At 35.0% G+C, this 72,089-nt stretch overlaps 1 protein-coding gene across 1 annotated transcript; it reads left to right on the top strand.

The window, feature by feature from the left end:
* Positions 1 to 12,158: 12,158 nt before the first annotated feature.
* Positions 12,159 to 65,552, top strand: LOC145674366 (signal recognition particle 9 kDa protein-like). The gene is made up of 3 exons (XM_081744327.1): positions 12,159 to 12,297; positions 34,797 to 34,865; positions 65,047 to 65,552. The coding sequence occupies exons 1-3, from the start codon at positions 12,229 to 12,231 to the stop codon at positions 65,317 to 65,319; spliced, it is 411 nt and encodes a 136-aa protein (XP_081600453.1). The 5' UTR covers positions 12,159 to 12,228; the 3' UTR covers positions 65,320 to 65,552.
* The last annotated feature ends 6,537 nt before the right edge of the window (positions 65,553 to 72,089 follow it).

Below are 72,089 nucleotides of genomic sequence, written 5' to 3'. Positions count from 1 at the left end.
GTTAGAGAAAATATTAAAGAATATGGTAGAAATTGTAAATATTACGGAGCTATTTCCAACAGAAAGATATAATTTTCCGACTGAAACTAGACGCCAACAGTTTGAGGTTTGGGAATTTGCTCACACAGGAGTGTATACTAAGATCGGACGGCGTATTCTCTTGCTATTTTCGTGCTGTGAACAGCAGGATTTTGTAGACATAAATTAGAATTATATGTAGAATTCTTTGAGAGAGAGAAATTGTTGGTTAGGGAGAGAGAGAAAATTTAGGATTTGTAGGAAATTAACTTGGCCATATCTGCTTTGGCTACGCTGACCTCTCGACGTCTCCAAATCTCTATGATAATTTCGTTGAATAGCTAATAAGTGTGACTGCCAGGAATTAGACTGCCAGGTTCTAACCTCTACAGAGAACTACCAAGTGATTTCCCCATCTGAAAGTAGGCGACGGTATTTACAGGATCCATCTAGGCTCGTTGGACAGCTGGTGTTGTCGAAAAATGGCTACGGCGTGAGCGTGAAGTGGGTGAGGAAGGTGGAGTTATAGATGGTCTCTCAGTTTATCCATGATTATGACATTTTGTTACATATAGTTACATAAAAGAGAGAGAAAAAGATGAATCAGCATAAAACACATTAGTTGTCTGTAGCCCCCAAACGAATAAAGGACCCCGCACAATTCTTACCGAAATTGGATTTCGGTGGAACTGCTTGAAATCGTCATATGTTGTAGTTGAAATCATCATATGCTGTAGATATTGCGATCCTGAAGAAAAGCCTCAATGTTCACAACAGCCAATCACTGACCGTTTGACCACTACGAGGCCAATTAAAAAGAAACAGCCGAAGATAAAGGCATTCCGGATCTCGGTGGAAAACGCAGAAACCATGATATGTTGTAGATTTTGTCATCCTGAGAAAAAGCCTCAATGTTCACAACTACCAATCACTGACCGTTTGGCCACTACGAGACCACTTTTTGAAAGCAGTCGAAGATAGTGATATTCTGGTTTTCGGTGGAAAAGGCTGAAATCGTGGTATGTTGTACTAGGTACATCTTGTAGTCCTGATAAAAAGTTTCAATGGGTCCAACCACCAACCACTTACCATTTGGCCACTACAAGGCCACTTTTTGAAAACAGTCGAAGATAATGATATTCTGAATTTCAGTGGAATTGCTTGAAACCGTGAAATGTTGTAGATATTGTGATCCTGAGAAAAAGTCTCAATGGACACAACTACCAATCACTGACCGTTTGGCCACTGCAGAACCAACGTTTTGAGAACACCCAAGTGTAACAGTATTCTGGATTTCAGTGAAAATGAATGAAACTCTGATAAGTTATAAGTATTATGATCTGAGAAAAAGTCTGAATGGACTTAACTACTAATCACTGACCGTTTGGCCACTACGAAGCCACATTTTTGAGAATACCCGAATTCGAAAATAGTCGGATTTGAATTTCAGTCAGGCCATCCTGACTGCGGTTTTTCAGAATTTTCTTCAGTCACGTCAGGCAAATGACAACGTGGTACCTATACTTTAATGGTCCTTGCTGCTACCGCCCTCATCCCTTTGACCTTTTCGAGAACATAGGCAATCTCTAGTAGTACATGTACTTCGATCGACAGAGTATGAATATCTTTCAACGTCGTTTGATATTTCGATATTTTTGTCCGATGTTGGCCGACATGACAAATTCCAGTTTGCCTTAATGTCCATAACGGACTTATTCTCCTTCCAGCCTTAGAAAAAAGTAGATGTAAACAAACCCACCTGACTACCAGTTTGTCGATGACCAGTGATTGGTTGTTGGTCTCAGTGCATTAGTATCCTACCGCAATATAATCCCTACTAAAATAATAATTTCAAATAAAAATATCTGAATTTATCCTACATTTTGTGATAGTAAACGCAATATATATAATATTTAACAACAGATGTAACTTTATTTCAACCCTACCCATATCTGGACATATAGTATTTACTGCGCATGCTTATGCGTTCACGCGACTTCCCCACTCATTTAAAATTATTGTAGAATGCAGAGTTTCATGGCGACGATGTGTGACAATAATCCATTTTCGTCTCGTGTTATAAAACACAAAAGAGGACAACAGGAATAGAGACAATCTCGTTTATATAAGGATTTAAGAAAATATATATCTCCAACATAGAGTAGTCAGTGTCAGTCCGTTAATTATTTACGAACAAACTGTCTGGAAATTATGCGACGACAGTAAGCTAGCAGACGATCTTGCTGTTCACGTCTCTCGCTGCCGAAGCACGTGTGAGCCGCGGAGTAATTCATTTTGCTTTGTTTACGCCTACTTTGTTCTAAGGCTGGAAAGACTTGATATACACAGTATGTGCATATTTCACTAGTGAAAGGGCCTTATTCATTGAAAGTAATTATGATGATTACACCGACTTTTCGTTGGTATTTCTAGACTGCTTTGGCGGCTGTGATTGATGCACTTGTCAAGTCAAGGGTACAACAATCTTAGGCGATCACCGATCCGAATATACTGAGAACGTTTATATATACTGTCGCGGGAGGTTCCATTTTAAACTATAGAATAATGTCTCATATAGCGCTACACATAATGTTTGTGTCTTGGTACATCTATGTTCTGACGTGGGGCTCTTTCGAAATGTGCAAACACAGGATCAAAAAGTAAGGAGCACTGTCACAGAGTAAAACTGCCACTGGACAAAGCTGTAGAAATGATAAAGCTTTTAATTTATTCTAGGACTAGCTGTTATGCCCGTTCTTCGCACGGGTCAGATAAAATATCTATGTAAACAAACTGAACAACGAAAGAAAAATTAAACATTTCTAAAATTGTATCTATTTTGTATGAATGCATATCCGACAAAGTAGATGTGTTTCCATTGGGATGACTTGAATAGTAAATACGGTTTATACTTAGTACAACCATTAACTAACCTGTTTCTAACCACAATAAAACCATCTACTACTAAAGAGAGAAGAAAAAACGTGAATGTAGACAAAACTATGGATTTCACACAAATATTAGACATTTTAGATTATTTTTACATGTCTCGGCACCCTCTTTAGTATGGGCCCCGTTCCTTAGCTGATGGGGGCTAAATTTAAAAGTAAACACTTTCTTGAGTTTCACAATTGAGCTCAGCGACCCTGAAAACTATGGATTTGACACTAATATCGGTCATTTTGGATTAATTTTACATGTCTATCACCTCCCGGTGACCTCCGGCCCGCATACAATGGTAGCTGAATTTGAAATGCATCGCTAATGGAAGTGTCACCATTGATCTCAGCGACCGCGAAAACTATGGATTTGACACAAATATCGGCCATTTTGGATTATTTTTACATGTCACGATTTCCTCGCCCCCGGCGACCCCCCAGCTTGCAGCCAAAGGGGTGAATTTGGAAGTTAGTGCGATCTTAGTTTCACCATTGATTTCATCGACTGTGAAAACTATGGACTTGATACAAATATCAATCATTTTGAATTATTTTTACATGTCTGTGCATCCTCACCCCCCCCCCCTTCCGGTGACCTCCGGCCCGCATACAATGGTAGCTGAATTTGAAAGTCATCGCTATTGAAGGTGTCACCATTGATTTCAGCGACCGCGAAAACTATGGATTTGACACTAATATCCACCATTTTCTACTTCTTTCACATGTCTCGGTAAACGCCCCCCTGAGACCCCCCTGGTTCGAAATTAAAAAAAAAAAACGCTTCGTTTTGTTCTGGGGCCTGGACGAAGGTACCCGCGATCCAAATTTGGCAACTCTCGGTCTACTCGTCTGGTCCCCAGGCCGCACAGAGACAGACAGATAGACACACAAACAAACTATTTTATTTATATTAGACTAAGTTTTACCTTTAGCAATTTACTTTCACTTGTTACGTTTTAAGCATATCACTGACATACTTTAAAAGTTTCCCTGTTATATATTTAATTTCCAATTTATAGAGAGTAATTCATTTCCTATAAACGTATTTTCCTTTTGCTAAGAACGGGCATTTTAGGTACTTTGTGATAATTCTGAAACCATCATTGTATTTTCAACGAGGTCTGTAGACATTATATCTTCTTCTTTTAAACAAAGTTGTAAATAAATGTAATGGCTCAGACTCCGGTCCATCGTTGCCTGTTAACTTTCTTTGGCGCTATTTAAGCACACTGCTACCAAAGAGCATTAAGTAATTTGAAGATGAAACTGACATGTATTTAACTTTCTGTCAACGTACTTCCCAGAAAAGTTGTTTCTCAGTAACCTATAATTTTAGTTAATTATGCTTCTGAATAAGTAATTCTTACCATAACTCTGAACCACGTTTCTTTGTGGAAATAGTGTCGCTACTCTATATAGACCCTTCTTGTGTTGGCGCATGGCGATTCTCAACCTGGAACAGGTAAACTTCAGGGGCGCCACAGAGATAATTGTGTTTAGATATGGGAGACAGCCTTTAGTAGAAGTAGTAGTAGTAGGCCCTATGCAAATAGTAATAGTGGTAGCAGTAGTAATAGTAAAACAAATAGTAGTAGTAGTAGTAGTTGGTAGTAGTAGTAGTAGTAGTACAAATAGTAGTAGTGGTAGTTGGTAGTAGTAGTAGTAAGTAGTGCTAGTAGTAGTACAAATAGTAGTTGCAGCTCGGATTCGGTTAGGTTAGGTTAAGGTAGGTTCTATTGTCTGGCTCCCATCATCTAGACATAACTCCACTATTTTCCTTTCAGAACATTAAATAGGTTGAGAAGAACCTGAGCATAACGATAACGATACCTGTAAACTTTAATAAAAGTGACCCCGTATTCTTAATGTGCACCTTTCTACTGGTGCACATTCCAGAACATTTTCGAACCTATAGGAAAATAATATAGTCTAACATGCTAGCACATTCTACAACAATTTCGAACATTCTGGAACATTCTAGAACATCTTGGATCATTCTAGAAGGCTCTAGAGAAGAGATGGGAGGAGAAAACATAGTGATCATAAAGAAAATGACCGATATTAGTGTGGGCTGGGATCCATAGTTTATTATTCGTATCACTGTGTGGGAGGTGGTAACACCTTTCATCTTGTACTTTTCCAGCACATACTTTTTATACTTTACATGTAAAAAACTTTTATAAATTTATTATACGCTCAATACACTTAATAATTGTCGTTGAAATGAATTTTGTTTAAGTCCAAGGTCATCTCTGACAGTAGAGGGAGGAGTGGAGGTGAAAAATAAAATTACTAAAATGACTGGGATTTGTGTCTAATTTACCTATAGCTTTCGGGATAGTGAAAACTTCTGACTCGTATGAAATGATTTCTGAAAGCTAGTTAGTATCCACTTGAAGCTGTGTGTTTTAATCAACAATTTGATTAAAGGTGTATTCTGTGTTTTTTTTTAAATATTTATATTCTATATTTTTATCACTATACTTTCAATGAAATAAATATTTTAAGGGAGAAGGGGATTAAATACTTCCCATAACCCTATTCTTCCCGTGCAAAGAATGGACATTTCAGTTAGTAGCTTATATTACAAAATATAAGGACAACAGAATACGTAGTGATAAGCAAATGCAAGACCAAGACCAAGACCTGGGTGGTCTTGGTCTTGGTCTTGGTCTTGCACACCCAGTCTTGGTCTTGGTCTTGCACACCCAGTCTTGGTCTTGGTCTTGCACTCGAACACTTGGTCTTGGTCTTGCTTGCAAGAGTCTTGCAAGTCTTGCTTTTAAGAAATCTTATGCTTTTCATACGTAAATTTTACTCTCTATATAAGGGATAATAAATTCTACAATGCACCAATAGTAACGGAAATAAAATGTAAGTTTCTAAATGTAATATAGTTTATCTTCATGTAAGTATGATGATAGTGTATAACATAAACAATGATCTTTATTTCTTCTTCAATGGGTGCCACGCTTCCAATACTCCACTGGTTCCCAAAGTGGGAAGGCTACCCCTGAGACGCACAGAAAATTAGGACGGCACAGATTACTAAAATATCATGAATTGCAAAGTTAGTTTTACAGTTTAAAGGCATCAGATTTTTTTCTTTTCAACTTAATCTTTGTATTGAACAAACTTCCAATTAAATATTGATATTTTGTTTTACTGATTCCAATATGTACTCTATGGGGCAGAAACATGAAAAAAATTGGAGGCACAAAAGCAATGAAAAAATAGAGACTTTTGAAACGTAGGTATGGAGAAAAAGGAGAGAATTAGCTAAGTTGAACGGAAAACGAATGAGAAGGTGTTAGAAATATTAGCAGTAGGGGAGAAAAGAAGAATTTTAGATGTAATTAAGAGGAGGAAGAGGAAGTGATTGGGACATAGGCTGAGGAGGAACTATATCATGCGGGACGTGCTAGAGGGTATGGTGGAAGGAAAGAGAAGGAGGAGGCGAAGGAGACTGTAGTTGAAGGAAGGTATTAAAACAGGAAATTGTTACGTCAAGATGAAAAGACTAGCTGAGAACCACCGTACATCGAGACTTTTCAGTTGCAGCAACTGACTTGGCAATAATGGCAGAATATATGATGATGATGATGATACGTTTAGCAATATTGGCCAAAAAAGAGAAACAAAAATTAAAATAATAATGATTATAATCAAGCCTCTTGACACTTAAGAATACTTTGAGTTGAAATTGAAAACGACTCAACGGTCTATGTCTTTTGTGTCTTGCGGTCACATGCACTAAGTTTTTGTCAATGCCATGAAAATATTATTTCGATACTAATTTTAAGAGTACAACGGATGCTTGAGCCTCGGAGCCGTGTAGTCGGAACCTATGGTATACTGAAATACCGATATTCAATACTATATTTCTCTTCAGTTTTTGAAGAAGAACACCACTAGTATGTTTTGAAATGAAATTAAATATCTAGTTTAACGTCCCACGATTATGCACCGAAGCTGAGGAAGACGGTGATGATGAGAAATGAATGAAATGGTGGAACGAAGAAAGTAGGAGGAAAATTGGAAAACCCGAGAAAAACCCACGCACACGGTATTTGTCCAAAAAAGAAAAAAAAAAACATGGAGTAAGGTGGCATTTGTGTGTGGTTTGAAAACGAGTAATAACTACAGAAAACGCGGACCGATTCGGGAAACGACATACTGTAGCTATATGCCACAAGGGCAGATTGACTCACACGGATTGCATAAACTACTGGGAACACATTCACTCCAGCAGAATTTTTAATGAAGCCAAGAAGTTCAAGTGAAAGAAGTATTGATTTTTCCCCTTCCTTTTTACATTCTATAAAAAAATTCAAGTAGTATCGGTTCTTGTTCAAGACTCTTGCACAAGAGTCTTGATTTTGGTTTTGGTATTGCAGGTATGGTCTTGGCCTTGGTCTTGCATCTGGATTCCTGGTCTTGGTCTTCGTCTTGCATGCAAGACTCTTGCACTCATCGCTCCCAAAATCGTGCATTCCTTGTATCAGCCTTTATTACTACACTTCAATAGCAGTGTTTCTTGGTAAAGTAACAATTTTCTCCAGAAAATTTTGCAAATTTGTGGGTATGTGTTCTATAGTACCACCGATTAAATTTAACATTTATAATATAAATTTTTCTATCCTCTTATCCAGGACCAGATTAAGGGGGGGGGGAGGGAGCTTAGAGAGGCTATAGCCTCGGGCCTCTAGATGGACAGTGGCATCCACTCTAATCAAAATCTCAATTGGCTATCTAACAAGGATCATGACGATATAATCATAATCATCATAAAATAAAATATGACCAAGAATATGAAACATATTCCCTTAACTTTTCTACTGCACTTTCACAGAAACGTATTAGGTGAAGTCAGCAAGGGATCACATATTTTTTCTATCTCGGGTCTCCAGATCTGTTAATCCAGCCCTGCTCTTATCATTTGAAAACAAAACTACCTACAGCAACACTTTCTTGCAGACCGCGGTGGCTCGGTGGTAAAGGCCGCGTGGGGCCGCAAGTCTCGGTTGCGTGGGGCCAGAGATAGCGTGGGTCCATGAGGATCCACTGGACCCACTACCCACCATGACAAACTCTAATCCACTCTCACCCATCACCCACCATGACCCACTCTGACCCACCACCCACCATGACCCATCGTCATCAAGTCTGGCCCCAATATTCATTCCTCCTCTCCACTGACTAAAAAGTTTACACTTGTAATAAAACAAGGCTGTAAAATTATCACTAATCGGAGTTTGAATTTCTACGATCAATCGTTCAAGCATCGCTCTGTTACAATACTGGTGGACCTCACCTTTACGATATAAAATGGTAAAATGTTTGTTATGGACCATATTACGATGAATTTCAATTTGATTATCATATATAATTATTTTCTAGTTGAATTACAGATATTTTTCAGTGGAAAATAGGATGAAATTTGAGTCTCAAATCAAGGTAAAATAGGCCGACGTAAAAAAAAAAAAAAAAAAAAACGACTGTCTCGAAAGCCTAGTAGTAGTCTTATTGGTATTATTACAATTACAAATATGAATATCCAAAAGTGCCTGAAGTTTTTTTTTTCACTTAGATATACTTAAGTGAGTAAATAGAAACAAATGAAAAGGAAGAAAAAATGGAGGCCTTGAAAGTAAAGGGTAGATAAATTCACTAGTGTTCAGAAGATGCTGTCTACAATGCACTGAGCAGAGTAGATCGGTGGGTCAGAGTAAGCCTCGGTGGGTAGTGGTTCGCAGTTTGTCACATTCTATTGATCCACAACCCACTGACCCACTCTGTCACTGCGTGGAGTTCCTGGTTCGATCCCAGCTCGCACCAAGTGGATTTTCTGGTGGATAAATACCGGTGTCCTCTGTTTTTTGGTTTTCTCCGACTTTCTTCATTCTACCATTTCATTCACTACCATCATCACCGTCTCCATTACCCTCGGTGCATCATCGTGGGACATTAAGCTAAGGAACAACACCAACGCTGTCTTGAATATATATATAGGGTGTTTAAAAACAACACCGACAACGTTTGGGAGGTGATTCCTGACACCAAAATAAGACAAAAAGTATAGACCGTCAGGGTGCACAAATGCTTCCTTTCGGAGTTATGAGCTGCAGAAAAAAATGAAAAAATGAACTTTAAAGGTCCATAGCTCCAAAACTATGGGACCTACTGTAGTCGGGTCAAGAGTTCTCTTAGAAACTAGTATGTGTCCTATCCAAATATCCATGTTTCAGAATCCTAAGTTACTCACGTAACTATTTTTATAGAGGGACTTTGGCTATGAGCATATAATCTGAAGTACTCACCCACTACCTGTATGGAAATTGTTGCGGAAGAATCGCAGGATTTTGAAACTTGGATATTTGGATAGGATACATACTAGTTCCTAAGTGAAGTCTTGACCCGACTACAGTAGGTCCCATAGTTTTGGAACTATGGGCCTTTAAAGTTCACTTTTTCACATTTTCGGCAGCCTATAACTCGGAAAGGAAGCATTTGTGCACCCAGGTTGGTCTCTACTTTTTGTCTTACTTTGGTGTCAGGAATCACCTCCCAAACGTTGTCGGTGTTGTTTTGAAACACCCTATATATATATATATGTATGTGTGTGTGTGTGTTCCCTGATCTAGACGTTTTCTCAGATGCACAAGGAACGTTATAATATCAGTCGGAATTTGTGTGTTTTAGTCGTTAGTAAAACACAAATGACAATAGATTGAATGTCCCAGTTCACGCTGTATTTTGCTACATATCCAAATCATAAATAACCATTTCTTTGAGAAAAATAAAAACTGTGAATTATTATAGACAGCGATACATATCTTACTGTCCCAATCTTGCTTTTCTCGATTTCCTCGAAAACTGCGCATGGGAATTTACCAAGCATGTTATTTTCTCCAGCTGAATGCGATCTGTTAACTTATTTTTGGACAAAATCTTAGTCAACTAAAAAATAAAATGTAGAAGCTACTAGCACTTTAGACTATAGTTTGTTAATCATACCAAATAGTGTCTTAATGAAGAACTTATGAGGGTATATTTCAATGTCACCTCAATAACGCGTGATTCTTGTACAATAGTGTGGGCCGGAAAAAAAAATATTTTTCTTCAAGTCGTAATACCGTGCAAAAGTTGCAAATTGCGAAGACTAAAAAGGGGTAATAAATAAGTAAATAAATAAATAAATAAATAAATAAATAAATAAATAAATAAATAAATAAATAAAATCGGTTTGTATGTTCTGGTCACGCATGTGTTCTAAAGTTTGCCGAAATTTGAAAAGATTCACATTTTTTACTATAATGTTTAACATTTTTAAATTAGCCTCTTCCCAAATGTAATGGCTCAAATTCTTAGGTATTATAACCAAAGAAAATAGTGTTTAAAAATTATTTAAATCCATCAATATGTTCGGGTAGCGCATTGCCTTCAAAGTTAGTGAAATTTTGGAAAATAAATTCACAAATAAATGTAGATCAAGAAGAAAAATATTAACGACTTACATGCTTTATTTTTTGTTTTCTTTATTGAATATAAGTTTAAATGTTTAAAAATAAACTATTTTAGAGCCTTTGTAAGATAAAAGAAATATCGTAGAAATGTGCATGTTCTCACATTTCGGAAAACTTTAAAACACATACGGGACCGGAAGACATAAACCGATTTTATTTCCTTTTTAGTATTTCCAATTCGCAAGTTCTCCGAGGTGTTACGACTTCAAAAAATTTGCAATTTTTCAGCCCACCGTATTGTATATAGCATGAATTTTACAAAGAAGTTAGTTTATTTCAATTTCCCGAAAATTAAGCATATTGTTGAACTCAATAAGATCTTTTGATTGGTATGTGTCCCATCTTTGGACATTTTTTTTTTTCCTGTCAAATGCTGGGCTAATATTTATTGAACAATTTAATAAACGTTCCTTCATATCTCCTGAGTGTTTCCGTGCGGTAATGATTGAGAGTTCTCTAGTTTTCACGGTTACATTTACTTTTTAAAATGTTGCTCGTCTATTGCAACAGTAATTCGCAATATTTCCCTCTTATAGCAAGTTAGGCTTATTCATTAGCTGCAATATATTACGTAAACACATGTTGGATATTACTGCCTAAATTATAGTATTAAAAGTTGTAATGAACACTAAAGGACATTTGAATCAGTTATCTTCATATATAACTTGCACGAAGGTTGAAAACAGGCGTAGATGGATGATTTCATCACAGAATGCACGTGACTTCCGGTGAAATTTTGCAAGCAGCTACAAGATGTCGCATGAAGATGGACTCAGGATCAGCGTTGCCAGACGTACGGTCTTGATCGTTCATATAACGTAATTTTCTCTTCCTGTACAGTATACGGTACGACCCCTTGACTGTATATTTTATGTATGATTTTATTCAAATTTGTTAGCAATATTTTATTTTTTACGTAAACAGTGATTATAATTTTATGATATTTTGTATCTCCCATTGAGTAGTGGTTCAGAATTTGCTGCAACTCGTTTTAGTTGTGCGTTGGGAGCTGCTTTCCCCCTTTCGCCGCTCAGCAAAAAAAAATTGTAACAAAAGTCAAAAATCGAAATAAACTTAATCGTATTATTGACAGAGAATGTGTGAATGCACTTGTTCCAGCCAGTCAATGTGAAATAGAATAGCTACACATGTGTCAGTTTCACACCATATTTTTTTTTTTTCTGTCATGTTTCAAACTAACATTATTTCTAATATTAAATTTTCAAATAATGACAATAACCTTTTATTACTTTTATTTTTTCTTGCATAATTTCAAAGCATAACAGGTCCTGATAAGTAAAAAAAAAAAAAAAAAAAAAAAAAAAAGAGTGTTTAAAAGAAAGTGCTTTATTGTAACCATACGATCCTGCGGAGGACAAAACAGTGCATTCTTATCTTACGTACGGTTTTTAAGTTTTGTGAATCTGGCAACTCTGATATCAACGAAGAAATTGTGCAACGTGAGTCAAAGCAATTTATTAAGCTAATAATTTTTCTGTTTGCTTAAAAATGTTATTTCAGAAAAAGCGCATCATTTTTATTAATATGGTTCTACATAAAAGACTTTAATAACGATTTTGTGTAATAACTCTGATACTTAAATAGTAGAACTGACATAAAATAAACCCTGAACAATTATAGTAGTAGCAGTGTCGCAGTGAGGGCATTACAACAACGTACATAGCGCTCCACCGTTTAGAATTGTGCTTGTCGTGGAGAGAGTAAGTAGTTGGAAAGAAAAAGAGATGTTTCTGAACGACTGGTCGGAATTTGAGAGGCTAGGTTTGGATTTGTATGAGAGAAGGCCAGGGCAGGTAATGCTCATGTGTTTGTATTATTTTTATGTGAAATTGTAAGCTGATAAACTGTCAACACGAAATTTTTGAACGGTTTAAGGATTGACGGTTTGTTTATCGAAAGTTCTTCAATTTTAGCTCGAGATTTTTTAGATATCTATTTAAACGTGCTGAGGATTATTATAAAAATTCAGAAGGCTGTGTGTTTTACAGGTTACTTAAGAGACTTATTTTTACAATACTTTAAATAGCTTATTCTTTAGAAAAAAGAGTCTCAGAAAATAGAATGACTGGTGTACTGTGCTCTTTACTTTTAAAGTTACCCATTCGGAGTGTTAATTTGTACATTTTATTATTATTATTATTATTATTATTATTATTATTATTATTATTATTATTATTATTATTATTATTATTATTATTTACTTATTATTTTGCTGCTTATTGCTGCTGTTTTTCTGTAGCCGATATAACGCTTAAAATCCCATGACAATGAAAGTTCTTACAAACAAACAAACAAACAAAAAAAAGAAAAGAAAAAGAAAAAGAAAAAGAGGAATATTTTAAAATGTAGTTTGAGATCATCTTTCTATTGGCTAGTTTCCATTTATTTCAGATATGTACCACGATTCTTTAGAAGAACGTTAATTTGAATTCAGAACTTTTAAGAAGACGTGAAATCGTGTATGATTTTTTTTTTTTTAATCAAGGAAATTTATTTTTACATCTGTTATACCTTCTCCTTTCTTCATAAGAAAGTAGCTCAGTGGTTGTAGTTGAGTTCTTATCCTAGGTGCAATGGGTTGACAGCTGATGAACAAGTCATTTGAGTTTTGGTGGGAACATCATTCTATAAACTTCTTAAATGAACATTAACTTGAATTTATCAGTCGTCCACTGAGCTTACGGGGTATGAGTAAGACACGTTAGGGTATCTGTTACTTCAGTTTTATTTCATTTCCTCGATAAATAGATGAATATGGTTATATTGTAAACAATTATATGGTTTGTAAAATAAATCATAAAGTTAAAAAGTGAAATAGGATTAATGCTAGCACTATCCATGGCTTGGAATTGGATATTACAACAAAAGCTTCAACACTCACTGCATTTTAAATACGATAGTGTCTGATGAAGGATATGGTAGATATCCGAAATTGCAATATATTATAGTTCAAAATACAGTGTAAGTTGAAGCTGTTGTCAGTATTTCTTTTGTTACAAGGATTGATGAGTACAGAATAAAGTAACAACATTACAAAACATATAATTGTTATAGTTTAGTTCGATCTAATATATTGTCACTATCATTTTTTAAACATAAGTGGTGATTTCTTGATAATAGTGTTCATCGTAATATAGAATACTTTATATATAAGATCACAAAAAAGTTATTTGTGTATTTAGAAACTCAGCCAAGACTTTTTTTTTTTTACTTTGAAATCTAACATTCAATATTTATTATAAACTAATTTTCACTATTAACTTTACCTTAATAATAATACCAATATTCTTTGTTTTACTTCGAAGTGTACTTCCTTATACAGTTCGGTACTAGAAAGAAGACATTTTATTTTATTTATTTATTTATTTATTTCTGAGTTTTATATCTGCCTTTTAAGCTGAAGGAGACGATGTGTAATGAATGATCATGCTTAAATGAACAGTGGAAGAATAATATGTAACTCCTATCTCCTAAGCGGGATTCGAAGTCTCGACAGACAGATCTTATTTTTGCCAGATCGCCCATCTATGACATGTGGCGTGAGCATCCATTGTTAATCAAAAGTATGTTTATGTCCTTGTTGTATTGGTATTTATATCTTGTCGTTTGACATGTACACGACTCACGTATTAGTGAATGGATTGGAGAGTACGTTTATACACAAAAACTGGATAGTGTCAGTAATCTTCCTAATAATCTAAATAAATAAAACTGAAAGTGACTATCTATCTGACGTGATAACTCTTGAGTCACCCAACCGATCTCGATTTCAACGTAGATGAGATTCGGGTCTTGCATGGTTTTTATCTTTTACTTTGATGGTGCCACTTAGGGGATGGAGAGAGGAGGTATATAAAAATGATCCTTAATGGCTGTTATTAGTATCAAATTCATAGTTTCCGGGATCGCTGAGGTGGACAGTGACATTTCTTATGCCGTTAAATCTAATTAAATTCAGCCCTGCTACTTGGGGAGGGGGGGTATATATGTATAAAATGATTGAAAATGGCCTATATTAGTGTCGAATCCAAAGTTTTCGGAGTTGCTGAGATGAACATTGACAGTCCCGATGTGTTTAAATCCAAATTCAGTCCCACAACTTTGGTGAGGGGAGGAGGAAATATACATAAAAATTGTCAAAAAATGACCGATATCAGAGAGCGCTTCAGTAATAGCAAAACGTGACTGACTAACATAACATATTACTAATTTTTTCTTATTTTAACCTAGCGAAATGGGTGATTGACGCTGGTTTTGCATAAAACTCAAATTGATATCCTAGGTTATTACATTTACGGCATTTAAACATAAATAGATGCTATATTAGACAAACATACTTTATTTAGTATATGTTAGTTTTAGATTTACAAATTCGTCTGTGCCACAAGTCTCTTTCATGTGCTGGTTTTACTTGTTTAAAGCATGTGATAAAGCATACTAATTAAGACTTTGACACATTTATAGCGAGTGACACGAAAATATATCCAAGATACATCCACTGTCTCTGTCGTTAGTATTATTGCGAAAATATTGTTATAATAACTCGCATGATGAGGAAATTTATTCTCTTTCTTGACAAATGAAGTGATCTGCTCAGGGATTAAATTTATCTATTACATACTTGAAATTTTATTTGATTAACCACTTATGGGTGTTAATTTATTGCCCAGTGAGCAGAGCTGTAGCTAGATATTTCGGCGCCCGGGGCGAAGTAGAAATCGGCGTCCCCCTACGCTCAGTTTATCAATCTTTTCCCTTTTTACACTATTATTATTATTATTATTACAAATGAGAGAAAAGCTACTCATGGCTAAGCGGTTACCATACGACCCTTCGGAGTGGGAGACCCGGGTTCAATTCCAGGCGGGAGCTCATGTAGTTCGAATTCCATGTTAAAGCTATAGGTCCACATCTCATATAGCCTTGCTGCTCAAAAGGATCCTAACTAAAAAAAAGAAAAAAAATCAAAGTTAAATAAGAGAAGCAGTTTCTGTTATGCTACGCAGAATATTTATCAAGCTGCTTGAACAGACCATTGCAACAACCAAAAGCGATTATTATGTGTAAGAGCTGTTTTCAGGAGGCTTATTTTGGACTTTTTGTTAAACTTGACAAAACTCTGTGTGGTTTTATACAAATCCACTTGGAGAACAGTTATGGAAATTTGCAACTATTTACAACGTTTCATAGTATCGATAAGAAATGAAATGAAATTTCGCTCCCCCCTCCTCCAGGTTACGGCTCTGCCAGTGAGTTGTAGAGGAAAAATAACAGATAACAGTTCCTTCATGTCTCAAGTATTTCAATAGAATAATTTTGCGCTAAATACTTATAATTTTTAAATTTCAATACATCCTGTGGCCTTGTTCATAAACTAAGAAAGAAATTTTGATTCTGTTGATTCTATTATTAATAACCTTGAGGGAAGAGGGTTGGCACATAGCGCTCTAATTTATATCACACATATTCATTATTATTATTATTATTATTATTATTATTATTATTATTATTATTATTATTATTATTATTATTATTATTATTATTATTATTTATTTATTTATTTATTTATTTATTTATTTATTTCACTCCTTATTTTAAGTTGTTTTAAGTTCTGCTTGCTTGTTTAGTTTTATCTTGAATCCATATTTCATAATGTCTACTAGTTCTGACAGTAGGTTGAATTCTAAGCAGAATAGCTATCTCCTCAAAAAATTCCTCTCTTAATTTGTCTGTAGTTCTGACTGGATATCTTTCAGACAGAGTGTTGTATTTCACCTGCTCATGTCATTTTGTACGAGGTATATCGATTTCTCCATGGATTTCTTCATTACTCCTTAGATTTTCAAACAGTGTAAGTTCTAGGGCTGTAGTATTGAGTCCTATGTTTTTTGATAGTCTATGTGTGCTGTGTATATGTTTCGTTTTTATATTAAGTCTGACTTGTTGTTACCGCATCTATTATTAATTTTTCGTTATAAGCTTATGAGTATTTTCTGCTGTTCTGTTATTATATTGTTCAGTATTTTCGTATTTTGTTCGCAACGCATGCTGTCATCATTTTATATGTGGTGTTTAAGCACATTATTGGTCTGTAGTTGCAAAACAGGTTGTCTTTTCGTTTCTTCTGGATTAGATATGTCCTTTTTTCCTGAGAAATTTCTGCATTGCTGCAAGGTTTACTATGAACTCTCTGATGTACTATGCAATTGTGCTGTATAGTGTTTCGAATTGTTTATACCAACAATTATGAATTTTAACACTACCTGACGCAGTCCAGTTGTGTCCTTTCCTTATTCCTTCTTTAACTTCTGGGACAATTATTTGTAATTTGCCGTTCATTTTTTTTTCTGTTTGTTGGTCTCTTTTATCAATTTTGGTTCAATATTATGTGTGTATTCCATTTCTGACATTTGTTTCCAGTAATTTTCTAATGCTTCTTTTGGGGCCGCGGTGGCTCAGTGGTAGAGCGTTCACCTCTGGTGCGTGGGGTCCCTAGTTCGATTCTGGCTGTCGCCGAGTGGGCGACAAACACCATGTGCGTGGGTTTTCTTGGGGTTCACTCGTTTCCTTTCACTTTCTTTATTCCACCAGTTCACTCATTTCTCATCGTCATCGTCTCCTTTAGCCTAACCAGCATAACGGTGGGACGTAAAATTCAAAGATTTCATTTCATTTCTAATGCTTCTTTTTGCTGTTGTTCTGTTTGATAAGCGTTTTCCTTTTTGTCAGTCTCTTGTAAAAGTTGTTCTCGTTCTGTGTAAACAGTCTATTATTCTATCTTTTTGCTAAGCTCTTCTTGTGTCTTTTCAGTCTATTGCTCTGAACACGAAGATTTGTTTCAATGCATCTTCGTATTCTGTTATTTTCTTCCTGTCTGGTATGTGTCTTTGCTTTGTTGAAAATTTTCTGCATGTGTTTCATTAATTGGTTTCCTCTACTACCTTTCTTGTGTTGGTTTATTCTCCCTAAATCATTTCTTATTTTCTTAGTTTCTTTCTTTTGTTCTTCTTTGCTGTGATTTCTATCCCCTGGTTTTCTTGTTATTGTTAAAACTGCAAAGTATATTATTGCGTGCATTTCGTGAAAAGTTTCTGCTTTGTTTGCTTCTCCTGACAATATTTTATTCATTTCCTGTGTTAATTGTTTTAGTTATCCTAATATTTATGGTATCTGTATTGGTGGTCTTTTATCTGGGCCTGTTTCCCAAAATTCTGCTTTTGCTTTCTTATATTCTGCTCATGGTTGTGTTCTTTGTTATTCACATCTTTGCTATTATCTCAGTTCCTAATTTCTTTTGTCTTTAGATTGTGGCCATTATTTGAGTCTTCTGTTTTATTTATATTTTCTGAATTCTCTCTCATGATTCTGTCATTTCCATTTTCTTTCTTTCTTTCCGTAGCTATTGCTTTTGCAACATCTTCTTTGATGATTTGTAATATAGTTATTGGTATTACTGTAGATTGTTTACTTTCATTGTTCGTATCTGGTCTGCTATTTTCTGACCGGTTACTTCTGTTTGTATATATATATATATATATATATATATATTTAAATGCATTCCAAATTATTGTCTGTATATTGTCTTAACTGTTCCTGGTTTCGTTGTTTAGTAATATAACCACATTAATTCTTTATTTGTTTTACTTAACCATTCCATGCGCTTTCCGTATTTCCTTACTTTGGTGGTTGCTGGGTGCAAAACACTTTCTGCAGGTGTAGCTGGTATGCAACAACTCTTCTGTCGTTGTAGAGTGTAGAGTGTAGTCTGAGGAAGGAAGTGCTATATTTCCGAAACCGTTACTTTTCTAGTTTATTTTTTATAATAAATATTCTAGCCAGCCTTGTAAGAAAGCTGTGTTTTTCTTTATTGAAAAACTAGCAGCGTTCACCCCGCTTCGCTGCGGTCACCCCGGAACGCAATAAACTTTGTTACTTAGATAATTTTTACTTTTTCGCTTTCAAGTGATATGATAAAAACCATAGAAGATTGCAGTAAATCTTAACATTATATCGCCTGTCATTTATGTTAACCCGCCCCGCTTCGCTGCGGTCATCCCGGTGCTGGCATATTGTAAAAGTGTCTGTAAAAATAAGCAAATCAATTAAAAAATTTTAAACAGAAGATTCAAGCTATTTTCCGCTGTATATCGCCTGTCATTTATGTTAACCCGCCGAGTGACACGGTCATGCGGGTTGCATATAAATACGTTTATTTTTACCTATGATGAACTAATAACAAAGGATTTGTACGTTATGGACACTTGAATGGTCAATTATCTCAAGACACTGGTAATTAAAAATTAAAGTGATATGATAAAAACCATCTAGGGTCCAAATCCTAATAACCCCCCAAAAATGAAAGAAATTGGTTCAGCCGTATTAGCGTGATGAGCGGACAAAATTTTGTACGTTCTCTTTTATATATATAGATATTAGTGTATAAAACATCAGCTTTATTGTTCTTGTTGATATTCGTTCTTGGAAACTACGAGAATTCAACAAGTTTAATAAATTGTAGATGGTTCATGAACAAATCTGTTTTGACAACGGAAAAAGATACAAGTTTCATAAGAAACTATTTGGATGTAGGTTGGTGGTTTGACACTTTTGAGTGGTGCAAAGGTCCTCGCTGTGTGTCGGTAATTTCTAATACCATTACTATTTGTATTTCCTTCGGAAACTGGGATTACATTAACATTTTTTAAGTTTTTAAGAAAGTGTAAGGTAGGTATTGATTTGTTAAAAATTTCAGAAAGTGATCACTAAAAAATATCAGAGCAAGTTTTGATCACATGAAATGGAATTTAGTACGATTTTGTAGCATCCATTGATTTTAATTTGCATATACCATATTCAGTTTCTTCCAGACAGGAATTATCAAATATTTCTGATCTATTAATCAACGAACTTGAAAAGTTAGTTACTGAATTCTCTGTGTGTCTTTCTGTCTGTTATTTGGGAATTTTTCTATTTTGAGCCCCCATTCGATAGAGTATCAAAAACTATCTGAGAAAGTGATGGAATATTTCGCCACACTCTTTACCGTTCCCAAGATATTGGCCAAAAAATGTCCAATTTCCGGAGATTTAAGGAGCCATATCTCGGGAACCATAAGTTATAGAGAGGTGATATTGAAGTTGATCAACACCTAAGAGGATGGTGAACATTTTGGTACCAAATAGTACACGGCGGCCACTGTCCAACTGGTCACTGGTTTGGCCAGTGGCCACCAGTTAATATTGGTACCAAAATATTTACCATCCTCTTAGGTATTGATCAACACCAATATAATCTCTCTATGACTTACCGTTCCCGAGATATTAGCCAAAAAAATACTTCTGATTTCAGGAGACTTAACGACCCATATGTCGGGAACCGTGAGTCATACAGAGATCATATTGATGTTGATCAATACCTAAGAGGATGGTGAACATTTTGCTATCAAATAGTAGCCTGCGGCCAATGGCCAACTGGCCACCGTTCCCCAGATATTGGCCAAAAAAGTTTGAATTTCGGGAGATTTAAGGAGTTATATCTCGGAAACTGTAGTTCATAGAGAGATGATATTTTCCGAATTTTTGCGAGAAACAGAAGAAGGTGTGGACAAAAAGATTTACTTTTACATATAGAAACAGTCACATTGGTATCCTCCCCGATCCATCTTTCCATTCTTTTTAAGTTCGTTTTGGCAATGCTATTGGAGCATTCTCAACTGGTTATGTTATTGAGACAAATAACGTACTAAGAGAACATAATTTACGATTCTAACTGTCATTAAAAAATATATTAAACTAGGAATGCAATGTATATACCCGATTGCAATGAAATGAGCTGAGCGAGCTTAAACTACGTAATCAAGAAGCGTTTCTCGGTGATTATTCCTCGATGGTACATCGGATTTTTGATTTCGACCTATGTTGTCACTCAGCACGACATACTCTATCAGCGTGCTAAGTTTGGTTGAGATCGGCCAAACGGTCTAGGAGGAGTTCGCGGACAACCAAACGGCTAACCCGAGTATAAGAGCTTCGCTTCGCTCAGCTCAACTAGGAATGCAATGTATATACCCGATTGCAATGAAATGAGCTGAGCGAGCTTAAACTACGTAATCAAGAAGCGTATTTCGGTGATTATTCCTCGATGGTACATCGGATTTTTGATTTCGACCTATGTTGTCACTCAGCACGACATACTCTATCAGCGTGCTAAGTTTGGTTGAGATCGGCCAAACGGTCTAGGAGTAAGCGTTTTTCGGTGATTATTCCTCGATGGTACATCGGATTTTTGATTTCGACCTATGTTGTCACTCAGCACGACATACTCTATCAGCGTCCTAAGTTTGGTTGAGATCGGCCAAACGGTCTAGGAGGAGTTCGCGGACAACCAAACGGCTAACCCGAGTATAAGAGCTTCGCTTCGCTCAGCTCAATGAATATATTTTTCAGAGAATGAGATTTACAACATTTAGATTTAAGTATACGTTTCTGACATTATTTTTAGTTTTTAGAATTCTGTATAATAGTTGTTTCCCATCTTTGCTATTAACTTGTGTTGTTACTAATAATTCAAAATTATTTGTTTTTCTTTTGTCATAACTATAAATTTTATTTGCTTCACAGATCGTTATTTTTGGATCAAAAGATCCAATATATTTCAGGCAAAAATTTCCTTGTAGGCCTTATATCTGGAGAACTACATGTAGTGTAGGCAAAGTTAAACTATCACTTAATTCAGTATGATGTGCTTATTCCGTAATAAAACACGAAAGCTCGATTTAAAGGCCGTTCCAAAATTTTGTAGCTCCTGATTCAAAAACTAACTACTGGACAAGATTGCAATCTTTTGATGCAATTCTATTCACATAATGCAATTTTGCGATCTTTTTACCTACACAAAATAATTATATATCTAGTGCGTGTGGTCCCTGGCACGATAACAGCTCACTCAAAGTTAGTTTTGTGGTGGAGAAACATGTGTACATTGTTTTCTTTGGGGTTCTCACATTTTCTCCCCCTTTCTTTGTTCCACTATTATCATTCACCTCATCTTCCATACCCTTGGAGCAGTTGTTGGACTTCAACTATAAACAAATGTTATAATATTTTTCTTTTTTAATGTTTGAAGTGTTGGTACTAAATAGATTTATCACCCCATCCAGATTTAGTTATTTTCTAACAATTGCTTGCATTGCTTGCATTGCTAACATTGCTTGTATGAGAGTTGTATGTAAAACTGTTTTAGCAGTACCGCTTTTTAGTAAATGAAATATTAATTGCAAATTTAATAAATTCGTATTCTTATGAGTACAACTGTTATAGAAGAACTAATTAAAAGTAATCAAAAGTGCAATTTTCTCCATCATCCTTACGTTTTAAGAACATAAATAGTAAAAAAGAAGTAATAAAATAAAAACAAACATATAAATAAAATTAAAAAGTTGTGTTTCTCAAATAATAATAACGTAATCTAACCTTTGATAGAGAGACAATGGTATCTAGATTAATGAATAGTTTTGGAGCCGCAGTGGCTCAGTAGCAGAACGTTTACCTATGGTCCGTAGGGTCTCCCGTTCGATCCCAGCTCGCGCCAAGTGAACTTTGTGGCGGACAAACGCCGTGTGGGTGGGTTTTCTCGGGGTTCTCCCGTTTCCTCCCATTCTACCATTTTCACTGATTTCTCATCACCAGCGTCTCCTTTATCCTAACCGGTATAACCGTGGGACGTAAAATTTAAATATTTCGTTTCATTTCACTTATAATGAATAGTTTCCGGTGATTATAATTACAGAATAAAATAATTTCATTACTTGCATCATCAATAGCGTAACATTATATTTACAATAAAGTACGAAATTAATTATTAGATTGGGGCCGCAGTGGCTCAGTGGCAGAGTGTTCATCTCTCGCGCGTGGGGTCTCCCGTTCGATCCTAGCTCGCGTCAAGTGAGTTTTGTGGTGGGCAAATGCAATCTGCGTTGGTTTTCTCGGTGTTCTCCTGTTTCCTCCCACTTCCTTCATTCCAACATTTTCATTCATTTTTCATCATCACAGTCTCCTTTAGCCTAGCTTGCATAACGTTGGGACTTAAAACTTAAAGATTTTATTTCATTTCATAATTATCAGGTAGATTACTTCAAACTAGTCTGCAAAATTCATAAACTCAGTAATGGAAATAACAATAGAAAACAGTAAAAATTCTCTTTACTTAATGCGAAATCCCGAAGAATAAATTCTAGGCCTCTTTGTTCTGGGCAGATCCCAAGGTTTCCTCTTACTGCTGGGATGGACATCATTTCAATTAATTATATAGTTTTAGGAATTTATATTTAATGTATTTAAATCAGGAAAAAAGTACAAACATTTGCATTACTTTTATCTAAAATGTTCTTCTGTAAGGAATATGGCTTTTTGAAACTATAAAAAAATAAAAGTGATATACATGGTAAAAAAGTTAACTGGCGTGTATGTATGACGTATTGCAGCTAAACGCCTTTGCTGCAAGTGGTTCTGGATTTGGTCCCTAGTGGGAACGTTTCGTTGTAAAGGTGTAAAAGCTTTTTCAGGCCACGCATCCTGAGCGAGTTTTCCTTGTTCACACCAGGCAAATGGCGGGATGGTACATAACATATAGGTCCCAGGCTGCTTCCATCCTTCTATATTCCTTTCTTCCTCCCAATTTCTTCGTGTAGTGTGATCGCCGAGGTACTTCATCTCTCATACCTGAGGGCTAACGTGGCCATAGCTGTCGAAAGTCCAAAGGTAACATTATCAATTCTTGTGTACATGTTGGCGCATCATAAGTGTCAATCATACTGAAAAGAGAAGTCAGAAGCAATTGCGTACCTAATCTCGCCAATTATGAATGCTTTTTCTCCTATATCATGCATCAATTCTGTACTATTAAACCTTGACTGAAAAAATAAATAAATAAATAAATAAATGAGGAAAACAAATGTTTAAGTAAAGATTTCACAAAAGAATTATTTTATTTAATAGCTGTTGTTATCACACGTACATAATGAATTAATCAAAAAAAGAAAAAAATATATATATAACCATAACTCTAAAATCTTACACTATGGGAACTCACACTGACACGCCGCATCAGATAGTGAAGGGAAAGGAGAAAAAGTGAACAACTAAAAAATATCCAAGTGAACGCAATGCCCAAATGCAAGGGTCACGTGATCATCTATCTTATCAGGCTATTAGTATATGCAGTTTATTGATGGAAGAGACAGCTAGGGTGGTAGTTTCATCCTTTTCTCTTTAGTTCTTTCTGTCCGTATCTGATGAAGCACTTAGCGAAAGCTCTCATAGTGTAATTTAACTCGTGTTATGCTTAGAGATGCAACGCCTTGAAGAAACAAGTCATCAGTACGTTGAACCCTTCTTTTTCATTATAACAGACAAAATATCTAATTGCTTCTGCAGGAATAAAACATTAAACAATTTCAAGATTAAGGAAGATATTGGTCGTTCGATAGGAAATAATACATTCTCTTGTTCCATTTAATGTTTTTATACAGGTATTTGAGAAATGTTCAACGAGAAAATTTTTTTAGTAACATGCTAGTTCATAAAATAGTTGGCACTGGGAAACTATATGGAATGGAAATCAACAACGAAGAATCGAAAGTGACGAGAATATCGTTTGGAAACATGCCGTTACGGGTCAGAGTAGAACAAAGAGTACTTGAAGAGGTGGAACACTTCAAGTATCTGGGAAGTATTTTGACTAAAGACGGTTACTGCACCAAAGAGATCAGGTCGAGAATTGCTATATTCATTCGAAAGAAGCATTCAACAAGAAACGATCTCTCGTAACTAGCAGCCTTAATATTGGACTAGGGAAGAAATTGGTCAAGTGCTATATTTGGTGCATTAGACTTTATGGCTCAGAGACTTGAACATTCGGAAGTTAGAGAAGAAATGTTTAGAGAGCTTCGAAATGTGGTGTTAGAAGTAGATGGAGAAGATAAACTGGACATGAAGACTAACAAACGAAGCTGTTTTAAAACGGATAGGAGAGAAGAGGGCGCTATTAGCCAGCATCCCTTGCAGGAAGGCCAATTGAGTTGGATATATATTGCCAAGAAATTGTCTTCTTCATACTGCTATAGAAGAAAAAAATGGAAGGAAATCGAGGAATAGGAAGAACACAATTGATCAATGATTTGAAAAATAGAAGAAAATATTGAGAGTTAAAAGAGAAAGCTGAAGATCGAGAAGCAGAAGAAACATTTCCAGTTGCAGCAGACCTAAATAATAATAATAATAATAATAATAATAATAATAATAATAATGTGCTACTAAAAAAAGTTTTAAAATTTTTTGAACAGGTATTATATAAATGTTTTTTTAATAACTGTTCTAAAAATATAAAACAAATTTTACGTAAAAAAATGTCATACACAATATGTCCATAAACTAAAAATTTAGTTAGTAATATGTATCTGTGTAGTAAGTATATCTATATCTATGCTGTAGTGCAATTTATAATGTAGTGCGGACTATAACCAAATAAGGGTGATAGTTCCTTTCGAATTTCCTTCTCTTCCTCCTGAGGGGACAGTTCACTGAGCATACGTAAGCCGTATATTCTCTGAATCATCGTTCTACTTTGCATATTAGGTTTATTGTTTCATATGTCTAGGCAAATTGCGAACATTTGAAAATAACTCTACGAAATCTGTACTTTTCTCAGAATCCTCCTGATGTCAAAGCTCTTATCTTCAACATCTAGGTTACAGAAAAGTTTTCCTAAATAAAATTTAAGTCTATTCATGTACACTGTGATGACCAGCTACACTCTTCCTGTTATGTATGGAGCATTTTTTTTTTAATCATACTTCATTTCATTATTATTCACAGGCTGGTCCCTGCGCACGGGCCTCCATTTGACCATCACTGATCTCTACATATCTACCTATAATGATCTATTTCTCTGTCTCTCTCTCTTTCTCTCTGTATATACATTGATACTCTTAAATTTCGAAAGTGAAGAAATTAAAACCATTATCTACAAGTTCCCTATTCCACACAAACTGACACGGTATGTGACAATAAATAAATAAATAAAAAAGTCAGTGGCAACTCATTTTAATGTTGCTGGCATTTTTGTCTAGTCAACGCAAGATCCTTAAATAACACGGTGTTAGTTCAGTGGAGAAATGGGAATCGTAACTTTTCGCTACAAGTGATCAGGCCATTGCGATTTCAGGCCATTGCCATTAAATGCTGAGTGAAAAACTACATACTTTAACTCATTAAAAATTTATAACTACAGTTACCATAGTGTAGTGTTGTCTTTGACCGTTTATTTAGGTCATATAACATGAATTTAATACGTTTTTCTTTTATTGGTCAAGTCAAGCATGGACCAAAGAATATCTCAGATGCATTTTGGAACTCGATGGTCAATTTGGCGGCGCCAAGTGGGGAAGGACGGGCGTGACAATTTTTGTTTTTCTTAAGGCAAATTTCAAAAACCTTTCACGCCCTTAGTTTTCAAGATATCAGTTTGAAATTTTGCATATGGATTGTCTGCACTTTTTTTTTTTTTTTTTTTTTTTTTTAGATCCGTACCTGAACCTAGGCCCTGGCCCAAGGAGCGGAACTATTCCGAGAGGGTGATTTTATCAGATAATGTTCAGGTGTATGATTCCGACATGTGAGTGATACTATTGGAAAGGGTGTGTTATACTGAAGAAACTGGTACTTGAACTATGACCCTAGGCCAAATAGTAATGACGGAGTAAAATTTTAGGATATATATATACGGGTCACGTTCAGATTTTCAAAAATTATTTCCTCCCTTTGTTTTCAAGATACAAGAGTGAAATTTTGCACACGCATGTATTTTTCAAAAAGTTTTTAGAGCCCTAAGTAAACCCAGGCTTGGGCCAGAGGGTTGCAAAAATTTCGAATTTTTTTTTTCGAAAAAACTCCCGGTTTTCCTCATTTTCCCGTTTCTGGTCTATAATACGGACAAGTGAGTGATATCGTTGGAAAGACGCTCTATTCTGAAAAAGACGACGTATGAAGATGATCCTACGATAAGTAGTAAGGAAGCAGTAGCTGTTTGACTCAAAGTCTAAAATTTACCTCAGAAAATGGAAATCCCAAAAGAATTAACGATGTTGAAAATCTGTACCGTATTTGTTTATAGGATAACCCATTGGTTTAGATAGGAAATTATTATTCTATTATCTTAAAAAATTTTAATGTTGCTGATTTCTTCGTCGTGTCCATTTATATGTCCTTTACTTTGCAAAAATTAATTTGTATGATATATATAATATAAAAAATTTATAATAACTTAAGTTTTAATTACAAATGAAATCTGATAAAAGCAAATCACTTTCAAGAAATAATAGTGTTACAGTATCGGCAACTTATCATTATCTTCATCAAACACTTCATGAAATAAAATCTAAAGGCTACGGCTTGTATATTGCAGAAAATTAGACGAGGTTATTTTAATGAACGAATGAGACCTTTCCTTCCATTTTTAACAACTTTTAAATACATACAGATCTCAACTTTTAATGATCTTTCTCCACAGATCATGGATATTCAGTCCACTATTCCAATTCATTAGCTCCTCTCCATGTTTTCTTCGTATACATTCCGTCTCTTTCCATTTTCTTATGATGCTTCCTCTTTACTTTTCCAATCCTTTCCAGTCTATTTCGTATCTTGTTTCTCTCAAATGTTTATATACTGCCTTACTATTGCCTCGACCATATTACGGAGTCGTCCTGAGCGTCGAAATTGGTCTTCTCCAATGGTAGTTTCCACTCATCGTGCGCTTGGGTGCGAACCATACAAACTCAAAGTCTAAGTCAATTAGGAATAGTCACCGGGTTGCTTCTGCTTCTCAGTCACAGTGACAGACTACTCACGTCAACAGTCCCTAATCACTGTACCGAGAATCAAAAATCCGGGGTCTATTAAAAAAATCGAAAAGGTGTTGAGTTCGTCGATCCTGAACTTACCTTTAGCAATGTTACGTAAAGGTAGGCGTAGAAAGACGAGGAGTTTGTCAGTTTATTAACCCTTTTAGGATTTACACTTTTTGAGGTAAATTTTAGACTTTCTCTCAAACAGCAACTACTTCCTTACTATTTATCGTAGGATCATGGTTCATAACCTCGATGTTTTCAGGATGGATTATACTTTCCAACGGTACTACTTGCTTGTCCATACTATACACTAGAATTGGGAAAATCGAAAAAAGGAGGTTTTTCGAAAAAAAAATTTGATCAAAATTTTTGTGCCCCTCTGGCCAAAGCCTGAGTTCACGTAGGGATCTGATTTTTTTCTAAAACTAGGTTGTTATGTACATAATACGTGTTCAAAATTTCAAGCTTGTATCTTGAAAACAAAGGGCGGAATAATTGTTGAAAGTCTGAAATTAGTCTCTCTCTCTCTCTCTCTCGCTCTCTCTCTCTCTACACACACACACACACACACACACACACACACACACATATATATATATATATATATATATATATATATATATATATATAAAATAAAATTTAGTACGTCATTACTATTTAACCTAGAGTCATGATTTGAACATTATTTTCTTCAGTATAACAATTCATTTCTTAACGGCACCACTTACATGTCGGTATCATATACCTGAACCGGAAAAATCGGGAAAAATCTAAAATTTTTCTGAAAAAATCACCCCCTCGGAACACTTGCGCTCCTCGTGTCTGGACCCGGTTTGACATAGGGATCTCAGAAAAATTTGAGAAATATTCGAAGGTACACACAATCCGTATCCAAAGTTCCAATCTGATATCGTGGAAACTAAAGGCGTGATTTTTTTTTTTAATTTGCCTTAAGAAAAAATAAAAGGGTCACGCCCCTCCTTTCCACTTGGCTCGCCCAAGTTGACTATACAGTTCCAGAACGCATCTGGGGTGTTCTGTTGTCCATCCTTGACTTGACTAATAAAAAAAACTGCTTAAATACCTGTTATAGAACCTAAATAAGCGGTCAAAGACGATACTACACCATGGTAACAGAAGTTACCAAAAATCCTAATAGGGATTAAGAATAAGAATAAGAATTATTTATTGTCGTTAAACAACATGATGTTGTAATAGACGTCAAAATTTAGGTTTGCGTACATGTAATATGTACAATTATAATTAATCTATACAATGCTTTATATTTTACCTAGTACTAGTTTTATATTCTAGTCCTGAAATTCTGAAATACTATATATACACACTTTTCTAACAGCTACTTTTTACAAAAAAACATTTATAATTTTTAATCTCCATTTCTCGCACTCTAAGTGGCAATAGATTATACAATTTCATCCCAATATATTTATAACTATTTTGTGTTTTGCACAGCCGCACATGGGGAATATCTATTTCATTTTTGCGCCTTATATTGTGTGAGTGAACACTACTTCGAGTAACATAATTTGTACAGTTTTCTTTGATATACATAAGATACGATAATATGTACAAGGACGGAATGGTCATTATGTCAAAATCTTTGAAAAAAATGTCTACAAGATTCTCTCTCGTTTTTATCACTCCTTTTTGCTACTTAAATACTGTTTGTGCCCCGGAAGAATTACCCCATAATAGTATGCCATACGACAGATGAGAATGAAAGAAAGCATAATATGCAGTAATTAATAGACTTTTACTTACAGATATTTTTAATTTACGTAACACATATACTGCCCTTGATATTTTTTTTACAAAGTTGCATAGTATGCACATTCCAGTTTAATTTCGTATCTAAGTATATACCTAATAGATTAACTGAGCATTCTTTTCTATCAGTTGTGGAACTGCTGAGATGAAAGTATGACTTCTCTGTTTTATTATGATTCAAATGTAATTAATTGTGGAACAGCCAAATAGTAGATTTATCTAATGTTTCGTTATTTTTTGTGTGTATTGCGTTGATATTATTATCTTTCGTTATAAATGTAGTGTCATCGGCATGCATAACAGTGGTTTTTAATAAGTAGTCATGTAAGTCGTTAATATATACCAGAAATAGAAAAGGTCCAATGACACTTCCCTGTGGCACTCCTGTTAATATTTCAAGAATGCTTGACTGTTTATTTTGTACACACACAAATTGTTTTCTATTTTCTAGATAGAACCTGATCAATAGAGCTCAGTTCTTCTAACCCCATAATACTGTAATTTCTGAATCAATATTTCATGTGAAACAGTATCAAACGCCTTACTTAAATCTAATAATGTTGCGCAAGCGAATGAACTGTTTTCAAAGGCATCAATTATCTCAGATACAACTTTTTCAACAGCTTTAATTGTGAACATACCTTTCCGAAACCCATATTGTACACAGCTGGGCTGCACACACCCATATTAAGCTTATCCAATGCCTTTGATTAATGAATGTGTCAATTACATGACATACACACACAGCTAAAAGTAAAAATAAAATATAGTTGATGCAGCGGTTTGATGTCTTGGCCGACAATGGCCGTGAATAATTCATAACGGTTTTTAAATTTGTCTGTTTCTGGATCCAAATCTACTTTGGGTAAAAGTCACAGATTGTCCATGAAAAATTATAAAAATTACACTTATTATTGTTATCGAATATTGATTATTGGTGATGATCGATCAATATGTGAACACTGGTTCAATATTTATTGATTTCTAATATTCAATCAGTGAATGATCTACAATATTTTTCTATGGTTTGGCAAGTATGCTTTCAGAATAACATATCAGAGGTAAATCAACTTAAAATGTAATTCAAGAACACTCGTTCGTTTCCCAAATGATTGCAAAAGCAACCAAAGAAACAAACAAACGTAATATCTAAGCATACGTATTGAATTCCAAAATTATAAATTGTAAACTGAACTAAGTATGTTATCTTTTCCTTTACAATAAGTTCTATATTAGCATTGCAAAATAAATCACGTTTCGAAAATCTACTGCGGAATTTTCTCGACATTTAAACAATATGGCTTCAGTTTTTCCCGCTGCATGCAGAACAAGTCCATCCCACCTTCATTTTGTTCAGCGCCTTTGCCTCAACATCAGCGTTTCAGCGCCTGTGGATTATTAACAAAGATAGGCGCGTAGAAAAGGGGGGGGGGGAGTCCGGACTCCCCTTCGAAACCAAAAATAAATAAAAAATAAGGAAGGTGAAAGAAAAAGAAACGAGAACAAGAAGAATTAGTGTTAAAAATAAAATGTTGCAGCAAGCCTTCGGCTACTCTTTCTTGTGAGGAGTTTGTTTTACTGTCTGTTCCAAATGAAGTTAAATAATTAGTAGCCAATGATACGCAAACTTGAGGACTGCGTTGTCGAAATATGCCATTTTCATTGTTTTCTTTTCACTCCTGTAGTAGGAGGAACGCATTAGCCGAATTACTTGCAATACATTGTGGCGAATGAGTGAAATACCCTGGAAAATCAACGAATTTGAAATTTCTAGAAAAGTTACGGAATTCTCAAAATTTCTGCTACTACTCAGAAAAATTTCAAGCTTTCGAAAACAGTGCCGTTCTGTAATATTGTGGACATTTTTTAATCAGTCAATCGCTTCTCTGCAGTATCAAATATGCTATTTCAGAGTATTAAACATGTTATTTCAGAAACAGTTTTCTACTGCTCCTTTAACTTGTCATTTGGAACAGACAGTTGTTGGAATAATAAAAACAAAGAGTTATGTGGAAAGAAAGTTCTGTTAACATTTGATTCAACAGAGAAAGGAACGCAGTTATTGTAAAGTCTTTTGCAAGACATTATTGGATATGTACTTTTTGTAGTAGTGGATATGTATTATTTTACAATAGTTGAGGTCATAATGAAAGGAAAATTGTTAAATTTGAATGAACAGAAGAAGGAGCGTAGATATTGTAAAATCTTTTTCAATACTTTTTTATGTTCTTTTAGTCGATATTTCTCCATAGTTTGTTATTAAAATACTTACTAACATATCCTCATTTTATTGTCCTAACAAACCAATATATGTTGCCATTAAAATAGTCTAGAATTATCGAGCTCCTCGTGTGATAATCATAGTATTTCATGTCACGGACCTCCCCCATTACGAAACCCTGGCTACGTGCCTGAGCACAGCTTAGAAACTCGACTGTATTTCCTTTCTCCCTACCGCCGTAACGAGGTAGAAAACGGAAGGCTTTTTCAATTACACTGAGAGGTAATTGCATTGTTCATAAGGATAGATATATAAAGGACTGATCTATAATAGGAGAAAAACGCTAGAAAGAGGCAATGTAGAACACATGGACAGAGTGTAACATCAAGCATCGTGACTTACACTTTACTATAAAACCTCTCATAAATATAAGTCACGATTGCAGACACCATATTAAAATAACTAAAGTTTGCATTCGGTCGTTCCTCGTTAATATACACTAACAAATCTTCATAATTGTCTTTTAATGCTTTTGTTCGTATTATTCGGGAACCTACATGATTCTGTCACTGGATGATAAGGCCGCCTGTCGCTCAAAACGCAACATAGTGTGGTGGGGAACTGTTGGTCTAAAAATAAAGGTCTGTGTACCCGCCAACTGCATCGAATTGAAGGCCCATTTATGGGTTTGAATATTAAGGTATCGCCTCCAGAAACTCCGTGTTACATTGGGTATTCTTGGAGACACAAAACTCAATATCTGCCGTAGGGTTTTTATTAAATAATGTTTGTTTTTTATAAATTATTTCATCAATTGAAGTACAGATATATTGGTGAGTCTTTTATCTGAATACTGTATTATGATCTCTTCAGGGAAGAAGAATAAACTATTATATAATTCGAATGATAAAATTCAAAAGAGAAGAAAAAAATCCACACTAGTTTCATTTTTTATTCTGGTGAATATGTAGAACGAATCAACAATTTAAAGGTATTTTTTCCCTTAGTCCCAATCATTAATGCAAATTTTCAAGTTCAACTTTTCTACAAAAGTATACCTACCTTGGTGCTGTGCCGTGGTGTGGGATCATCAGTTAGTAGCTCAGAATGTAATTACTAAATCCTTACAAAAGGGATGTAACATATGGGGATGAAAACTAATGCCTTACATGGCACTTTACTGTAAAGGATTATGTTTGAATTTAAATGAAATTCAAATGCTTCAATTCTATAAACAAGTGACTAGTTGGAAGGAAAGATAAACAGAGAAAGGTTTAGATTGTAAAACAAAGGAAGAGCACTAGCCTTAGTAATTTCTGATTGACTGGCGTCGTTCTCGTCATCTGGATCGATGAATGGATCTCTCTTATATCTTCTCTCTGGAGGAAACTGGAAACACTAGAACTAGCTGACAACTGGAACCTAATCCTGTCAAGCTGCTAGGGGCATTGAGTCGTCTTCTATGATGAATCCGCGATGCATGTTATTCTTCATTTCTACTTCACTTAACCAATGTTGTAACAAAGAGTTTCTGCGGCAATGAACCTGCAGAATAGTATTCAGTCGAATATGGAGATAGGATTCTCCAATAGAATGGTTTCTTCTACACTCGATGTGATCCTCCTGAAATCTTCGTGATGAATAACTCTTACGTATGTGGTCTTCGTGGTTTTGTTCGACAGAAAGCGATGACCTTTGTGAACAATGAATAGAAAGCATCGGGCAAGGCGGAGGGTATTGCACGAGCACAGGAAGGGGAACTAATCTTGTATTTATTGGAATCATTGTCATGATGAAATACATGCTTATTCAAATTGTCTGAGAATGTACATTACACGTAAAAGTTCTGTCATGATAAAATTAAAGATTTCAAAGATTATGTTAAAATTCAGTCTTAGAAAGAAATAATCTGATTAAATAATGAAAATTGAATTTAACAAATTAGAAGTACACATAACTATGCGTTACTTCACAGTACAATATTACACAATATCTACAATATTTACAACATCCACAATATCTACAATAGTTATTACACAATATATATTTTAAATCTACAATATTTTCTCTTTCTTTTCTAGTAGTTGAACCTTTCTTTTCAGAATCGAGGTTACTCTACCAAAACCGGAAGTGGTTGAAATTTATTAGTACTTCCGGTTTCAATATTAATTTCCGTAGAGCAGTAACGGTAAGAGACATCTTTGGCAATTGATTTAGCTTCTCAGGTGTAGGTTGTATCTCCATCCTTAACCGTCTATCAGAGTGGAAGTTGTTCAAATGAACAATTTCGAGTTTCAGCGTTTGTCGCCATAGAATAAAAACAGTAAGACATAGCAACTAATGGCTTTTTGATATTGATTCAGCGTCCGAGGAAAATATTAATGTATTGTAACCAGTAGTTATAGATGAACTACTTCGAGTATTGAATTCCTATAGTTTGGAAGTCTACAGTGTGAAAAGAAACTCACTTGCTTTGAACTATAAAAGATTATTTCCCAAACAACAGAACATATTAAACATCACAAAATTATTTTTTTAAATACATTTTTATAAAAATCTAGAATAATAAGATTTATCAAAAAATCACATTTTTTAAAATTGAAACGTAGTAAGTTTTCTTTTCTGAGTCAGGCACTTGAACATGTCAATCAATTTATTCCTCATTTCTTCTGTTGATTCTCTGTTATTCGTGTTTACACCGGAAACAAATTGCAAACTGAAGTTTTCTCGTTCCCGACATACTTAGCCATGAAATTACTGACTTGAATTTTTTTTTTTTAAGTGTAGATTTCAGATTTGTCCTGAGGGACTGTTAATACACGTGCGTAGAAACAAATACTACAAAAGTACTTGAATTAAACGTTGAGGAATACGATCTGAGATGTTTCCCATAGGGATTTTATGTCACCGGGCTGAAATTATGACAGGTCTGACATCAGAGGAAACGAGGTAGATGTGATAACACAACCCTTGCTTGAGGTGGCCATCTAGGTGTCGAATTGTTCACATGTGCCCCATTGTTCCGCTAGAAAAATAACACGATTCCTCCAACTAAATCGAGTTCTCAACACTTTCTAGAGGCATTAGTAAATAGACCATGATATACGATAGAGGAATCCTAGGTATCTACTTTCCCTGCGGAACTCAGTTTCACTCAACTTGAGGTTTGTCCCGTTGTTCTGCCGCAAGCATCGATTCAACCCTGGTCTACTGCACCATAGGTGATGCTACCTTTTAGACGAATTTGATTCAATTGAAAGATTACGATTGTAGTTGTTTTGAAAGTAACTGTTGGTTTCATGCTAGACGCTGGTGATAGTTAATATTATGAGGGATTAGTTACAGAATTGTTACAGATTTACTTCCTTCTTTTTCAGACTCGCTTCACAACGAAATACAACCATTCCGAGCAACTGCTGGTTGTGAAGATTACAGATGATGTGGAGGTACGTATGAAAATATATTCTTCTTCTTAGTTTCTCTCATGTAGCAGATTGTTACATATTAATTTGCATCTATCATTTTATTTATATCATTTAGTAATAATGAATACCAACACTTTTGAAGCTGTGATCCTCGAGGTTTGGTCTTAGGGTTCTCTTAACTTGAATATGAGTCGATGAAGGATTGTAGAAATAAAATTCATGTGAATCGGGATAGTCCATAATTCCAAACTTCGAAAATTGTACTCTGTGTTGCAGTTAAGAATCTAAACTGGGTCTACAGGAAAAATGAATATCAAATGGAATCAAATTACCCTTAATTTTTAAACGCGCAAACATCATTTGTTTACATATAGCTTTGTGCGATTCAGTAAGTCATGGAATGTCTTTTGAAAATATTGAATTATAGTTAGGTTGAAGGTCGTTGCGAATACTTTATGGATGGTGAAAACGCAACCCTTCAATGATCTTTCAGTCTGGGGAAAGGAACGCATTCACAAAGGGATAGGTCTGGTAAGTGTATGGAGTGTGGTTACACACAAAGCATTTTTGGGCTGAAAGCTTACAAACAATGACTGCATTAAGTACTGCGTAGTGATGCGCTCCTTCCAGTTTCTGCTTCCGCTTTTAGAAATGAGGTACCAAATATACACAGAGCTTCCGTTTTTTTAAATTATCTGTTTTTATTTCACGAAAAGTTTCCTTATTCATCCCCATGATGCCAATATTACTCTGGGACTACTATGTTGGTCACTTAGAATGGTATCTCAAACTTTGTTGATCATTTCAGCTCATCTGGCAGATTTGCTGCGAACTAAGTACTTATCATCTTCCACAGACTCTTTTCCAGCACTGAACCATTCATGCCGTTTAGAAACAAGCAACGAAAAAGCTTATTGTCTCCATAAACCTTTCGCCATCTCAAATATTTCCCTTCCAGTTCTTCCTAAGAGCACGATATTTTTGTTCTTCTTGTGTTCTTTTAATTTTCTAAAATAAAATAATCAAACACAACAACTGAATAGTTTTCACATTGTTCAATAGGTACAATTGATACATTATTGGATAAAAATGTTATTTGTTATTTAATTTTTAATTCTGCTTCTTCAAATCATTTTTGCAGTTCTTGATATTTAGGTTGATACATAATTTTAAAACTTATATGTAATAATTGTTGCTTAACCAACCTGGTCGTAATAAAAAGTTAAATAAGGTAATGGTTTTACCACATTCAGAGACAATAATTCTCCATTTCTCTTTTTGAATGAGTTTTCCATAAACATCTCCTCCATATCCAAATTCACACTCTTTTCAAGTTTACTTATTTTTTATAAGGAAGATTTTTTGAGTATTTGTTTACATTTTACAGTATCTTTAATATACTCTTCGCCCATATGTTTATTTAATGTTACCCGTATTTTGAAGGAGTTAATACAATTACTAACTGTTTCATATCCATCTCTCTTCTTGTTAATATTTAGTTTACATGATAAACCGTTCTTTCTGTGGCTAAAGGCTGTGATAATCGAATAAACAGTGACAGTAATTAATACATTAATAAAACCACTTATTGCAGATAATAATACTGATAAAATGATTAAGCTATAATAAGCATGTTTAACTTGTAATTGCTTATTTTTCTTTTTAAATCGTATTTTAATTTTGAAATTATGCCTTCTATTAATTTGGAATATCTTTAGACAAATCAAATTCATTTATTTATTATATAGTAAATGATCAGTAAGGTTTTCAAATTGACTGGTAGTAATCCAGTATTGGAGAAAAAAATCTCACTATGAATTAAATAGTATTGTTCGTTTTAAACGATAATAGCCTTGTCTCACACCACTACCAAAAGGGCAACCCAACCATTGTTTGGACGGTAGTGGGTGGATGTTGTCAAATGTCCAATGTCATTACTTAAAAGAAGAAACAAAAAAGAAAAAGAAAGGAAAACAACTTAGAAATAAAGACTTAATGTTATTACCTTTTGTAACAAATTAAATTAAAGAAGTCTCGATAAAAGGGGACGTTTGGCAACTACTTTTCCTTTCTATAACCGAGGATCGAGTATTGTTTTCTTAGATTTGTTGACAACGGGCGGAGGCGTATGGGTGTTCCATGAACTCCCAAGAATTGGGGTTCCGTAGTTCTGAAACCGAATATAGTAGCAATATTAATTTAAACATAAGTTTTCTCTTTTTTATAGTACACACTTAACCCCCAGCACTAGAGAAGTAGGTAATTGATTTAAATATGCTGATAGAAAAATAGTTGTTCCTGAAGGCCAATAAAGTTTAAAAGATATTAAAAATTATTTAGAAACACAATCTATGAACATTACAGTAGTAGAAAATCGCTTGAAGAACAGAGTAGAAATAGGAACATGAAATGAAGATATTAGAAGGGAAAATATAGGGTTTGGTTTTGGTTTTGAACAAGAAAGTGTTAGAAAATTGTAAATTTCATATATAGGAGACAAAATACCAAACTCTCACCCTTTCAACATAAACAATATTCTCTATAACTTGGCTGTTGGAATATTTGTTAAAAGTGGTGACTACACTCACAGAGAAACAAGAGCTATACAATCATTTACAACAGATGCTCAGCTTAAGCACAGAATGTATACAAGTCATTTTAGCTTGTAGTTTTCTGTTACAGGGAATAAGATTAATGAATTTGAAATAAAAATAACAGATGAGGGTGAAATTTGATTGATTCTGGCGGAACAACTATAAAAGTGCTTTTACAAACAAAAATTTTCTCTATAATAAATAGTTAAAATTTAAAATATTCAGAATTACAAGTTGCAAAGTTTTTCACTGAACAGACGAACATTTAATAATTTGAATTAACCTAATAAAGACACAGAATTTAGTGGTCCGTTTATTCATCCTCACAAATCGTATTATTAAATTAGAAGTTGTAGGTGCGCAGGCCGGAAGATCAATCGATGCACATGACATTATCAAACCTATCTATAATTTCTATTCTTCTCACAAATAGAAAATATAAAGCATGTAGCTGACATTAATAAAATTGAATTGCCTGGAATAATTTCAACTCTAACTGGAAATTAAAAAATCCTAAACCTGAAGCAACATACTTAAATCAAACCAGTTTGGAAACAGATGATAAGTTAGGATTGAAGAGGGATTTTTTTATTAAGGAAGATACCAGACTTATAGTGGAATAATAAAAATAAGCAATATGGAAATAAGAATGTCAATATAAGCCTAATTATGATAGTAAGTTTAATTAGAAATAAAATATTAATAGAACCGAAAACTATGTATTCATTTAATACGTATCAATGAATTAAAAAAAAAAAAAGTTACATGACCATTCTTTGAGATTGATGTAACGATACAATTTAACTGAAGACAATTCCTTATGATTGATTTTGTAATTATAACTTTTCAAACTAATAGAAGTAGAGATCAGACTAAAGAGCTATTGGACTTCATATTGAAAAGTGAAAAAAAAAAAAAAAAAAAAAAATAATAATAATTTGAAAAACGGTCGAAATGACGTGTTTTCCAAAGAAAATAGATACTTTGGTATTGTTAATAATGTTTATTTTAATATTTATCGAGATTATACGCATGTTGTTATATGCATAATAATATGTAGAAACACATAAATGAATTATCATGCATATGAATTCGTTAAAAATAGACCGATGTATGTGATGAATTGTAGTAGAAGAAAGAGCCTGTAAATGAAAGAATAAATATAAATATTGTGGTAGATTTTGCCGAATCTGAATCTGATAATACAATTTGTTATGTGAATTTAATCAGTCAGAAGAACTTTGCATATGATTCAACTAATGGGGAAGTGAGTGAAGAATTTTAGTTATGCTGCATATTGACTTTAATGGATATATTACATAACAGTCGTAAATGAAGATTTTTCTATATAACTAGCTGAATCTGCGTTCTCAACACAGCAAATCATTCACATATGAACATGAATCTCCTTGTTATTCCTTATAACATCTGTACATGTCCCTTTACAGACACAAGTGAAGAACATCTTCATAAAGATCGGCAAGGGGTACCATAAAGGGGAATTTTTTTCGATTACATTTTCAATATCTTGCACCATTTGCAAGATTGAGAATATTACTTCCGGTTGAAGTTTCTAATTCATGTATGTTCAGTGTTTTCTTTCTTCTTGCATTCAGTATGTAATAAGCGAATACATTACACACACAATTAATTATAGTCAGTGATATATAATGTTCATTGGGCAAAAAAATCCAAACAATAAAGATTCATCTTAGCTTGCAGAAATGGTTATCCCTCAGTTTTCATTAGCATCTGGCCATGAAACAAACACCCGAGAAATATACAACCCCTATATTGTTGTGTTGGAATGTATAACTCATAGGATATGATGCTTTTTTAAAATTTCAACACTTTCAATGTACTCCTAAAACTGTAATAAAGAAATAACGGCCATGTTTTTTAAATACACAATTAGGACTGCACAATCTACACAAAATTTGAACTCGACCAGTGAGAACGGCACGTTTGTAGCACTTGTAGTTTTCGAGATCTCATTGTCAAAAGGGTTGGAGACAAACATATAAACTTTTGTTTGCGGACAAACAAACCCAGCATTTTAACATATACATAAATAGTGGCAAAACATATTGATTTCTCAATTAAAATTGGAAATACTGAAATCAGTTATTATTCTGAAAGAATTAAAGCAAACAAAGAATATAAGATTGAGAAGATGAAGAGGAAAAAACAAAGTTTGGAAAAGCATTTTAAATGAATGTGTTAAATTTAGAATTATTTCTCCTCGATTTTCAAAACATATGCCAGACAAAATGATAGATGAGATAATAAAAATGGATTATCTATATTTGAGAACAAGACCCTGAGACGAATTTTCGGACCCAAGAGGAACGGGAATGGGGAATGGCGGAAACTTCATAACGAGGAACTACATAATGTATACAGTTTACCCAACATTGTTAGGGTCGTCAAGTCTAGGAGGCTTAGATGGGCGGGTGATGTAGCTAGAATGGAAGAAAGTAGAAACGCTTTCAAAGTCTTGACTGGAAGACCAATCGGAAAACGACCATTAGGAAGATCTAGGCGCAGATGGGAGGACAATATTAAGATGGATCTCGCAGAGATTGGAATACAAAGTAGAAACTGGATGCAGTTAGATAAGGATAGAAGTCAGTGGAGAGCTTTTGTGAACGCGGCATTGAACCTCCGGGTTCCATAGGCCATAGAGTTATATATATATATATATATATATATATATATATATATATATATATATATATATATATATCACGGATTGAAAGGTGATTGTCCAACTTCAGAATTTTGTATTAATAAAAATAAATACTTTTCTAAAGGTATCCTATGTAATAAATAAGAAACGGCATCTCAATTAAACAAGAAAAATTATATTAAAGTATTAAGAATTGTTCATTTACAAGATCTAGACAAAGGTAAAAAATATAAGAAAACTTTATGGAAATTGATTGAAGCAAAATTTACTGGTAACAAGGGATAGAAGTGGGAAGTATAAAATCCAATTATACAGAGATATAAGAAAGATAAAGTGACGAACAGCTAAAGAAAATGAAAAGTAAATTTCTTACGAAATACAAAAGTATGAACAGATATAAGATGCATCATATATTTTTGAAAAATGAACCTATAAAAATATTTAAAAAAAAAATCCAAGTAAAAAACTGAGTTGTCAGTATTGAATTTCAAAAGAAATTCATTTTTACTAGAAGTATCAATGTTATTGTAAAAGGTGTTCGAGATAACACAAATTGGTATTCGAAATTAATATATGTTTGTTTGCATTAAACTATGAAAAATGAACTGTGTTAAAAACTATTTATTTCCAATTGAGAACGAAGTTAATAGAAGGTTCCACTATCAATTCACTCGTTTGTAATTATTATGCAATTATTTTGTAAAATTGAGATACTTTTTATGAGTATAAAAGCCGTAAAAACTAAAACAAATAATTTTGGCTTTTCTTTTTACTGATATTCAACTAATTCATAAAATTCAGGCTTTTAATTCCTTTTCCAAATTTGTTTGTCTGTCCAATACATTCCAAGTTTTAAAACTAAGTCTATATAAATGGTAGAAATATATGAAATAAAAATTTTGTGATTTTGATGGGAATATTTTTGTTTGAAAAAAAATTAAATTTACAAAAATGTCCTAACATTTTATGTAAATTATGCTAGTACTTCAATGTTTAAAATTCCGTTATAAGTAATGAATATATTTATTTTTTTTTTGCAATTTTATTCTGAGAAATAGACACCCTGTAATACATTAGAAGATTTTATTTTTATTACTGTTTGGAAATTCATTTGAATATTTGAAATATTTTAATAAATGACGGATATATTAGTTAATGTAATTTGGAGTTTGTATTTTCGATTTTGCCAGTACCTTATTTTTATTAGATCATTGCCATAGTGTTTACTTTCTAGTTATTACTTTGTAAATTATTGAGTGGAAATGACATTCTGAAAGCACAATGTGTAAATATGATAATTTTTATCGAGTACACTGGCAACACTACTAAATTTTTTCATAGTTTTTCATAATCTTTTTTTGGGCTGGTTCAAAGTAAATAGGTGTTATATTCATGTTTTTATTTTAATATTTTCTATACATCCTTTGGCATTGTCCCTGCAATCCTTTCCTCGCAGAAACGACAGACCACGCATTTCCTACTTTGAAGTCATCTATGCGTCGACACAGTTTCATTTCTTTAATGTGACCGTTTTAATCAAGGGGACCCTTTTTAGAAAAGGGTCCTTTGTTTCCCCCTTAACATATTTTCCGAAAGAAACAAAAAAAAATTCTTGTCGATTTATTTTTGGTCTAGTATATATATGCCAAGTTTGTAGAAACTCGGATGACGAGAAACCCTTGTGAAGCTATTTACTTTACACTTCAACTTTTTGAACTCGACGGGGTTTTGCCCCAAATTCTTCAATTATATTTAACTACAAGGAGACCCGGTATGAGTTAAGATCTTGTGGCCTGAACCTAACTGTCCGAAATCCAGCAAGCCAAAATATCGCATGTGCAAAATCTCGCCACAGAAAACCTCGCGTGGCCAAAATCTCGCCAGCTAAAATCACGCGGGGCCAAAGTCTCGCTGGGTCAAAGCCTCCCCGTCCGAAACCTCCGGGCCAAAATCTCACTTAGCGAGAATCTCGATTGAACCACTTTTACTATTTTAGCAATATGTAACATGGTAGTCGAAAATGCTAACTTTAGACTAGAAGTGTAAAAGCGGTTCAAAATGAATGGATACATATTCCTATAATTAACCCAAATGAAGGGGAACCTACTTTTTCCCTTTGTTTTTTCTCTGAAAAATTAAGGACACTACATGTTGTGAAAGTTCAACCGAACTCATCGGAATAGTATTAAATTTAAATATGGTGGTAGACCTTGAAATGTTATATAAGAGAATGAAATATTATGTTGTGCAGCCTTACGATTTCCGAGTGGGTGGTATAAGGCTACGACTCGTATTTCAAAGCAATGACTCATACACCATATTCGTTCAATTGTGATCAAACTTGGCAAATTTGGAATTCCCGAGTTATTTACAAGTAAATTTCTACATATCCGGACATAACAAAAACATAATAAATCGCGATTAAATAGCAGTCAAAGGTCAGTCTTGAGCAAGTAAACTAAAAATGCATGGATATTTCACTTGTAACATAATACATATCTGTTACCTTTTAACTTCATACATACAGCAGAATACAAAACGCTCTATACTAATAAAATCTTTGTGGCGAGGTTTTAAATTGACGGCAATCTTTCCTAGGTGAGATTATGTCCCGTGAAGTTTTGATCAGAACATATTCTGTCCCACAAGCTTTTGGAACAGGCGAGACATTGAGACACGAGGTTTTAATCACGCGGGATCTTGGCCAGGCGGGATTTTGGGCAGCGAGATTTTGACCATGTGAGATTCCGGCCAGGTGCGATTTTGGAACTCGAAGCTTTGGGCCCCAAAAGTTTTGTCCAGGCAGGATTTTGTCCAGCGAGGTTTTGGCCAAGCGAGATTCTGATCCGCGAAGTTCTGGCTGAGATGTTGCAGCGTGAGGAAATTTATACAGAATTGAGAAAATAGCGAAAATTCATTTTGCCACGCAATCCGATCTTCATCACACTTTCAATTTTCGTTGTTTGTTTGATTTTTCCTCAAAAATCAAGGCCACTATATATCGTACAAGTTCAGCTGAACTCATCGGATAGGGATCAATCATACCATGGAAGATCATAACCTGCTATACAAGAATGAGAAATATTACGTTGTTCAGGATTTCGTTTCCCGAGGAATTTATGTCATATTTTCAAAGAGAATATCTAGAGCAGATCTATCAAGAGGTAATATTGGCAACCAATGACATACATTTCAGTGCTAAAAAAATTCCTTATTTATTTATTTATTTTTTTTTGAAACCTATACTTACAAGGGACCATTCCGATTTGGTGAATTCAATTCCTGAAGATGATTGCTAGCACTGGATTCAGCACTAAAAGAAACAGACAAAAAAGGGTGTTTAGTGGCAGACTGTATACAGAGTGGGAGATAAATGAGAACAAAGTGCAAAGATAGAACGTAAAAAATGTCTAGAAATGCCATATTAATTTTAAAACAAGTAGAGGGATTGAGGAATGCATGTAGAGCTCCACTGAATAGGAGTAATGTGAATCATGGGAGACATCTGAAAACCCGCCATGTTGGACATAGCGCAAGAAGAATATATGGGAAAGGGGTCGTGTGACATATCGCTTTTGACGCACATCGTCTATTAAAATAAATCAGTAGTGTCCAATATAGTTCGAGACCTCTGTAACAGGAGGCGTTCCACGCTATGACAATGCATCAATACTGTCATAAAGGTGACATGAATGAGGAACTAGAGACCCTGTGGTACGGTCCATGAGCACGTTGTAGGCACGAGGGGTAGAAAGAGATAGAACCGAATCCTGGAACATAAAGAAGAATGCTTGCAACGTGTAACGGAATGAGAAGTAGTTTCACTGGATGAATGCTGGCGTGGTACACTCGTGTCCAAAATTATTGTCGCATGTCTATAAATATTTTGTTGTAGGAATATAACTTGATAACGAATTCGCCCGGTATTTCTTATAATGTTAGTATGTGTATAATCGGCAAAGACATGTATGTGGTAAATTTCATGTCAAAAGAGTAGTAAATAAGAACAATAAAACTGAAATAAAACTTTCTTGTCCATTTAGCAATATTTTGTTTTATTAATTCTAATTTCCGTATTTATAATGCTTTCCCTATGAAATTTACCACAAATATACATTTCCCGATTATACACATAGCATCAGTATTAAAAGTAATCTGCAAAATCATTATCAAATTATATTCTTACAAGAAGACAGTTATAGATATGCGACAATAATTTTGGACATGAGTGTACATTGCACAGACACTTGTCCCATTCGGGGTTCTAATATATTAATGACCCCTTCCAACAAAACGTGCCGATTGTAACACTAGTGACTCTTTTCACAACCAGTTACATACAATCGGCAGTTAAAGCTCTGTTCACATTATGCCTGTTTAGTGGAGCTCTACATGCATTTCTCATATCCAACTTTGGACCTCAATCCCTGTACTCGTTTCAAAATTAACATAGCATTTCTAGACATTTTCTATGTTCTATCTTCGCACTTTGCCCTAATTTTCCCCCCACCCTGTATACGGTCTGTCACTAAACACTCCTTTTCGCTGCTTCTTTTGGTACTGAATCCAGTGCTAGCAATCATTTTCAGCAATTGAATTCATCAAATCGGAATGGTCCCTTGTTAGTAATTTACCCTCAAGCATGTTATATAGTAGAATTGGATTTGATCTGTTCATATATTCAGACAATAATTTAGTTAAGTAGAAGTTGAAATTTAAAAGTTTATGATAAATATACGTTATATTTCATTAACCATATTATGTACTGTCGTCTAAGTTTTATCATAAAAACAATTTTCATTTGTTTCGTGTTTATTGGTTCCCAGCTAGTTTCACTCCAGATGTATGTGTGGTACTTTATTTCTCGGTAATTACTGGTTTGATCGAAATCAAATTTACTGGGTGAATAGTCCACGGCCTAGGGAATAAGATTTGCTACATTTGGTGGCCGGGCTCGTCCAGGGAAGGTTAAGTCTAGCTCGGCTCCTCTTGCATGTGATATTGTATTTCTCAGTAACTACTAGCAGGATCTAAACGAAATTCAAAGGAGGAGTAGGTATTTGTCTCAGAAGTAAAGATCACTATATTTAGTAGTCGGATTGAGCCACGAGAGACAGGATCGGATCGAATCGACTAGCCTTTTATATGGCACCTTATTTCTCGGTAATCACTGGTGGCCGTCTTGGCTAGGGACAGGTTAGACTCAACAAAAAAGGGTCTGTTACACAATTTTGCACGCCGGGACCTTCTCAGTTCGTTTTAGCTCCTTTTGTTCATGATTTGTTATTTGTTTGTGTATATTAGCTTCCTGCGTAAGCATACGGGAGCTTACAGTTTCACTCCAGATGTATTTTGTGTGTGTATATGTGTTATTATTGCCTACTGGATCTCAACCAAATTTGGTGCGTAAATAGCCCACGGTCTAAAAAATAAAATTGATATATCTGATGGCTGGTCTCATTCAGGAAAGGCCAGCTCAGCCCGCCTTGTATGTGGTAGTTTATTTCTTCGTAACTACTGGTTGGATCTGAACATAATTCGGTTGGAAAATAACTTATCGCCTGGGCACGGGCCATTAAACTATGCCCCGTGGGCCAACACTGGCTTACAAGCAGCTCCAATCCGCCTCACGACAGTTTATTTCTGATTAAATTGTAAAATTTAATAAGTAAATCACACAAAAAAATAATCACATGTTTTTATACAACCAATTAAGAAACACAATAACTGATATACACAATGATATTAAACATTTTAATTGTAATTAAAAATATAAGATCTATGAAGCTGTAACTTTCCACAGACAATTGTTTGTAGTTGTGGATCAAGTTTGCTAGTAGAAATTATCAGCAGCAACTTCAAATGCTTATTAGTTAATTTTGATTTGTAAATATTTTTTATATATTTCATTTTGAAGAATATATTTTTACACAAATAAGTAGTTCCGAAAGTGCAATGAATGTCACCAGTAAATTTATACAACTGATCAAATGGTGTTAGTAGAAGGCTCATATAAAATTCCAGAAATGATGAATTCAAATATTTTTGTTTTATAATATCGCTACACTGCAAATCAATTATTTCTATCTGAAGTTCTGGGAAGAGGGGTTCTATGTCGGCTTTAAAACTATTTAGAAAAATCTTGATATTGTTCGCAAATTAGATCAAAATCTTAAAAAAAAAAAAAAAAAAAAAAACTCAAAATTTATTTTTAAAGCACCCAAACTTCCATTGCAAAATTTACCAGAAATTGTGTAACATTTTACTGACTAAATGTTTGGCATGTATGTCTGAAGCATTTTTTTTTCCAATTTGGATTGAAAAGAATTTTTTGTGAAAAGATTTAATGTAACCGTATAAATCAGGCAGAAGCTGTTTTTCTCTTTGTAATTTTAATTTAAGATAGCTTATTTGTTTAATTAAATCTGTATAACATGCTGACTGCCACAATCATTCATTGTTGTGTATCTCAGCTAGAGAAGGATTCTTTTCATCCAAGAAATTTTCGATTATTGTTCGGAGCTCAAATAAATGCCGTAGAACTTTCCCGCAGCTAAGCTAGTGTATTTCAGTGTAATATGGTATGCCATTTTCGCTAATTTTTTCGATAAACTCGCGGGAATTAACGATGATTGAACTCATATGATCTTATATAATTAGCAGCTAACATGACTGGCTTTAGAACTGCTGCCATATCCAAGTATTTTTCGCACAAAGACTACTGATAAATGGTGCAATATACGAATAATGGTTTTGAACCATCATCATATTCTACAATCATTGGTACGAGACCAAAGAAACATTTATTTTTTCCTACACTTTATTTTTTATTTTTTTTTTTTTTTTTCATTCAAGATTTTTTTTCTCAACAGCATTTTCAACTCTTAAATTTATCATTCCCACTGGTCGTGCCATGAACGTTTTAAACTCAATCAGCTCTTCATACGCTTCGTAGTTCATAACTAGAAATGAACAGGCAACGCACTCACAACGCTTACTGCTATAATGCATAGCTATTTCAGAAGCTATTACTTACTACTGCCACATTTTACTTCTTTATTGAAGAAAGAAACAAAACATATCTGAATTCAATAACATGGAATACAAACAGGTCTTTAATATGCTCTAATTTCGTCTTTTCCGAAGACGACCCGCTCGGTAATATACCGAACACAACGCCATTAATAGTTCGTAACCGTAATATTCACTTCAGAGTGTTCGTCATTAGTTTTGAACATTAACGTTAATTTGTTGGTACCATTTTTTTTTAATGTCCAGTTTCAATGTTAGTAGAATCTTTTGTTCTGCAGGACGATTGTTAATATTTGTCCTTACACTGTGATTCCAAGTGCGCCAAATTTTTGTAAGTCTTGACACACATCAGTTTTCCGTAGAGTTTTGCTGGTTGCGGCATTATACATTATTTACTCGATCTAAGACGCCCTCAAATGTAAGACGCACTCCCAATTTTTGAAGAAAAAATTGGAAAAGAAAAATCCTCGAATCTGAGACGCACCCTTGGCAAAAATGAAAAAAAAAAAAAAAAACTACATTGCATTGAGTTTAAAGAATGAAAAAAAGATTAATTAACATGGGAAAACAAATAATGTTCCAGAAAAATAAGAAAACATTGAACTCACTGCTGGAATTTACGGTATATTCATGTGTATCTGCTGGTACTTTTTTTTTCCGAACATAATTACGGTACAACACCTACTTGTGTCAGTTTTATAACAATGCATTATCGGTATTATATTATCATATTATACCAGTATGCACACACACGGAGAGACACAAACAAATAATTATTCACCAATTATTTAAACTTGTCTTTTGTTTTGCACTCACACTTGCAAAAACAACACTAACAAGTTACTGATCATCATCTGTTTCCTGATCGGCGCCACTATCTTTTCCAATTTTTCCACTTTTGATGGCCCAATACACACAAAATACACATTCTTTACAGAATTGTGGCAAACGGGATTAGCAATTTTGCCAAAACTCAATCTAATGTGGCCTAAATTTGCATAACTCAAATCTAAGATGCACCTTGGTTATTGAATCACAAAAATCGAAAAAAAAAAGCGCCCTAGAATCGCATAAATATGGTATATTACATCAATTGGCACAAACAAATATTAGTTTTCTTCAATAATACGAAGAATTGACCAGTGATATTTAATAAGCACATCACATTCAAAATGAGTTTCAACTAATTCTCCTTTCATCAATTTGACACGTCAGTTTTGGTTTGGAGGCTTAGAGTTTCCCACTCAAATTTGATAACGAAAATGACTTGCCATTTTGATTTTAAGTCATTCTCCACACTAACACGTAGACACTTAAACTTCGGATAATCTCTCATCTCCTCTTTTTTCTTCTTCTTTTAAATGTTAGTTTTCGTCAGCAGGTAATAAAGACAGTAATAAATATAACATTGTCAAGCAGTAACTCGTGCAAATACTTTATGGAGAAACAGTGAAATTCATTCATTTCCCATTTTAGTTCACGAAATAAATTATAGCCGAGACAAGGTCAGTTATGTTGGTAGTCGAAAGACTGAAGACACACTGGATAATGAGAGTAAGCGTTCAAGAACCCTGTACTGTTGTTTATTTTCACATGAAATCACCACTTCAGAAACACAAGTTCAAATAAAAGTATCTTGGGTACTTTCGCCAGGTAATAACTTCATCAGATAAGAACTTTCATACGATGAACACAAAAACGAAAACGCAGGGACTTTCCGTCGACAAACGAAATAACGAGGGTCTTACTTTGTATAAAATCCGTTTCTTTCTTTATCTCTCATTTTTATGATTAATCTTGTATATTCAATTATATGTCTTTTTCTTTTCGAGTACCGATTTCTATAAACATTTTTACATAGTATCTTTCAATAAAACGAACAATAAAATATGCATGGACTTCTAAAAATACTCTTCCCATCATTAATTTTTACCATTACTATATAATGTGCGCTTACTTACATTTATAATATATTAAAATATATGCAAGCAAAATAAATAAAACACAAAACGTAAAATATGTTGAAAAATATTTCTAGAATTACATTTTTTGTTACTAACACCATCCACAATCTTCTTTCACAAAATAAATGTAAATATCTCGTTTTCATTGCAACAATGTTATAGTAAATAAAATATTTGCCTATATATTAATGCACAAAACAAAACAAGTAAACACAACCAAAGTTTTATGTGTTCAGAAAATTCTTTGAAGATCTTAAATTTCAGGGACAAAATTCCACTAGTAACGACTCAGCCATTTGGAGTAAATTTTTGAACATAGTATTTGAGCCGAGCTTAGTTTTCATCAGTTCAATTCAAATACGCATTCCTAACAAACCTTCCAAATATTTTTCAAATGAACCTACCCTTCCCGTGCGATGAACGGACATATCTGCTTTCAAATAATGTAGAAACTTTCCGTATTTATCTCAAGCAATCAGATGCAGACTAAAATACTAACATAAAATACATCCTTCATATGTACATTATAGCCTATTATTTTCTATTTAGCCCTATTTATTTTATTGGTCTTAAATTGGCCAAAAAGTAGGTATACACCTTTGCATTGATCAAGTATAACGTTCTAATTTGTGAGTTTATTTGCTTCTGCTGTTTCGAGCTTAAGATATAAGTAAAAAGACATTAAGAGCAAATAATAAAGAAGCTAGGTCTGCCTGTTTCATAACAATAAGAAATTATATGAAATACAGTGAGCTGATCAGTACGAGACTGTATACATACTTTTGGGCCACCTTGTACATTAAATAAACTTTATTGTAGCTAAGTAAATTAAAAATGGTTCAAGTATGTGTAATTTAAAGGTATGATGCTCTCCCTTGACTAAGTGGTATCCCAGTGAAAGAAGTGGACTCATTTTGCATTCGGTTATCGGTGGATGTACATTTGTTTCGAATTCCATGCTAGTCTGTAGGAGATGTTTTATACAACCTCTATGCTGCAAGGAGAAGTTGAACTTCCAACAAGTAGCTAATTAAAAAGTATTCTAGATGACATTGAACGGAACTGAGATAATAAGAAAATCGATGCTGCTACTAGTTCTCAAGTTCAATGTGCTTAGTTATTCAAACGCCTGGAGAAAAGTAACATTACGCATATTCAAAAGTAAATTTGAAAGAAAACTTGCCTCTGGTTGTTTTCCCTCTGATACTGTAGGGCTATTAAGTAAGACGTTGATTCTCACTAGTAAACATCTGATTTTACAATGAATCAAAATTCGATGGGAGTGAGTTCGTATTCCTTGAATGCCATGGAATGCATGTGACATTTTGTGGGTAGACATTAACTTATATTTGAATCGTAGACGTCACGGGGGCAGTAAGAATCCGCTTCATAACGCTTCTTGACGAAGGATACATTGCTAAGCAAGCCGCGGAACATGTAAACATTCATCCTAGAACAGGTCAAATGTGGGCACATAGATATCGTGTTACTGAAGAAACAATTCGTCGTCGCGGTAGTGGGAGACAGCAAGTTAACACAAACAAGCAAGACCATCGCCTGACTGAACAAGCGCCTCATTCAAATTCTCCTCAACTGCCACAAGCCAATGACTTTCCGAGATCAGATGAAACATCCGTTAGGCAACTCAGGAAGGCTAATCGCTTCGTTCGACGTGCAGCCATTAAGGAATTTCTATCAGCAGAATACATCAGACGATGGTGTCAATTTACGGAGGAAAATATGCACTGGAACTGAACACGATGCACTGTCATTTTCATCGATCAATGTATATTTTCTTCTGCAAATGGTGGACCAGTCTGTGTCTTTCGTGAGAGATGTTTAAAGTTCGATTCTCGGAACATATAGTACAAGCGTTTCAGCGGACGCTATCAGTGGCTGCCTGGGACTGGATCTCTGCTGACGGATTTGGATATCGGCACAGGATTGATGAGCGTCTTATAAGTGCGCAGTATAAATTAATCTTGGAGAATATTATGCTGCCATCTGTTCGCGAATGATATCTTGAGGGAGTAATTCAATTCCAGTATGAACATTCACATGTTCATATGTCACGAGTTGTCCAAGGTGGCTAGCAGAGCAAAATGATGTTGAGGTAATCAATTGACCTCCACGTGGAGAAAATCTTAAACCAGATAGAAACCGCCTCGGCAGAGGTAAAGAGGTGTTTGAGGGAGAGGTGAGCTAATGCAATTCCTCGATCCTTCATTGACCTCTGGGATTTAGTGTTTAATGCTTGGGAAGATCTTACTGCGAATGGCACGGACTATTTCCGTAAAATGATAGAAGGGATGCTTCGTCGAATGTTGAATTAGATGGCCACTGGATATCCTATTAATAACGCATTAATTTCAAACAGCCTTTGTAATTGCTACATTTCATCTATACATTAATGTAAATATGCGATTAGGTATATAAGTAAACTTGTGATGCAATCATCGAAATATTTTTGAAAAATAATAAAATAAAATGAATCTTGATGGGGATGAAGTCCAAATACTCTCTCTCACTTGCGGTTACTGCCTATTGATACTTTGCAATATTTCATGCTTAACATTCTTAATTACACATTATATAGTAATTAAATACTATATACAAGAGAGATATGTAATTACTATCATTCCTTGGCATCATGAAGAAGACGTCTCTTGCATAGAAAACGTAGGCCTTTATGATTGACTGATGTAAAAGAAAATACAACTGTCACAAATTTTGCAAGTGACTTAAAGCTAATTCGTATTCAGAACCAAACTTCAAGTGAAGTGCAATCGTAGTTTAAACCAGAATTTCTTATATTTTAGAGATTCAGGACATAAATATGAACAAATGACTAATTTAAGAGACAAAACATGTACAACAATTTTAGGGGCTCTTAAATATCTTAAAAATACTTTTGAAATTCTTACTTAGATTTTAACATAACTCCAAAAATAAATTGGATACAATTTTAGGTTATTACTTTCTGATACTTTTGAATCACGCCCATTTTTTGATTCAACTATTTAAAACAACACCAACTAGAAGGATTGCACATGTTCGTATATAACCTTATTCCAGTAACTTGATTACTGAATCATTGTGTCATTAAAAATTATTAGATTATCAGTACTACAATACTATATTCACATTCATTTACAATAATTTATCTAAAATAAATATTTTCCAGTTAGTCTTCATTTAACTCTATAATGATTTGTAATAGTATGTTTCAATTTCAATTTCTTATTCAATGAGCGATCAAGTTATGGTGATTGTGTTATACATCATGTATATTTTATTTACTTATTTAAAATATTTCAGCTGAACTGGAAAGATCAAAAAAATCAGATACACTGAAACATAAAAAAAAAAAAAAAAAATAACGAACTGAATATTTATTAAATTCAGGCTTATATATGAAATATATCCTGACTTTTCTCTAATGGGATTGGAGAATTTCCAGTCAGTATGCCCTATATTTATCTTAAACTCGAAGACTTCTGATTTTGAAATGCCAGTGCTTACCGTATACCTATGTTCGTTAGGCACTGCATATGTAGTTAATTTTTTTAATCGATTGTTTTCGTAAAATGTTTATTATTTTTGGCTAGAGTTAATTTAATTCAATTCCCTCTTCAAACAACAAACTATTCAGACACTACTGAAGATAGTCTTAAAAATAAATAATAATGATTCAACAATTGATCAATGCTTCTCCTGCACACTTTAACAGTTAAAATACACTGTCTGGGGCAGCGTAGTCTCCATCGAGAGCCAAGGACTCTCTTCCTATGACTTTTACAGTGTAAAGTCTCAAGCTGTGTGACATGTGTTACACATCATATGATGACATAAGTTTCCAGTTTAATTTTATACAAGAAATCTTCTTACATTAAAAATTTCATCTAAAATTTTAGCTACTTTATGAACTTTATTTCAGAGAATGACTATGAGAAACAATAACGTCCCTAGTAAATATAACATTGTAAAACACACATACCGTGCGGTGGATCAAGGCTCTTATTATTGTCAATCTACCTTCAAAGTGGCATTTTCAAAACGTTCAGACGCAAATAAATAGTCTTTTTACACCTGAAAGTTAGACCCTTCGAATTTCATGAAACTATTTAGCCTTTCTTTCTAAATGACCTTTCCGAAGGTAGCCTCCGAGTGAAAAACCGAGACCTACAAGAGTACCGGCATTACTAATAAAACTCTAACTACAGTAATATAATAAAATACAGAAAATTATTAATATCCTCATTCGGTTTTTCAGCATTTTCGTGTATAATTCTCTATCATACAACGTAAGGGGATATTTTTCTCAGAAAGTTGGAGGGGATCAAACTCTAGCCATGTCCCCCCGCGTTACTACAGAGAAGCTCTCTAATGGTCTTCAGTCATTATGTAAATAGAAATGCTATCTTTTAGGCATCATACCCTCACTGCATTTCAACATTTAGGTAGCCGGTATGTCAAGTCAATATTGTAACAAAACATCCGCCTCTGTTTCTTCACTTCGAACACAGCTGATGAGTGATAATTTTATAGCCTTGTTTTATTAAAGTATAAACTCTTTAGTCAGAAGAGAAGAGGGCGTGGATCATGGGTCACAATTGATGTTGATGGGTTTTGGTAGGTCCATGGGTTACAGCGGGTGAGAGTGGTTCATAGTGGGTGGTGGGTCGGAGTGGGTTATGTTGGATGGTGGGTCAGAGTGGGTCGCGGCGGGTCAGTGAGTCGTGGGTCACGATGAGAGGTGGGTCAGTTGGTTGTGGGTGAAGTTTTCATTGACCCACGCCATCTCTGAACTACAGTGTTGAAAATTAATCAGTGGAAATCAATTGCAATTGATCAATCAATTGAAAGTAATTGCTGTGGAAATCAATTGCAAGTGAATTAAATGCCAATTAATTTCAATTGCAATTGAGTGACTAAATTCAATTGCAATTACTTTCCACTGCAATTACTTTCAATCGATTGATTAATTGCAATTGATTCTAATTTATTATGGCCAATTGCAATTAACAATTGACCATTTCTTACTTCAATTGTTAATTGCAATTAACAATTAAATTTACATATCAATTGTTAATTGTTAATTCAATTGAAATTTGCCCAACACTGTATCCTACCATACCAAATTTTAAAAATTGGGAATTTCCAAAGTTTAAGATTGGATCCCTTCAGGGCATAAATGCACCCTTGTTCTGGACCCCTACAACCTCGTCAAATAGCATACATTTGGTCAACCTCTAAATTTTAACTTTTTTTTTTTGTAATTTTATACCCACGAAAGGGAATGAGATGAACCTCCAAACATCTACAAGTAGGCCTACATGTTACGGTTCCTCTTTTCGGGTGTGCAATACATCAATTGCCATGGGGGTAGTCCTGAGCACCCCTGGATCATGACCTCTGAGCCAGAACTCAGAGACACAAAGTTTAATCAACTGGTGTCCTGACTATTTCTTCAAACATTTATACGCACACTCTGTCGTCTCCAAGCAGATTATTCGTGAACTTTCAGCGCCATCAAAATTGCTAATGTCACTAATAATCTTCAAACTTTCTCACCTCCGGATGTTTCAGTGTAACTCGAAATTGCTAAAATTAGCAACCATCGCATATGTTTACAAGAAGCGTCCATTTTCCCAGTTATACTGTATGATGGATGTTATATTACGCCATTCTGTGGTTGCATGAGCAATTGTGATGTAATGAGAAAAGATGATTATTTTCCGAAAGATCTGTAAGTTGAATATATATTATCTTATTTGTTAATTCTCTTTTATAACCTTTTTATTTTTTCACGTTCACGTTTTTATTCAGATTTTAGAAAACTTTACTTCACTTTTTTCTTTTTAAATAAGACGTAGGGGCCACCGCACTAAACTTTCACGCTCTCAGTTCTTACATTCAATCATACTTTGCTGAAATTATTGCGAAAACGTTTATTTGCAAAATATAAACAAAATCATAAGAGACGCTTTCCAAAAACGACAAAGATGAATTTGTCTCTAAAACCCAGAAATTTCGTGTAGCAAATTATTATTATTATTATTATTATTATTATTATTATTATTATTATTATTATTATTATTATTATTATTATTATTATTATTATTATTATTATTATTATTATGTCGCAGACACCAAGGTGAGAGAAGTCTGACGGCAATTACAACAGCTACTTCAAACTATTTGGTACCTAGAGTAATATAAGATGGCTCATCGACTTGAACATTTCTCTAAGGAGGATATGAGCGGTTATTTGTTTTTTTATGGTCCAAGAGGCAGAAACCATCTGGCATTCATCTAGAATTGATAAACGTTTATTGAGAGAGTGTTATGTCGCAGAAACAAGTGTGTGTGGTGCAACGCATTTGCAAGCGATAGGAGGACTGTGACGAAGATAAGAGAAGTGACGTACCAGAAACGTCCATCACTGACAGTCATGTTGCGTTGATGCGATGATTCGTGAAGACAAGGATCAGGTTGCATGTTAATCCAGATGTATTACAAATTTCATATGGTTCAGTTACATGTATCGTCCATGACAAATTTGGCATCATGAAAGTGTGTGCGCGCGCTGGTTGCGTAAACACGTGAGTGAGGACCAGAAAAACCTTCGAATGGGCATCTCCTTGACCCACCTTACACGATATGTCCAATAAGGAAATTAATTCCTTCATCGCATCAGAATGGGTAATAAAATCTTAATATCCCTATGAACATCTGAATCAAAACGCCAGACCATGACATGGAAACATCCGTCGTCACTGCTTGCGAAGAAATCCAAGAGCAGAACATCTAGCATGAAACTAATGGATACTGTGTTTTCGGACCATCAGTTTGTTATATCTGGCAAATGTCACGAGCATTATTGCGTGCATGTACTGCAAAATTACGAACAGGCTGGAAGCAGCAATTCATCAGGAATGGAAAGAGGCACTACCAGAGAATCGCATACTGCATGGTGAATCACGACTCCATTCAGTCCAACGGACCAGTACACACATCATGAGTCTCAACTGGAAAATTCTTGACCATCGTGCACATATCCCTGATTTAGCTCCTTAAGACTACCAATTGTTTGGATCTGTAAAGGAACACCTACGTTGGCGGAGTTTCGGAACACTGGAAGAGACATAACACCCCACGGTTACCTGGTTAAGGAATCTGGAGTAACATTTCTTTGCAAAGGGCATGGAAGATTTGGTGTCACGTTGGAATGTATGTCTGCAGCGTAATGTGAGTGCTGTCGAATGTTTGTCTGATGCCATGTGCCAAACATGATACAGTTTCAGATATTTATCTCTACACGTTTTCCAGTAAATCCAAACTTCACCATACTTTTTGATACAACTTCGTACATCGAAGAAAACACCTCCAAGAACAAACTACCATTTTTGGATTTTTTCATGAGAAATTATTCATGCCGTATTATAGAGTTGTTAGAAATTACTTATTTCTGAAGTATGAAGAAAATTGGCTGAGTCGTTTCTGAGAAAATCGTGCGAGGAAAAGTCACTGCCAAAAGTAAAATTATCCTTTTGTGAATTGCTTAATGGATAATAATTTTTACCATATTTTATGTTTTTAATTGAACATTTATTTATGAAATATGAACAAAATTCCCTCAGTTGTTTTTGAGAAAATCATCCGGGAAGAACTTACCAAAAGAGTAATTAACGCTTGTTGATTTTTAAAAAGCTATTTATATCACATTGTAAACTCCTCAATGGAACATTTATTTTTAAATTTTAAAAAAGAAATGTTTCAGTGGTTTTACAGAAAATTGTCAGAGAAAAATTCACCCTTAAAAGTAAACAACCACCTCAGAAAATGTTAATGAAAAATTATTTGTATCATTGTAGGTTAGGGTCAAAAAACTCGAATTTTTAAGTTTTATTTCTAATAATGCGAAAAGTTGCCTTTTGATGGAAGAAAGCAGAACAATAAAATTTTAGGGTAATCGAAGTATGCTTTGATGTGTCGCTAGGACGGTAAATTTCACAAATATGGCATTTCTTATTCCATTTCAGCCTCTTTCACTCTTCTTTCATTTGTGCTATAAAAACATGGATTGTATTTGTTATTATTGAAGAAACAAACTTTTTGAGAGAAGAAGAAGGAAAAATGAAATGAAATCGATAATAAGAAATGAGTGAAATGGTGGAATGAAGAAAGTGGGAAGAAACGGGAGAACCCCGAGAAAACCCACGCACACGGTGTTTGTCCACCACAAAGTTCACTTTGCGGGGGCTGGGATCGAACCCGGGACCCCAAGCACCAGAGGTAAACGCTCTACCACTGAGCCACCGCGGCCCCAGAAGAAGAAGGAGTAAGGAGTAATAATTCTATCTTCGAATACAGTAATTTTTCGTTTAAAAATATATTTTTTGCTTATACTTGACTTACGATTTAATTTTTTTAAACCTCATCATAAATTTAAATCGCTTCACCTCCCCACCCCAGAAGTTTGTTTCATGAATAAATAGATGTAAGAAGTATCATAAAGTTTTTTGTAGTGCAAATAAATCAGCGAAAGAGGCTGAAATGTACGCGAAATTTTAAACTTATGCAACATCATCGTACTTGCAGCACCTCAAAGCTTGCTCCAATTACAATAAAATTTTATTTTTGTCTATTCCGCATGAAAAGGTAACCTTTGCATACTATTAGAGTGTTACTTGTGTTAATTGAACACCAACTTTTTTTTCTTAAGCTAGCTCGTAAGCTAGCAACCTCTTAGAGGGGTACGCCCTCTTTTAGGAATGGGATGTAAAGGAAAAATGTTTGGACTAGGATATTGGGAGAGGATCTAAGGGGTGCATGGTTACAATTTCAATCTTTATTTTGCTTTATTTCGACATTTATTTACATCACTATATATATATGATTATGGATGGACATTATGATCTTTGCGATCATAAACATACTGACAGGTGGATGCACAAGTAATAATATAAACATATAAGAGAAATCATAAAGAAAATGCAATCAAAAGAATGGAAATAAATTATGAAACTATAAACATAACACAGACGATAGAGGATGGTAATTATAAGTATATGCTATGAACATGAAGGATGAAATGAAGTGCTAGCACGCCACAACACAAGGGAAAGGTTAGATCAACGAATGCTGTTATCTTCTGCCTAGGGGCGACGCTAGGCTGATGAAGACTGGGGGAGCCCTGTTAGTAAACAAAGGAAAATCACTGTGCAGTATATGAAGGAAATACGTGAGGGAGATGAGCATGAATACGATAGTCGTCCAAAAGTTCTAGGTTGAGATCATTAGGGGGCAATGTATAACAATAGAGCGTGAAAAGGAGGTGCAAAGGGGTATAGTAATAACGTGGTCGGCATGGGTGAAGTGAAAGGTAGTGCATAGTGTCGAGAAGTAGTGGGTGGTGACGAGAGTAGCGATCGGTGAGAAATTTACGGCGTAGCGTTTCTAGGTGAAATTTAAGAACAGGAAATGTAATAAGAGAGTAAAGATCACGGGTAGGACTGGGTAATGAAATGCGATAAGCGATGCGAAAGGCGTGTCGTTCGAAAACTGCGAGCTTGGCATAGTAGGATGGTGATGCTGATATCCAGGCTGGAGAACCATAGGTAAGCACTGGGCGAAGGAAGACTTTATATGTATTAAGGATAAGCTGGGAAGAGAGACCCCAAGTAGTTCCGGTTAGTCTTTTGAGTAAATTAAGTCTATTATATGCCTTAGTTTTAACAGAGTTGAGGTGAGGTGTCCAAGTGAGGTGACGGTCGAAAATGAGGCCAAGATAAGTGACAGTTTTAGAAGGATGTATTGGTACGTTATTGACTTGTAATGAAAGAAGAGATGAATTTCGATGGACTTTTGTGCGTTTGCGAGGTGGGATGAAAACTATGGCTTGTGTTTTTCCGGCATTTATTGTTAAATTCCATTTCCGGCACCAGTGTGTAAAGCGATTGATAGCTTCCTGGAGTGCAAGATTGATTTGCGGAACGGTGCGACAGAGGGCAAGAAATGCCGTGTCATCGGCATATTGGAACAGATGGACGTTCCTTGGTAGGTCTGGAAAGTCGGCAACAAATAGTAAATACAAAAGAGGTGATAAAGCAGATCCCTGTGGAACGCCAGATAACAGAGAAATGGGATATGAAAGCGCAGAATTTATTGCAACGTAAGTAAGACGGCAGACAAGAAAGTGATATATGAGCCGAATATAGGTCATAGGAAGCCGGAGTCTGACAAGCTTGTAAATTAGCGCTAAATGCCATACCTTATCAAACGCTTTTTCGAGATCGAATAGAAGAAGACAGGATGGCTGAATCGTGTTATAATGGTTTGTGATTAATGTCGTGAGACGAAGCAACTGGTCGTTAATAGAGTAACCAGGACGGAAACCAGCTTGATGGGTCGGGATGAGATGGCGATCGGTTAAATATGGATGTAAGCGTTTGACGATGATCCTTTCAAAGATTTTACTGAGTGTTGACGTTAACTGGATGGGTCTGTAAGATGAGACGGAACTGGGAGGTTTATTAGGTTTTGGAAACATGAGACATTTTGAAACTTTCCATTCAGTGGGGTAGAAACCAGTGCGTAGTATGAACGTAAATATAAGGGCCAGAAGTTGGAGCAGTATAGGTGGGCTTTCCTTGATGTGGCGGTAAGTTATGCTATCAAAGCCGGGAGCAGTATTTTTCTTACGCTGAACCACAGCTGTTATTTCATCCGACTGAATGGGTACAGTTAGGACATGCGGTGGTAATGGATGGTTGGCGTCCGGCTGAAAGTGCTGTGAATCCGTGTTTACACTGTCAACAGGATGTGAGCGGGAAGTAACCAGTGCAGGAGGTGTAAAAATACCTTGAAGATGGTCTGCGAATGCGTTCGCTTTTTCCAAATCCGAGTGTAATGGCTTGTCATCGACAAGGAGAGGATAAGGAGTCTTGGAAAATTTCCCACACAAGGCGTTAAAACGCTTCCAATACACGGTTGGATGGCTTGTGTCGGCGAGATTATTACAAGTTTTCACCCACTGCCTTTGCCGATATGCTAGAAGGTAATTTCGGACAGTTCTCTGTAGTTGATGGTGATGATGAAGTGCATCCGGGTTTCGTGTATGGAGATATTCACGATAAGCTTGTCGTGATTGACGAATCAAAGGAAGATAATGCGGTGGTAGTTTTGGACGATATGGTATGGATTCTGTTTGTGGTGTGTAGAGAGTGGAGGCTTGTTGGAGAGCAGAAGTAATATGATCAACTTGAGCGTTAAGTTCATCTGAAGTGGTTGGTGCTTGATAAGGTGCAAGAGCAGAAGAGAGGTAAGTGCGGTAACGCGGCCAGTCGGCTTTATCGTAGCGGGGTGAAAGACGAGGTGGTGGGAGATGCTGGTGAGAAGCAAGACCTGTATGATATGTAAGTTTTAACGGTGCGTGGTCGCTGCCAAGTAAATCGAGAACTGTGACAGTGCAGCGTGTGGTGAGCGTGTTAGAAGTAATTGCAATGTCCGGAGTGGTGTTTGATATTGGCCGAGTGGCCGTTGGAAGATCGAGAAGAACGCCGGTCGTATGAGTTGTGATATGATCAGTAAAACGGGTTTGGTCTTGAGCGGAGCGACTATGGAAATTGATATCAGCGAGAATGATATAATGGCGGTATGTAGCTGATATATGAGAGAAGAAATTAAGAGGAATTGGATTGCCTGGTCTGATGTATATTGTAGCCAAAGTGATAGTGATATTTTTAAAATACAGAGTAGTAATGACGTGCTCTGGTAAATGTAAAATAGGACATTGTTGCTGCCTGTATGGTATGTTGTGTCGGAAGCCTACAGCGGCTCCGTCATTTGCTCGCAAGGCTGGTAGTGGGTTATCACAGCGGAGTAAGATGTAATTAGGAAATCGACAAGAGATGGACTTGGTCAGAAAGGTTTCGTTGAGAAGGAAAGCTGTAATGTGTTCTTCGAGTAATAGGGTCTGGAAGAGGACTTTGTTTTTAGGTAGAGATCGGATATTCAGAAACAAGAAAGACAAGTCCATGAGGAGAAAATGATTAAACAGTTGTTTCGTATCGTGCAGTATGAAAATGAACATAGTTATTGGAGTATGTAGCATAAAGTGAGACATTGAAAGTTGATTTAGCGGCAAGTGTGAGTTGTTGGAGAACGTGCTGACGATTGAAGGGGTGGATATTCTGAAGTGCGAGAGTAAGAAATTCCAGGAGTTTGCCCACAGTGACTGGATCATCTACATGTTTTTCAGTATTGGTTGATGCTGACTGGGTGCGGAGTGGAGCAACTAATTCCAGGTGTGATTCATCAGGCTTAGGTTTGTTTTTGCATTTATAGCTATAGGCGGGGTGCCTATCTTGACATGTTGGACATTGGGGTGGAAGTTCCATATTTGGGCAAAGTCGCGTTTGATGTGGACCAGAACAGTAACCACAAACAGTAGCATTTTTACAATCGGCTGTTGCGTGGCTGTTATACGCTTGGCATCGCTCACATCGAATAGGTAAGGGTGCAGGCGACCTAGAGGGTTCTACCCTGTGTCGTCACTTGTATATGAGGGCGCCTTGAGTGAGAAGAGTATCTATGGTGTCCTGAGATGAAGTGAGGATTCTAACCATATAAGTTGGGCCAGTGTTATTACGAATACGGATGGCTTTGTTAATAGTATGCCCTTCATACTGTAATTCTGCTTGGATTTCCTCGTCTGAGTATGTAGGATCAACTCCTCGAATCACTACAGAAAGCATCGGAGGTCGTCTAGGTGGAGGTGGCTGTTTACGTCGAGAAGAAGTGAGAGAAGTAATGATGGCGGTGTTACCAAAAATTTCGAAGGATGCCTTATTGCGTACTGTCGTGAGGAAATTTGGATCTGTGGACTTCAATATGTATCCGTTTCGCGTTTTGACAACTTCCTGGAGTGGAAGACTGGGTAGATATTTCCTAAGTTGCAGGATAATGAACTTTTCATTAGAATACTTAGGATCGTATTTCTGCAATAGGAAGCAATGAACAGATGAGGACTGTGTAGTAGTTGATGCTCGGCGTGATGATGTGGAATTTTCAGCGTCCATGTCGGATATATCGGAGTCATTGGCGGTATGTTGCTTCTTAGTGGGAGGAGATTGTGCTTTGCTGGCATAGCTGGGCTGACTAAGTGGAGATCTAGATCGTTGCCTGCTTGAGGCATTAGACACTGTTGAGGTAGTTGAGCGCTCTGAGGCTCGGCGGCGTCTTTCGCAGTGCTCTCTCTGCCTCTCCACCTTCGTGGAGCTAGCGGAGGGAGTTACGAAAACAGGTGGTAAACCTCCGTGTCTGCACTCTAGAGATGGTCCAGAAGCGTTGCCAGAGTCCGCCATGAGCAAACCGAGACCTGCGGCACGAAGCCGTAATGCTGTGTGGTTGTGTATGAAATCCCTGATCAAATGATGAGATGAGACGATGCAAAGGTGAGACGACCCGTTTGGATAGCCGTCAAGGTTGGATAAATTCACTTGCCAAACTCGTAGCACTGGACGCCCTTGACTAGATAAGTCTGACGGACAGAGCTCAAAAGTAATGCAAGAGAAAGAATCCGGGATGAGGAACAGGAAGGAATCAAAATGCAGCTGTTCTGACGTCTGGTACGTCACAGCTGTTTGGATCGAATGAAATATCGATCGATAGTGTCGAACACCAACCGCAACGCCTTCCGAGCATATGCGAAATAACTCGTTACTATCTGTGAGAATTTGCAATGCTTTTTATTGTTTGGTATAAGCAAAGATTTACGCAGTATATTTAGTATTTATACCAAACAACGAATAACGTTCTTTGTTTTCAGTAATCGGTCACAATAACAGCTTTGTAAATTTGTGAATTGTATGACAACAGTTACATGAGTAACAGTTCTACCATCTTCTGTTCTTATGTGCTAAGACATAAATATAACAGATAAGTAAAACAGATAGCAGTATTGCTATTCATGTAACTGTTTTCAAACGATTCACGGGTTTACAAAAATATTATTGTGACCAATTACAGGAAAAACAGAATGTTATTCGTTACTTGGCATAAATGCCAAATATATTGTGTAAAGCTTCGCTCATACCAAACAATAAAACCTAATACAAATACTCACAGCCAGTAACGAAGTATTTCTGATATGCTCGGAAGGCGATGTGCTTTGTATTGAATCAACACACAAGTAACACGCGAAAGTGGTAATTGTTTTGTGGTTTCAACACCTCATTTTTTGCTGTCTACCCCTTGTGGTTTTATAATGAAAAATTACTCATGTTATAGCTTTCTTAATCATGTGATTATTTATGAAATATGAACAAAATTGTCTCAGGGATTTAAAGAAAATTATCGGGGAAAAATTACCACAAGAGTAGACAATCATTTGAGGAATTTGTAATGAAATATTATTTGTATCATATTATAGGTTTCTTAATGGAGTATTTATTTGTGAAGTATGATCAAAAATGATTGAGTCGTTCTGAAGAAAATCATCGACGAAGAACTCACCGCAAGAGTAAACTACCCTTTGTGATTTTTAAGAGAAAATGATTTATACCATATTGTACGTTTCGTAGTGAATCGTATATTTATGGAATAGGGAAAAATGCCAGAATTGTTCTTGAGAAAGTCATACAGAAAAATCTCACCCTTAGGAAAATATCCTCCTAAATTGTGAATGAAAAATTATTTATATTATATTGTAGTTGTTTCAATGGAACATTTATTCATGAAATATTAACAAAATTATCTGAGTCTTTTTTGAGGTAATCGTTCAGTAAAAACTCACCCCGAGAACAAACCACCTCCTATGAATTTTTCAATACAATGGGATTTATAAAATATTATAGGATTCATAGTGGGTCATTTATTTGTAAAATATGAATAAAATACCTGAGTCGTTTTTGAGAAAATCATCCGGATAAACACACCCAAAGGTAAACTAATCTTTCTGAATTTTTCCCAAAGAAATGACTTATACCACACTATGACGTTGCTAATAAAATATTGATGTATGAAATGTAAACGGAATCGTTTGACTTGTTTTCGAGAAAGTAGCAGTTTTTTTTTATTTCACCCTTCAGTAAACTACCCTAAATTTTGGATGGAGGAAGAAAATTGGAAAAATTCTCCGAGAAAATCTTATAAAATCTTTAAGTTTATAATTTGGTGCGGACACGTTGAACGGTACGTCCTCTAAGCAAGTAAACACATTTTCATCGGGACAAACGGACATAAAAAATAACTTTTTGCGGTTGTAGGGGCCATGAAACGTATAAATCCATTGAAATCTTGAATTCGATTTTGTTCACGACCACCGTAATTTATTTTCCCCTAACGTCACTCGAGAGTGAAAAATATTTTAAATTTGTAGTTAGTCGTTTCATAATATTTTTTTGTTGTTTGTGATTCTTGCATTACTTTTATGAAATGGTCAGGTTATGAAACAAAATTGGCTGAGTCACGATAATTTTAATTGAAGATTTTAGCTTTCGTTGTACATTTACGTATAGTAGCCTATTTCTCCAAGTGCATAAACTCTTTTTCGACCTTTCAAACTGCATAATTAAACATAATTATCAATATTGCCATTTTTGCTAATATCCAATTATGTTTTGGAGTGAAGCTTGGCTTTCTATGAATTTATTCATGTCTATCTATCTATCTATCTATCTATCTATCTATCTATCTATCTATCTATCTATCTATCTATCTATCTATCTATCTATCTATCTATCTATCTATCTATCTATCTATAATGTGAATTTATTTATTTTTGCTTTGGTAAGTTGATATTACTCTTTATTAGGTATGTTGTTCTGTGTTTCGGTATGAAATAGTAGTAAATTGTTGTATCTGAGACTTTTGCTAAGTTAAGTAAATAACTTATTACTTTAAATATTACATTTCAGACCTACATGTACAAGGCTAAGCATTTTATGGAGATCAAAAAGGTGCATAATTTCTCGTCCCGGATAAGCAGGAAGATGGCGTGCAAAATACCTAAAGGACTAGCTAAATTGCAAGCTAAAATCGCCAAAAAGAAGCTCAGGGATGCTCAACAAGCCTCTAAGAGCCAAGCAGGAGCCTCTACGAGCCAAGCAGGACCCTCTACGAGCCAAGTAGAGTACTCTACGAACCAAGAAGAGGTTTCTACGAGCCAAGCACGGGCCTCACAGATCTAAGCTGGGAACTGTACGATCCGAGCAGAGGTCCCTATAAGTGAGGAAGAGGTATCTTACGAGTCAAACAAGAGCCGAGCCGGGGATTTAGTTAAGCTTCTTTTCAAGTATTTTGCAGAACGGCTCTTCTAGATTTGAGAGGAAATTGGGAAATATACAACTTATCTTGAATTGTGTAATACGTCTACATTGTGTAATGTGTCTACACAAATGTAATATATCAACACAATAAAACATTGAAGTAAAGATAAATGTTCTATGTACATTTCTTTAAGACTTTTTCATACAAGTGAAGTAAAAAAAAACTCAGCTCTGATACGTGAGACCATGTGAAGAAGCATGTCGTGCTTATTTCTGTAGATATATTCCGAATATTGCTTTTATTTTGCCTTCCACATAATTATTAGATAATAGTTCTTCCTTATTATTACTGAAATTATTGGCAACGAACAATGTACTTTTAAGAGTCACAGAATTAGTTTTTCTCGATTTTCTCCAACGTTACGCGTAATAATTTATCTCAAACATTTCACTTTCTTAAGACTCAATATGACATCCATCAATATATACCTTATCTTCGGAAAAATTTGTATCCAAACAAAAAGTAAAGTTGAAGAATTAATTATAATTGTGAGTGACACCTCATGAGTCATACTGAATACTATCATGTTAGTAGCGTAAGGAAAAGTTTATTGAGAGGATACTTCACTATTCTTCTTATCTTAAAAGATGGCGTCGTTATCATACAGCATTACTATTAGGTATACAAAGATATCGTTTATCTCAATTATCTAACAAAAAAACTATGTATATATCTCAAAACACTTACCACAGAAGTTTCTTCATCTGAATGAAATCTATCCTCCCGATAAGCACAACCTTTACAAAGACATGTGTCGGGTGGAGAGGATTGCTTGCTACGGTGAGCTTTAGAGCTATATCGGCGTTAGTGCACTACCAGAGAGGCTAAACCTACCGAATTGGTCTAAATGGAGTAGCCAGACTAAGAGTGTTATGGGAGAAGGCAGTGGTTCTCCAGTAGCTAAGTTGGCGGAAATCATAGTGATTGGTACGGCAAATTGGACATTAGTCCCAGGCGTGGTCAGAGTGACTTTAACGGTTGGGATACTACGGAGTGGAGGGCAACGGGAAATCACCACTCTATTTTATCTAGTTTGATGATAGCAAAAAGAAAATATGTATACAATGGTCTTTCGGAAGGCGGGAGAATATGTTATAATTCAGGACAAGTATCGGAATAGCTTGAAGACGCAAATACCCTTACCGGGGCCTACATTGTCTCTGATTATAACCTTGTGCTGGCCGAAGTATATATTCAAATGAACAATGTAGGCAGAAAAAGTAGCCAACAAGATGTTGAATACTGAAAACTTTAAAAACGAGGAAGTAAGAAATCTTTTCGTGGAAAAATTGAAGAAAAACTCGAACAAGGAAAGTATAGTTGCAGGTAGTAACAGACGGTGGAAGCATCTCAAACTTTCCATCCAGTAGCCTGCAGAAAAAAGTTAATTACCGCGAAAACAAAACGGCTAACAAACAATGGGATACACAACATATGTTACAGGGAAAGTTAGAAGTGGAAACAGGCTGATACAGAAAGAGACAGAAAGATATACAGAAAGTTAATCAACGAGTCACGAAGGAAAACAGACAAAGCAAGGGAAGAGTTTTGCAAAATAAAATGCGAGGACAGAGAAGAATTATTAAGAGCTGGGAAATTTGTGAAAATGGACAAGGAAGTGAAATCTATGGAACATTGGAGGAAATAAGAGGATATTACGATGGCAGTAGAAAATAAAAATGGGAAGATGGTGAGAGAAGTGAAGCCATAGGACGGGGAGAAGAATATATTGAGGACTTATATGAGAGTACGGATAGATTATATAGCCTAGATGACGGAGTAGAAAATACAGTACGCGAGGATGATAAAGGTTTTAATATTCTTCGAGATGGGTTTGAAAAAGCTATGTCCGAGATGGGGAATGGAAAAGCAAGTGGGATAGATAATATGCCAATCGAATTAATTAAAAAATATGGGAGAGATGGGAAAGAAAAAATTTTTCCGACTCAAAAATGAAGTATTTGAAAAGGCAGAGCGGCCAAAAAGTCTTCTCAAGACGATCATGATATCGATGGCTAACAAATAGAACCAAGAGAGACGTGAGAATAATAGAACTATTCGGATGCTGAACAGAAGGTTGTATGAAAGGACAAATGAAAAGGTTGAGGAGAAATAGTTTGAGTTCAAGAGAAGTAAGGGTACGAAAGATACAATTGGACTATTTAGGATAATCGGTGAAAGGTTTATAGAAAAAGGGAAGAGGAGTATGTTGTATCTATTGATCAAGAAAAGAATTTTGACAGCGTGAACTGGGAATTGTTGTTGGGAGTTATGAAGAAAGTTGGGTTGTATTGGAAAGATTGAAGACTCATAAGATACTTATAAATGAACCAATAAGTAAGTGTTAGAACAGGGGAATAAATGACAGAGGAGAGTGAAATTGGAAGGAGAGTTCAACAGGGATGTTGTCTCTCGCCAACTTTATTTAATATCTATCTAGAAGAGAGTAAAAAAGCCGACATAATTAAAACGGCATTTCCGTAGGAGGGATGGTGATTACATATATACGGTTTGCAGATGATATTGTACTTGTGGCTGAATCTAAAAAAGAAACTTCAATTATGTAAGAAAATTTGAAGAAGGGTTACGAAGTATACAGGATGAAAGCAAATGTTGGAAAGACAAAAGCCCTGGTGACTGAAAGAAAGCGGTCGGTGTCAAATATAGAAATAGAATGGGAGAAAATAGAACAGATGAATAGTTTTCAATAGCTGGGTAGTACTATTAGTGGTAATATGAAGTACGAACTTGTAATAAAAGCAAGGACAGAAATGGCGAAAGAAGTCTTTAGGAGGAATAAAAGTCTATTTTGTAAGATTTTGAATAAAAAGAATTGTGAAAAAAGTCTCGTAAAATATTTCATGTGCAGTATCGTACTCTAGGGAGCTCAAACATGGACATTATGCATAATGATGTAAAACGACTGGAAGAATAGAGAAAATCAGTTGGGTCGACTGAGAAACGAATTAAAAGTTCTCACAAATATTTGGGGAGAAAAAAAAAACAGTTTTAGATATTATTGAGAAAAGTAAAAGAAACTAGTTGGGATATTGAATAAGAAGGAACTGTACACTGAGGAAAATCCGTTATCAAGACAGCGGTATATTGTATAAATATGCGGTATTCATATGTTTACTACAGAAATCAGTACCGATCTTACGTTATCTATGTACTGTCTTTAGATGTTTCATCATGCCGTTGCAGGATGTCTGACATCTAACACTCTTCAGCATATTACATACGTATACATATGTTACATACGTCAGCTATATGTTACAAACGGCCATCCGTATGTGAGACTCTGACAGTCTGTATACTGTATAGTGCTTTTGTCCGTACGGAAAGTACACTTATTCGGAACACTCATACGGAAAGTGCGTATAAAATATATTTTTCTGTTATAAGTTTGCTGTACGTTAAGTTAAAAAACTTCAGGATTTACATATTTAACCTACGTTTTTAAGTACGCCACATACGATTTTTCTCAGTGTATCATGAGGGACATGCTAGACTGTATGGTTTACAGGAAAGAGATGGAGGTGCTAAGGAGGCTACAATTGATGGATGATATCAAAACAAAAATTGTAATTGAAGACGAAGAGGTTAGCTGAAGACCTTGGAGAATGGAAAATTCTCAACTGCGGATAGTCCTCCTTAACAAATTTTATTCGTATATAATCCATATAAATAATATTCGTTTCAAATTTGCCCCTTATTACCATATACAATTGCTGGTCTACACTCACTTTTATTTCATCTTCAACCATAATTATTCGAATTTCACTCTCACTCTCACAAAGACCATGCAAAGAAGTAAACTGAAATCATAAGATTGACGTGAGTGTGAAGTTTTAGAACATTCTACAGTGAATAAATTGTTATTGCGAGTTTTCATCCTGCCTGAGACAAGATATCATCCTGCCATGTTCAATCGGCGCAGTTGTTCCGAGGCGAGTTTTCAAAAAGGAGGTTTCGTTCTTATACCATTTCATAACAAATACTTAAATGCTGTATTTGCATAGTTATGCATTCACCATCAGTTAACTGTGTATTAAATAGATATAACATAACGATTATTAATAGAATAAATAGGTAAATTAAGTATCTTTCCTGAAGCTACAAAGGCAAAACTCAGGAGCAATTGGCGAGAAGAAGTTTATTAAAAAGAAAAATATCATCCATAGAAATTTCAAACGTATTTTGAAGTCTGGTTTACTCAGTGTAATTATGACAATTTTCTGTGGTCTCTTTCCCAATATTCCCTTACATACAGCACTTGAATACTTAAATCGTTTTTCTCAATTATTTAAATAACACACCGAGAATTGATGCTGCAGTTTGAAGAGGCATGCAGAAAGTTTGAATTAAGAGTTGTAACTTGTACACAATAATACAAAGGCTAATACATTTCCATTCGAACAAATTGAAATTTTATTTTCCTAAAATATTCCAACTCGCCACTATTTATAATGCTTGGTGTGGTAGACACGGAATGGACCATTGCTCGACAGCACAATTTCCACCACAGCAGATGGTTTATTGTTCTACTTGTGCTTGTAGGTATTCCAGAAAAACCATGGTACACCACACAACTAAATATGCCGTTTGAGTTATCGAAAATTTACAGTAATCCACTGGACTATTTTCGGTAATCTTAACGGAATTAGATAGCTTTTTTGCAAATAAGAATACTGATAAAGTGATTAATCTATAATAAACATATTTAACACATGGTAGTTTCCTCTTACTCTTTTTAAATTGTGTTGTAATTTTCTTTTTGTATCTTCAATTAATTTTATCACTCTTTCTTGGGATATCTTCAGGTAAATTATACTCATTCATTTATTATGTAATAAATGGCTACAATGTTTAAGTTAACTAGTGATACTTCTATTTTGAAAAAGAAATTACATTATGAATTGACAAGAGTAATAACTCCCTATAGTATGCATTATGTTCCTATAGTATGCATTTAACTCCAAAATTTACAGATAATGCATGCATTAGACGTGAAGATAAAACTATGTTATTATCCAGCGGACAACACACTTACAGAGTTTTAGCGATTATATAAAGTCTCAGTTCATAAATATAGCATTAACAGAAGATCGTATAAGAAATTGAGTAAAAATAGAATGAAATCCAATAATATTAAAATAGGAAATATAAGTAATTGGGTTTAATTGTGCAGAAATACTTGAAGAGAGAAAGGCACATATTGGTAGTAAGTTTGCAAAGTTCTATTCTTTCTGAAACAATTAGTGCTCATTGTAGTGTAGTTGATGGTACGTTTGTTATTGATAGTGATTAAAATCCCAGAAGACAGGAAGTACAGCAAAATTTAAAACAAATGCAGAGTTAGAGCATAGTATGAACCGGTATATCCTTTGTTTTCTCCTGTAACAAGATATAAGGTAGATCAAATTGAAATAAAAGTAACAGATGAAATTATAGTTTGATTGGTTTTGGTGGATCAACTACAACAGTATTTTAAAAACAAAGAATTTCTCTATAATAACTGAATAGTATTGAAAGATATTAGTTACAAAGTTTCACAGCAAATAAAACATTTAATAATTTGAATAAGTCTAACAAAGGTATGAATTTGATTTTGATGTAGGAGGTACATTTACTCACCCACACAAAGCAGATTGTTATATGAAATTTGAAGTTGTAGGTGCTCAAGCTGGAAGAAGAAATGTCACAAACTACACAATAAAACTTGTAGATAATTTCTTTCCATTCTTCTTCTCACAAATAGAAATCTAAAAACCATGGAGTTATTATAGATAAGATTGAAGTACCTGTTATAACTTAAACTGTAATTGGAACTTTCAAAGTACTTAAACCTGTAGCATCATACTTAAAGAAACTGGTTTAGAAACAGATAGCAAACTTGGAATAAGAGAGAAATTTAGTGTTTTATATCCGCTAAGATTGATACCAGCATTTTCAAATGATATAAAGAGATTATGTGGAATGAAGAATTAAGAATTGTGTTTTAAAATGCTAATAATATTAATGATGTGATACATAAGTGGGGAGAAACAGCTGCAGATGCAAAAGCGACCCATGATGGAAAAATAACAATAAACAGTACGGAGATAAGAATTAAAATAGTAGAATATGAACTATTATGAGGGTAAAATTTGAATTAAATATATTTAAAAAGCCCAAAATAATAATTTCATTTAACATTTATCAATGCATCTGAAAAGCAGTATCTGGTTCATCCTTTTGAGCTTGATGTAATTACTCAATTTAATTCGAGAACATTTGATATGCCTGATTTTGTAATTGTAACATTTCAATAAACGAAAGCTCAGATCAAACGAAATATAATAGTAAATTCGATCATTGTAAGGTTTTAGAAATATTTATCTTAAGAATGGTCGAAATGAGGTCTTTCCAAAAGATAATAGACGGTCTTAGAAATTATAGACGAGAGCTCCTCCGTGGCTAAGCGGTTAGCGTACGCGCCTTTGGCGTGGGAGGCCCGGGTTCGATTCCCGGCGGGAGCTCATGTGGTTCGGATTCCACGTTAATCAGTAGGTCCACGTCTCATATAGCCTCGCTGCTGAACAGGACGTTAAACTCAAAATCAATTCAAATTATAGACGGTCTAGAAAAA

This window comes from Thermobia domestica, chromosome 17 (assembly GCF_964235325.1).
Source record: "Thermobia domestica chromosome 17, izTheDome1.hap1.1, whole genome shotgun sequence".
Classification (NCBI taxonomy): Eukaryota; Metazoa; Arthropoda; class Insecta; order Zygentoma; family Lepismatidae; genus Thermobia; species Thermobia domestica.
This window is presented reverse-complemented; position numbering and strand designations above follow the sequence as displayed.

What these genes read in the sequence shown, in the direction of transcription:
- LOC145674366 (XM_081744327.1), top strand. Translation starts at nt 12,229, where the DNA reads ATGTTTCTGAACGACTGGTCGGAATTTGAGAGGCTAGGTTTGGATTTG. An exon ending in ATGAGAGAAGGCCAGGGCAG is followed by an intron (nt 12,298 to 34,796) that starts GTAATGCTCATG and finishes CTTCTTTTTCAG; the next exon opens with ACTCGCTTCACAACGAAATA. An exon ending in AGATTACAGATGATGTGGAG is followed by an intron (nt 34,866 to 65,046) that starts GTACGTATGAAA and finishes ATTACATTTCAG; the next exon opens with ACCTACATGTACAAGGCTAA.